Genomic DNA, 72,089 nt, shown 5'->3' on the forward strand with positions numbered 1-72,089 from the left:
ATAGCCGCTTGCTTATGTCTTCAAAGCCGATAACAGCAGGTTTCATTTTTTGGCTGACTAAGAAACCTACTCCGAGCACATGGTGTACTGGATGGCTACTATAATATATGGTATAGCGACTCTTCTCCAGGAAACCGGCCCCGTCCAACGCATCTCCTGCATCGCTATTATATCAGGCCTATATTGAGAGAGGGTATCAGCTAGCTGCTTGGCAGCTCCACCTCTGTACAGAGAGCGCACGTTCTATGAGAAAAAGCGCAAATCGTTATTCATTTGTCGTTGCCGGGTTCGTCATTGTGTTATCCGTCCAGTCCGAGGCTCCTGTTATGGCTTCGTAACTTCGGTTTTCCGTGTAGGGTGCTCAACCCCAACCTGGAGGACCAGCTGATACAATTTGTCCCGTTTTTAGGTGCGGGAGACTCGTCTTCATTCTTCTCCGTCTGCAGCTTTTCATTAAAAAAGAGCTCCCAACAGTCACCACGTGGAGGGGGAGATGGGGTTTGGTAGTAAAGTTGTTGGTGTTGGTTCAGCAGGTGTTTTCCAGGTTTTATGCTCCATCGTGGGTACCAATCCACGTTTCGCCCTGGGACCTATACTACCCTTTGATCACAACCGATGTCCTCAGGCAATACTAGTTTCAGCCGAGTGTGATGTTTAGGTATTTTTAAGATGCATATGCATGTTGAATTTGAGGTCACAGGACTCTACCGTTTTGAAGTTACATGTAAAAAACGCGATTTTCCCAAAATTTTGTGCATTTATTTCACCCCTTATAACCCCGGGTCGCCGTAAACCACATACATTTTTGCAATCAGCATGTTATACTTAACATTTGTGGACCTCTTCTATAAAGAAGGCTCACACCACCTAATTGGAAGAACACCCGAAAAATTATTTCATTGCCGTACTGTTCAAACGGATTTAGCAGTTTCATGTTTTGAGTATTCACGTACATTATATTCCAAGTCAACCAATTTTACCGTCCATTGTGATCTAAATTGCCATATATTTCTGGGATTCCCCATGCGGATCGTTCTATTGTGAACTTATTTAGACAGAAGGAGGTAAAAATGAAATGTCAAGATGACATCCAGTTGTTTATTTGATTTTTAGATGAGTGGTTCTGTTTTGAAGGAGGTCTGACACCCAATGCTTTCTGTTTTGTTTATTAATGACGTCGGCATCATCACTTGAAGCGCATTTCTCCACAAACAATGGCCCTTCACTGGTCAGATAACGTACACACCACAGCGTTCACGCCGCGCGACTATCAAGTGGAACTGCTTGCGGCCGCCGTCGAAAAGAACATAATTATATGCCTGGGACACAATTCCTCGAGGGAGTTCATAGCGCTCAAGCTAATCCAGGAACTCGCCTACCAGATCCGATCAACCGTTCCGCGGAAAGTCTCCCTGTACCTGACCAACGAAACGACCGGCGAATCGGCCTACAATCTGCTCTACCACTTGACAGATCTGAAAGTTTACAATGCCAACCTGGAGGACGAAGAGATCCGCTGGATGGATGTCTTCCACGGGTATCAAGTGATCATCGTAAGCCCGAAGAAATGCTTGGAAGCGTTGCAGGTTTTTCAGCTGGACAGCGTTAATGTGGTGGTTGTGGAGGATTGTCACAAGGAGGGTGAGCAAGGGATTGTGCGTTTTATTTTTGAGAACTTTTACCGAAAATGTAAGCAAAAGCCAAAAATCCTGGGCTTAGCTGGTCCGTTACATAGCGCTGGGTGCTTACCGGGGCAGCTGCGTCCAGAGTTGGAGGTGCTCGAAAATTGTTTGGATTGCAGAGCAGAGACGGCAAGTGATATTGTTACCGTTTTAAGGTGAGTCTTCAGTTTTGTTTTTTTTATGTATGGTCATTTTTGAGCAATGAAAATAAAAAAAGCCTTGAGCCGCGGCAGTTTCCATTTTAGTTGGTAAGGACTCCGCTAAGAAAATACCTGCTAGTCTGGTCTTCAGAATTTTTAATATGTGAATAAAACTGGGTTTCTGACGAACGATCCCTATGAAACAGGCACTATCACTGTCAGCGGCAGTGACCTGCTCAGAACTGAGCGATATATATATCTCGGGTCAATGCTACCAGCCAATGGAGAACTGCGTTATGAAATTGCTTCTCGCATTAGCCAAACCTGTGTGAAGTTGTGGAACGTCACCCACAACTGGTGTTCTTTGTGATCGACGTATCAACGAACGTCTCAAATTTAACATTTACCCCAATGTCGTCCGTCCTGTCGCTCTCTATGGTTCTGAGTGTTGGCCGACTATAAAAGACAATGAACGACGTCTTGCGGTAGTGGAGACGAAAATGTTGCGTTTCACTAGTGACGTAACACGTTTTGATCACATCAGAAATGAGGATATCCGCGATCGATATGGAGTTGCACTAATCGTGCAAAAACTGTGAGAAAGGCGTCTTCGTTGGTATAGTGACGCAATTTGCGCTAAGGAGAATTCACTTGCCAAGATTGGTCTGAACATCGAAGTCGATGGTAAACGACCAAAAGGCCGGCCAAAGCAACAGTGACTTGATACGTTGGATGGGGATTTAAAAGCCTCGAGATTGCAACCAGATCAGGCACTTGAAAGAGCCAAATAGCGAAACCGATCACGACGAGCCGATCGCGCTTGTGAACGGGACAAAGGCTGAAGAAAAAGAAGAAAAGAAGAAGATCAATTATGCCTCAACGTACTTTGCATAAGTGCGGGGCATTGTCCCGAAATATGTCTGAAGGTTTCGTCATTCTTCCCGTAGAATCTACATACATATCTCTAGCTTCCCTAAGTGGTAGTTTGGCCTGAAGTGTTTCCCTCAGTAATCCTACTATAAATTTAAGCATTTTCTTGGCGAGGTTTAAACAATCCTACGAGCGCTTGAATTCACATCCTACCATTAACACCTTGGACTGTTCTATCCCTGGTAAGTTCGTACAGTATAATTTCCCAATTATCCTAGTTTACGAACCGTAGAAATGTGTTCTGAATAAATCGTGAAAGTTTCAAAGAATTTCGCTGGATACACGGGATGACCTCCACCTCATTCTAGTGTAATTAATTTAAATGATTTATTTTATTTTTATTTATTTAACTTAAACACTTTTCTTCTGTAATTTAAATTGATTATTTTATTAATTGAAATTATTTTAATTGTATGGAGAGAAGTGACCTCTCTCCTCCTGCTTCCTTTACATTCGAACTCCGACTGACATCGAAAAACAATTTTCGCCGTCAAAAATTATTTTTTGATGTCCGCGTCCGACACGTAACTTGTTCGCTACGCCACAACACGTCACCTCCAGGTGAGACCAAAGGGGGTTTCAACGAGGAACCAGACGCGCAGCTCCTTCAACTCGACTGCCGCAAGTCAATGCCGATGCGTCGGTCGTCTCTCACCCTGGTTGCGTTTTCTTGCTGGACGAAGAGCTTTAGTTGAGCCAATGAGACTCGTTTGGTCGTGCCCCCAACGTCGATGCTATAATAATGTGAGCCTCACTCGAGGACTTTGAAGGGGCTCTCATAAAATGGCTGCAGCGGTCTCCGAGGAGCGTCTGTCCTAATTTGCATGTGCGTACAGGATTCGAGATCCCTGGGCTCTTCAGTCACGGTTTTCACGTGTTGCCGGGTGATGGCGGCTTCAGTTTTGGCATTGAGTCTTGAGCAGACACAAGAGATCGGTTGCGTTGAGTCTCGACCTGATGTTGAGAACAGGGTCGCTGAGGAGTCTCAGATTCTTCCCGTATACCAATTCCGCGGGACTTGCAGCAGCAGAAAGAAGGGTTGTCTTGAGCCATTATAGCGGCCTTCAGCGTCTTGTGCCACCTTTCGAGCATTCCCATTTCCCATTGAACTGCGGGCGATAGACGGTTGTCCGGTAGCATTTAAAGCCGAGGAGTTTGCCCAACTCTGAGAAAAGAGAGGACCCAGACTGCATTCCCTGGACGGCGATTATAATTGCCGGCATACCAAAGCGAATCCATTCTCGACAGGCCACCGCGTGAACCTATCGAAGATTGTGAGGCAACACCTGAAACCGTGCGAGTTTCGCAAAGGGCAAATGATCATAAGGTGGATTATGCGGAAACTCTTGGTGGACTGAAGTAACACTCCTCCCTTTTTTCACACATGCTTTGTTGTTCTGCACTTCTGGCATGTGATTCACTGTCTGGCGCAAGAATGAATGTCCTTGTTCATGGACGGCCAGAAATATTTTGCGATGACTAACGGGTTTCTTGTCCGAATGCTTGGGTGCGTTTTCTTCTTAACGTCTGATATGCTGACCGAAAACGTACTTTCCATGATCTCTGTCTTCTAACCAAGGATTTTAGTCGGTTGCGGTCTGCCTAATTTGGACCAGTTTGTATGCCAAAGGGGCTCCCAAAAAGAAAGTAGGCGAACTGAGGCTCTCACGGCCATAGGGAATGCTTTCTCACTGCCGTGTCGCCTGATTCTTCCTCTTTAAAATCAGACCGATTTGAGTTGGTTGAAAACTTTTGACCTAGGATCATTTCTTGTGAAAAATGTCGATTCAATTTCCTGCTACTTGCAAAATCCGCTCTGTCTAGTTCGTTGTCAAGGAGAAAACTCCAGTTAAGATTTTCAATGAGGTTAAAACTCTTTATGTTGGTGGAGTCTGGTTATGCGCTACACGCCTGAAACCAAAGGAGAGTCTCAACAGTGGGGTCATCTTTTCGCCTTCCGGCAAAAACTTCAAAATCACCATTTCAGTCGAGAAAACCATTATATCAGTGTTTTGGACCAAAACGGGTTAATTTTGACTGAATATCTGGTTCAGGGGAGACCATAAACGCGACAAAATACTGTGAGACCCTAAAGTAGATCTAGATTTTCAGTCTGGCTGGTCATCATACTCTTTCTGTTTGCAATAATGGGGAGAACGTCGATGGCATCGAACAGTTTATATATCTTTCTTTGTGCCAAGCCACGATGTGGAATTTTCTAAACACATTAGCAGAAACCGCTGACGTACTTCACGGGGCCGGTTAGCAATTATGCTGTCATTCCTGTATCGCTGTTCCCTCCCCTTTTCTTTTCCGCTATACGGAGCTCTTTTTGCACATTAGTTACGAATGACACTAATTCCTACCATTTGTCTTCCGACTGAAGCATCCACTCCACCAGCAGATGTATGCTCGGAATGTTGGTCCTCCACGACTCATTATCATCAACGGCGCAACAACTAATAAGGAACTCTAGACATCCCGGTTTTGTGCCGAGGTCCACCAATTCGATATCCCTAAAAGCTGTCTGGCGTCCTGACCTATGCTATCGCTCAATCTCAGGATTAATTTCGCCATTTAACTCAAACGACAAGAGCGTTTTAGAGCGTTTTTTTGTGGCGCCTGTCACTGTAATGGATTCCAGTTAACCCGTTGGGGAGTGCCGTCCCCACGTACTCGAGGAGGGCGATCAGACCCGAGTCTGCAAGGGACTCATCTGAAGTGGCTCTTGCTATGAAGCCTCACCGGAGGTTATCTGGTACCATTGGAACCATGGGATGGCCCTCTGGGAGCATGTGCTCCAGGAGAATTCCTGGAGGATGTGTTCTTGGCCTGGTTATTTGCGGTTGGCTCTCTTGCGGGAGTTTCATGGTGGTTGTGGTTATGTCTACATCGCGGGCAGAACTCCTTGGAGCTCAAGCGTGGCGTTCTACAACTCGGGTACCGTACCTCTTAGTTGCGGCAGAGGTGTTAGCTAGGTCTTGCATCCACTGGTATGAATGCTGGTCCTGCACTCAGTATAAACCAGTACCGCTGTGCCAGTCATGGCGGGGCTCTGATTGTAGTTTCTAAATCAATCCGCGTCCGAAAAGTACCGTGGGATTATGCCTACACGTCAGGTACTCACGTTAAACCCCCAGGACTTTCATGTCATCGTAATGGGAATAATTTTCGGTATAATATTTTGTCTAATATATTTTATTCAATGTGATAACATTTCGTCTCCATTCCATCTATTCCATAAGCCTAAGGGCGAATGGCAACTTTCTGGAGATTACAAATGCCTGAATGCTCAGATGATATCGGATCGGTACCCTATCCTCTCATCCAAGACTGTTTGTGTTTTCTTGACCTTGGCTCTAGCTAAGGCATATCACCAAATTCCTGTAGTTCTCGAGGATACTCCAAAAATAGCGATTTGCATACCATTCGGTTTGTTCGAGGTTATATGGATGACTTTGGCTCGTGCAATGCAGTGCAAACCTTCCAGAAATTCATCCAATCTGCATTACGGAACTTAGACTTCTGTCTTGTCTACTTGTATGATGTTCTGGTCGCCTTCTCCACTGTGTTCGATCATTTGCACGTCTCAGTGAATTTTCCAACGTTTCTTTGACAATGGTCTAGTTCTCAACGTTGAGAAATTCAAATTCCTCCAACCTCAAGTGAAATTTCTAGGTTACTTCATCAGCCCTGACAGCATACAACTCAGTCCAGATAAGATACGAGCGATCGCGAGCCTTTCGTTGCCTGAGACGGTAAAAGACTTCAGAAGGTTCTTGGGCATGGTAAACTACTACCTCGTTTCCTGCCCAAAGCCGCACATCACGAGTTCTTCCTTAACGCCTTCCTGTTTGGGCTTAAAACAAAGGAGTCGCAGGAGGTAATGTGGTCTCTAGAAGCTGTCCAGGCGTTTGAGCACCAGACGCATTACTAGCCGTGTTCGTCGAAGCCTCTGTTCAACGGAACTACAGCACCTACGATTGTGAGCTATTAGCTGCGTATTTGATAATCAAATACTTCCATTATTCTTTTGAGGGCACTTTGTTCACGGGCTATAAGCGTCTCACATTTTCTTTACGGTAAAAGCCCGGCAAACCGATTTTTTGGCAATTGCTGCGGTCCAGAAGGATGACACAGCTCTTTAGCCAGCATTTCGCTCAGTGCACAATCTTACGCAACTCGACATTCGGATAGCGGACCAGCTATTTTTTTGACTGGCCATGAGCAAGGGCGTTCATTCTTGAGTCAGAGAGTGCATCACATGCTAGAAGTATAAGGTGATGTTAAGAATGAAGTAGGGGTATTGCCTAGATCAACCTTTCGCGATATTTGCACGACTGCAAGTATTGTCTTACGATCATTGATCGGTTTACCCGGTGGTTTGAGGCAATGCCTCTGAAGGACATTACCGTATAGCCATCTGCTGAGGCTCTCTGTCGAGAATGGAGTCCCGTTTTGCGTTGCGAGTTTTGCGCAGACTAGGAAATGCAGTTCGAATCGACTCTACGATTTCAAACGTTATCGGACAACTGCATACCATTCGCAATGGGATGCTGGAACGTTGGCATCGGACACTGGAGGTCGTTATTATGGTGCTCGACGGTCTTGCCTCCTGTATTGCTTGGCCCCCGTATAGCAGTCCGCGAAGAGTCTGCTGCCAGCTCTGTTGATCTCATGTACTAGGAGAACCTACAACTCCTCGGCGACCTCCTCCTCAACAAGAGCGATGGTCTTGGAGAGGTTGATATTGTTGCATCTGCCACGGGAAGCCATGGCCAAATTAAACCGCCTCCATGTCCACCCAGGGTTCAGTACCCGTAGGAAGTTGGATGTCTGTACCCACGTAATGGCGAGGATTGATGCCATTAGGAGGTACTCGATCGTGGTTAGCGTTCGCTCAAATATTGGGGGTAAGTCCAAGACGGTCTCCTCAGACTGATTGAAGTCTTTCTTCCAGAGGGCAGACGCAACTGGGAGCGGCAGGCAGCTTCTCCCGCTGAGTAAACCGTCTCGGGTTTTCTCGCTGAAACCACCTTGGTTCCAGCTGGGGCTTAGAGCTGTGGCGGAGCGATATTTCTTCCCAAGCAGTCATAGAAAGCGGAAGGTTTTTCCGTTGTTTAAAACGGAAAAATATCGTGACATCTAATTTGTCTAAATAGTAGAATTCAAGTATCTAAAAAGAATTTTTTTGTAGAAGGAAGACCATATTAGTCCAGAAGCTAGTGCCATTTAGATGAACACACCTTTCAAAACAATCATGGAGATTAGGAGCTCTAAGACCAAGAGACATTTTGAAAATATTTTTACGATATGCTTACTAATTTCCTGAATTTGATTGATTCATATGAAATTTGTATTTCTACACAGATATTGCACAAAACCATCTGAGTTCATCCTACAATGTTCTCCCCTAAAACGTGATGATTTCGTAGATGTCCTAGAAGAACTAGTCACAACACGAAAAGCATACTTAAACGATCATCGTTACGATCCTTCAGAAATCTACAGCGATGAATTTCTTGAAGAATTACAAGGTATCGTAAGTCTAACAAATGCTTTCAAAGTCATTCTAACAAAGTTTCACTGCAGCCATTCCGGATCCCAAGAAGGAACCCGTCGATTTCCTTGATAACTATCTAAAAGTCCTACATGAAATGGGTCCTTGGTGTGCAGATCGTGCAGCGCTACATTTACTTGCTCAAATCGAGAAACAGAAAGTGAAGACGCCATATGAGAGGCATTTCTTATTATTGTGCCTTGTATCAACGACTTTTGTGCAAATTCGAGCATTTTCGGATTTCATGTTTCAAAAAATTCCAAGTGAGAAGGAACGCATCGAGCGGTATTCAAGTCCAAAAGTGTTACGCTTGTTGCAAACTTTGAAATTGTTCAAACCAGAAGTGACGAAAAAGGATGACGGAGCGGATAACGAAGTTTTGAATAAACTTGCCGAAGACTTGGAGAACATGGACATTCCGAAATTGGCGACTTGTCTTGAAGCACAGATCAAAACTGTTTCCGAGCACAAGAATGGAGATGCCTCGCGTATAGTAGACGGCCTAGAGAGTATACTGAATATAGTTCATCCGGAAACTGTGGAGAAACGAATAACACAACATTCAGGAAAAGAGCTCGAATCAACCACCGCCAAATACGGCTCGAATATTAAACGACCAAAGCGAAAATATCAACCTGGGAGTCGATTCAAAGCGAACCAAAATGCTAATGACCCCGACGCTCTTTGTGGAATAATTTTCTGTAATGATAAGAATACGGCAAAAATCCTTTTTAATTTACTTTACGAAGTGTCACGACACGATCCTGATCTCGATTTTCTCAAAGTGCAATACACAGTTGATCGTGTGGCGGATCCACTGAAAGAAGCCAAAGAAGCTGAAATTGAACACCGGAAACAAGAGGAAGTCCTGAAAAGGTTCCGCATGCATGAATGCAATGTGTTAATTGGAACGTCTGTATTGGAAGAAGGAATTGATTTGCCAAAGTGTAATTTGGTTGTGCGATGGGATCCCCCTTCGACATATCGTAGCTATGTGCAATGTAAGGGTAGGGCTCGAGCATCGCAAGCCTTTCACATGATTCTCGTTGGAAGTGATATAGACTGCAAATCAGTTGATAACGAAACGTTGTGCGATGGAAGTCATTATTTCGTTTGCTCGAGGAAAACTCCTGAAAGTTTGGTTGCGAATGAGGAGCCAACGTCAAACGGAGACGACGAATCTGAGAAGCAAGAAATGCACCGTGTGCAATGCGTAGTAGAACCATCAACTGAAAAAGAAGATAATAACAGACGAATCTACGAACATGGTCTCGTTGAAATGAAAAACACTACTGAGAAAATGGTCGAATCCTTAGCTCAATATATTGAAATCGAGAAGGTAATGAAATTGATTTCCGTTTTGACTTTGTGTTTTACTGAGAGTATGTATTTTCAGATGCTGTTGAGGAAATGTGCCAACGTTGAACCAGCAGAAAATGAACACGAGGTGGCCGATAGATATAACGAAAGTATTGAACCGTACAAACCGCTTCCCGAACTTCTGACAGGTGCATCCGTTAATTTGGGTACTGCCATTTCGTTAATTAATCGTTATTGTGCCAAACTACCAAGTGATACTTTCACTAAACTTACCCCAATCTGGCGGTGTGCACAAACGATTCGAAATGGCGTTACTCTGTATCAGTATACGCTGCGATTACCAATCAATTCACGGCTTAAACGAGACATTCTGGTAAGTGCTTTCAGGACGATTATGTAGAAACTAGCCAATCACTAGAGAAATTGAACCTTTTTAAACATATTTTATTGAATATAAAAATGTGGCGGAGCGAGAAACTTGGGTATCGGACGCATGCAAGTACGAATCGTGGTGGCCATGACATCAAAAAAAATTTTCGTTGTCATAGATTGCACCGCGATTCGCACTTGCGTGCATCCGACACGCAAGCTGCTCGCTCCGCTACAACACTCTACCTCCAGCTGACACTAAAGCGAGAAATTAGACGCACGGCTCCCTCAACTCGGCTGCCGTAAGCCAAAACGGACGCGTCTCGCGCCTCTCGCCCTGTTTGCGTTTGCTTGCTGGACGAAGGGTTCTAGTCGAGCCAAGGAGACCCGTTTGATCATGCCCCCGACGTTGAAGCTATAATGAGGTCGACGTCGCTCGAGGACGTCGAAGGGGCCCTCAAAAGGTGGCTGTAGCGGTCTTTCAGGAAGCATCCACGCGAACCAAGACGCGTATGTAGACATCCAGGTTCTTGCGGTTGTTAGCCTTCGCCGAAGAATGACGGGATGGCGGGGGTTAGGTTTAATTTTGCCACGGTGTCCCGGAGCAAGCGCAAAAGCCCAGTGGTGGAAAGGACTGATCTGGTATCGGTCACAGGACCGCTGGGAAGTCTCAAATTCTATCCTTATACTAGCTTGTCGGAGCTGGCGGCAAACTCTTTACGATGGCCAGTACGTAGGCCAAGTAAAACGGAAGGTAGGACTTGCGACCACGAAGAGTCATTGTGTGCCATTATAGCGGCCTTCAGTGTCCTATGTCAGCGTTCCAGCATCCCATTGGATTGCGGGTGGTACGTAGTCGTCCGATGGCGTTTGAAGTCCAGGAGTTTACCTAACTCCGAGAACAGGATAGACTCCAATTGCATTCCCTGATCAGTAGTGATTTCGGCTGGAACTCCAAAGCGCGGGATCCATTCCCGACAAAAGGCCTGGGTGTGCAAGATTGTGAGCGGCGTGAAATATTTCCTTTCGGAATCGGCCGGAATATATGGCTTTGGTCCGTTGTCTGAGGTCTCGCACTATATACTGAATGTTGAGCCGACGATAGGAAACACCCTAAAAGTGAATTTGGAGTTGGTCCTCAAGCTCTGAAGAACTGCATCGTCCTTCTGTGCCTCGGCGATTGCTGGAAAACTGACGGTGGCGGGGATTTAATCTCTGCAACACGTGACAAAGCGCCAGCAACCACGTTATCTTTTCCAGACACGTGTTGAATGTCAAAAGTGAATTGGCTGATAAAGCTCAGTGCGGAAGTTGGCGAGGGTACGCTTTGTCTGGCTTTAGTTTTAAAGTAAAAATGGGCGGCTTATGGTCCGTGAACAATGTGAACGGGATGATCGGCCTGCCTTCAAGGGAATACTGGAAGTATTTAATTGCAAGGCACATGGCGAGTAACTCACGATGATAGGTACTGTAGTTCTATTGAGCGGGATTGAGCTGTTTGGAGAATGAGCTCAATGGCTACCAGCTATGATTCACTTTTTGGTGAAGAGCAGCACCTACGGCAATGTCTGAAGCATCGACGAATACGGCTAGGGGTGCATCTTGCTGAGGTGGTCTCAAACGCTCGGTCGGCCTTTGGGAACCTTACAATCAGACGGGAGTCTTTGGTTTTCGGCCCAGAAAAGAAGGCATTAAGGGTTGATTGATGGTGGGCGGCCTTGAGCAAGAAACGGCAATAGGAGTTCAACATGCCCGACAACCTTCTGAGATCATTAACAGTTCTTGGAAGCGGGAAGCTCTACGCAAGGGCAACGCGGGACATTAAAGAAATAATGGAGGAAAGAAACAAGCAGGAAACAACAGTTAGGACAAAAACTAGGTTCCACAAAAAACTGTCTGCAAAACAATAAGAGGAGCGGGATCTACAAAATCCTTCCTCCTCCTCAACCAACCACTTCGCAATGTTGTAAGTAGGGGAGTTAGAATCTGCAATAATCTCCCTCATTTCATTGCCTGATTTGTGTATTTTTGGTTGGCATCTAATTTTGGGTAAAGAGGGATTTGGCATCCGCAGCCGGGCTAGGTTATCAACCATTAGAGAGCATTCTTTTAGTGCCTTCTGTATTCGTTTTATGGATCCTGGTAGCGGGTCATTCTAACTCCACCCTACTGTCCTGTGCTGACGATATCGACATCATGGGAAGAACTACCCGAGACGTACAAACTGCCTTCATCCAGATCGAGCAGGCGTGAGATCTTGGGCTGCACATCAATGAAGGCAAGACAAAGTATATGGTGGTAACGTCAGCACCAAAAACCAACCAACCAACAACATCAAACCGCACTGGCCAAACGGGAAGAATAAAGATAGGAGACTACAACTTTGAGATCGTTGATAATTTCTCTTATCTAGGGTTGAAAATCACAACCGATAACAGTTACGAAGATGAAATCCGGGGCACGGTTGTGGGTAGCCAACAGAGCCTATTTCAGCTTACAAAAACTGTTCCGCTCGAAACGTCTCACCATAGAGTCAAAACTCTTACTGTGCAGGACAATGATCTTGTCAGTCTGCATGAGGCATGCGAATGCATACAAGATTACGGCTGTCTGCATGGGACACTGACCCACAGCGGGTCATGCCGCCAGACTCGGCATACTCTACAGTTCGTATTGCCAAAGCTGCGGAGAAGAGGGGGAAACCTTCGCGCTAGGAAGCAAAGGAAGCTTTGCGATTACCCATCTCTAGCTAGGGCTAGGCTACGGACACTAGGTAAATCATTCTTTGAGGATCTCAGAGAGATCTCTAGGTGTAGAATTGCTTTCCTTCGGGAGTGGTACGGGTTGGCTCTGGAGACCTGAGCTGGCTGGATTATGCCTCCTTGCTTTAATTACAGCAGACTTGGGAGTTTGTGGCATTAAAACGGCGCCCCGCAGCGCTAATTGATAAAATTGTGAGATAAGGGATAGTCACTATCTCGTCACTCATTGTCTAAGATGAGCCGTCGTCTTAGACGGCTCATCTTAGACAAGCGATTTTAAATACCTCGGGTCAACGCTGTCAGCCAATGGAGAACTGTATTATGAAGTTGCTTCACGCATTAACGCAATTTGGATGAAGTGGCGTTCCACAACTGGTGTTCTTTGTGATCGACGTCTCAACGAACGTTACAAATCCAAAATTTACCGCAATGTCGTCCGTCCTGTTGCCCTCTATGGTTCTGAGTGTTGGCCGACTATAAAAGACAATGAACGGCGTCTTGCGTCTTGTGGTGGCGTGAAACGTTTTGGTCACATCCGAAATGAGGATATTCGCGATATTTATGGGGTTGCACCGATCGTGAAAAAATTGCGAGAGAGGCGTCTTCGATGGTATGGTCACGCAATTCGTGCTAACGAAAATTCACTTGCTAAGATTGGTCTGAATTTCGAAGTCGATGGTAAACGACCAAAAGGCAGGCCGAAACAACGGTGGCTTGATACGCTGGATGGGGATTTAAAAGCCTCGAAATTACACCCAGATCAGGTATTCGATAGAGCCAAATGGCGAAGCCAATCACGACGAGTCGACCCCACTTGTGAACGGGACAAAGGCTGAAGAAAAAGACGAAGAAGTTATGCACCGAAGTGACATGCATTTTTCCGGCATGATCAATGAATGGATTCACTCAAAACTATAGAGATTTGGTGACTTATCTTCAAATTACATATAACACCGACACGAGATCTTTATACTTTATCTTATCTCTAGAATACAAATTTATTAAAAAGTAACGTTCGATAAAAATTTTGATTCAATGTTGAAATTTTTTAGAGGGACGTTGATGTGCCAGGTTGCAGTTTTGTGCTCAACCAGTGTGATAAGATATGAGTATTAACTCCTCCCTGCGAGCTAGGTCTATATTAGCACGATCATAACAAACGTTTGTCGCGCTCTCCGCGTTCCATCCAGTTCCTGGGATTTTTTTTTAGTATCGCGACTATTAAAGTGATCACTGCGATCCAGTTTGCCTCTGATCTCAATGAGATTGTGATTCTGATTTTACCCTTGAGGCAAGTTGAACAGCAACTTTCTTCTCTCTTCCACAAACTTTGGACAATTGAACATTATGTGCTTCGGATCATCGGACCTAGCGCCGCACTCTGCACTGGAGGGTCGTCCTATAAGTACCTTGGTTGGTAAGATGTAATTTTGATTCTTCGTGTATTTGATCGACCCGTTTATCAAAACACGGGGTCTGTGTATGAGTTCAAGAGCTCCTTTCAGAGTTATTGACCATTTCTGCTACTTCCGTACAATTCCTTCTTAGTGGCGTTTCTGAAGCCAGCAGTCACTTTGGAGGCATTGGTTTTCCTTCTCTCGTAGATATCATGCACCATATTCTCTAATAGATCTACAGGGATCATTCTTGCGACAGGCGATGCTACTCTAACCGAGCTTTACACTTTGATAGTATGAATGGTTGCAATTTCATACATTTCCATGTCTTCAAAATGCCCAGCAACCACTGCTAGCGCCAGATCATCATGGAAAATCGATCAAAATTGTTTTTTGTTGATGCGCAAAGGTGAAGCACTCCGATAATAATAATCGTTGGTGCAATCATCCATATTGGATCAGGGCCTTGAAGTGTTTTAGAGCATTTCATTCGAAACCGTAACGGTGCACTCTAATACATAGTAGGAGGCAATGTGGTCAGCATTGCGCTCGCTTCAGATTATTACCCTGATTTGGCCCAGGTACTCATTCGCAGTTGAGTCGACTCAGTTCAACTAAAAGTGCTCCTAATTTAATTAAAAGCATTTGTGACATCTCGCGTAGTCATCATCTGTTGTACGCCATCCCCTCTAATATTTTCTTCATAGTACTTAAAGTCCTTTGGGGTTTAACGTGAGTACTGGCCGTGAAGGGATAATCCCACGGTCCTCTTCGGACACGGATTGAATTTGGGACCACAATCAGGGCCCCGCCATGCAAGCACAGCGGTCCTGGTTTATACTGAGTGCAGGCTTAGCATTCATACCAGTGGATGCGAGGCCTATCTAAAACCTCTGCTGCAACTAAGGAATACGGCACCCAAGTTGTACAGCGCAACTTCACGCTCGAGCTCCGAGGAGCTCTGCCCGCGATGTAGGCATAACCACAACCACCATGAAACTCCAACTAGGGGGCCAACCACAAATAATCGGGCCGAGAACACATCCTCCAAGAATTATCCTGGAACATATGTTCTCAGAGGACCATCCCGGTTCCCATGGTACCAGATAACCTCCGGTGAGGCTTCGTGGCAGAGCCACTTCAGACGAGTCCCTTGCAGCCTCGGGTCTGATCACCCTCCTCGAGTACGTGGGGACGGAACTCCCCAACGGGTTCATAGTACTTAAAAGAGGACGCCAAACACCTTCAATTTTGTGGGCTTCGGTAACAAGATCAACTTCAGTCTTTTCTACTTGCGTGTTTTTCTCGTCTTGCCGGTGCCTCGGATTTTTTTAACCCAAAAGTGAAGAAGGTGGCTATTCGCTTGTCTGGTACTTTGTTTGGAATTACCCATCGACGTAGCCACACGGGTGGGCATGAAACTTACTTTGAAAAAATTAAATATTTAAAAATATATTCAAACACGTTTAATTTATTTGCAGGGGATACCGATGCCTACAAAAATCTTAGCAAGACGTGTCGCAGCTTTGATAGCTTGCCGAGAGCTGCATAGGTACAATGAGCTCGATGATACTTTGCAACCAATTGGTAAGGAGGCCTTCAAAGCAACTGAACCAGATTGGGAAAATTTCGAATTAGAAAAACTGGATGAACAAATAGTCAATGAAAATTTAGAACCGAGACCAGGAACTACAAAACGGAGACAATACTATTATAAACGGGTATGTTACAATCTTAAATCAAAGATGAATATGCTTTCTTAGTTATTCTTTTCAGATCGCTTCGGCCTTTTCCTTCTGCCGGCCAGTTGTTGGTGCAAGTACGTTCCTCTATAACATAAAAATGACACTCGAATGCCCGATACCTGAAGAGCAAAATACTCGTGGTCGGAAGATCTATCCTCCCGAAGATGCTGTTCAAGGTTTTGGAATTTTGACGCTTAAGAAAATCCCAAAAGTCAGCGCGTTTCCCATATTCACAAGATCCGGTGAAGTGAAGGTGTCTTTAGAACTCTCTGATGATAGTATTATCCTGAACGAGGAACAAATTCAGCGGATTAATCATTTTCTGAATTTCACATTTACTAACGTTCTAAGATTGCAAAAATATCTGATGCTTTTCGATCCCGAAGCAAATGAAAATTGCTTCTTCATTGTGCCAACAGTGAAGAGTGATCAGGGAATTCTCGTTGACTGGGATTTTCTCAATGTGATTTATAATAACACCGAGAAGCTTCCCAAACCAGTTTCCGATGATGAAAGAAAGTCAGAGACCTTCGATCCAAACAAATTTAAAGATGCAGTAGTCATGCCTTGGTATCGAAATCAGGATCAGCCACAATATTTCTATGTGGCAGAAATATGTTATCATTTGTCACCTGAGAGTTCATTTCCTGGCGAAAATTACAGCACTTTTAAGGAGTACTATTTTCGGAAGTACGGGATTACCATACAAAATTCTAAACAACCCTTGCTCGACGTCGATCATACAAGCGCTCGCTTGAATTTCCTGACACCTCGCTATGTCAACCGAAAAGGAGTAGCTTTGCCAACTAGCTCGGAGGAAACTAAAAGAGCAAAGCGAGAGAATCTTGAACAGAAACAAATTCTTGTTCCAGAACTCTGCACCATACATCCGTTCCCAGCATCATTGTGGAGAGCTGCAGTCTGCTTGCCGTGTATTATTTATCGTATCAATGCACTCTTATTGGCGGATGAAATACGAAAACAAGTCTCATATGATATCGGGCTGGGAAAAATGGAAATCGATGATGAGAATTTCGAATGGCCTATTCTTGATTTCGGGTGGAGTTTATCAGAAGTGCTGAAGAAATCACGCGAAGCAAAATTAATGGATGTTTCGGAGAATAATGCGGAACAGGAGACGGAGAAATCGGCAGAGGATAAAAGTAATACGGAAGGTGAGGAGGAGAAGAAGGATAGTGGAAATGATGGAGAAGAAGGCAAACCTAGTGAATCAGATGAGAAAGATGAGAAAACGGCCAATGACTTATTAGAAGAGGCTGATGAGAAATTGAAGGTAATAAATGCTTTGTTTGTGTCGTTAGGATGATGATTTGACTTATTTTTGTTTCAGAATGAAAGCTTCATTGAGATTGGAACGTGGTCGAATGATATGGCGGATCAGTATATGGGTGATAGCAACGAAAACAGCGACGAGGAATGGGGACTTTTGCCACCAAATGTGAACTTGTGTTCGCGTAATAACAGTAAGTCGCTTGAGATTTTTTTAAATATATGTTAAAAATAAGTGCTGTATGCAGAAGATTATGGGTTCTATTCTAAGTAAATATCCTACAGAAGCTAGCTGAGGTATTCTCCACTCCTTTGTTTTTATAATGGTGACTGAACATTGTTATGGGGTCAGAGCTACATTTACAAAGAATTTCCAATCGACCTTGAGAAAATCAAAGTCAACCGGAGTCTTCCCTGCTTATTGTAAAAGTTGACTAATAGGGGTAGAAATTGACGGGCTAGTAACTTGCAAATTTTGAAACTTTACTGCTACCGAAAGGTCAAAAACGCTTCAGATAGGGATCGCCCTCACCGCTACGACCTTTCATCATCAACGGCGCAACAACTCGTATTCGGTCTAGGCCTGCCTTAATAAAGAACTCCAGACATCCCGGTTTTGTACCGAGGTCAGGTCCTTATATACTTTCCGAGCTGGATCATCCTCACCCATACGGATTAAGTAACCCGCCAACTGCAACCTATTGAGCCACAGTTTATCCACAACTAGGCGGTCGTCGTAGAACGTATGAGGAAACACCTTTCGCTCTGGATACTTCTGCATTGACCAAAAGGCAACACTCTACGGATCATTTTGAAACAGTCTAGGGAGCTTAGATCTTCGCTTCACCTACGCTGTTCGAGAAGAATTTCGATAGCGTGAACAGGGGCAGTTCGAACATCTGGAGTACTCTACGCAGGAGGGACATTCCGGAAAACCGATGTTTTCAATCTCTCATCGCACCCTTTTGCATTAATGGCCAAAGCAGCAACAGCGTTTATCAACTAGTATATCTAGATAGTGTCGTTTCTGCCGACGATGGCACCGAACTTGTATCCATTGTCCTAAGATTGCTGACGAGTGGGTCTCCCCAGGAGCATATGGCAAAGAACAAAACACAGCCTCACCTGATAATATTTTATATGAGCTGCACACCCTCAGCTCAATTGGCCGATATGCCGAACCCACCCTTCTATGGTTCACCGTTTTTTCTTGTGTTCCCGCTTAGACAGGATTTTGACAGTATTGTTTTTCTTGCGGTTGGTAATAAGGACCGCCTCTTCGTTTTTGCCCGTCAGGTCCAGTTTAACCATTCGTAACCATACTTTGATGGCATGAATAGTTTCACCTCCATAAAGCTCCACGTCTTCAGGGTACTTCGCCACTACCGCCGCCGCCAAGTCATTTGCAAAATCAATTAACGTTGCCTCCTTTAGCACACCAAGGTTAAACACTCCGTTTGGCTCTAATAGGGTACCTTGTGGAACGCCTGCTGTCACAACATTCTTTCGATCCTTCATCGTATCAAAGAAGTCTCTCCAAGAGGTAACTCTCTATTATCCGAGCTAAGTAACCAGCGACATCCAGTTTAGCCAGGGTGACTTTAATCTAACCTCAGTTGGCCGAGTTAAAGGTATTCTTTACATCCAACGTGATCACTGCGCAGTACTTACCAACAGCCGACGGCCGCTCTCCCACAATGGAACTGCACGCGGAGGTTAGTGCATACAGTGGCGGATCCCCTGTATGGGGGTTCGCACTGGTGAAGGGACTACAGAGTGAATCCTACCTGCTAGTAAGTTCTCCTGCACCTTTTACGGAACAGGTGGAAGAAAGGGAAGCCAGAGACGTGAACGGAACTGACTTGATGCCAGTTTGAGTGATCAAATCTATGCAAACCGGACACCGCAAACCAGTGATGGTATTTGAAATAATAAAAACTTGCTTTTCCTATTCGCTAGTGTTGATTTATATTTTGCTAATGCTGATATTTCGGGAACCACTTGTTCTCTTCATCAGTGCTAACAAGGGCTTGTTATTTGCAAAATATAAATCAACACTAGCGAATAGGAAAAACAAGCTTTTATATTTCAAATAATTTAATCGCTAGAAATACCGCGTAATTACACTCAGACCAGTGAAGGTGTTTAATTGAAAACAGACGAATATTCTGCGGGATGGTAACTGCTATACCTCCAAGTGTGGCTTTCCTCAGAGAAATCAAACAGGACTCTGAGGGCACAGTGTGGGGGAAACCTCGTTACCCGCGGACCACGGCATACGCTTCTAACAGTTTTCCATTACATATTAGACTAAGTTTATGTTGAAAAACATAAAAATTGCCCAAATTAACCGCTCTACTTCCTCTACTCTACTCATCCCTGTCTCTCTTGCCTCGTGCTTACAAATATTGATCCCCTTCCTGACAAGAAGAAGAAAGAATGTTATAGTTTCAAGTAACTAAAAAAGGATGAAATTTCCATTCATCATAAAGGCAAAGAAAAAGACTTTCGACAAGTACGGGAGCGCATAATCGCAAAGGTAATCTCACTTGTGAGAATTAAGTCCCAAAATGAACAAACGATTTTGAGATTAAAAGTCTAATGCAATTTGTAATGGACCATGTAATTGGGGATTTTCAAATTAGACATTCGCGTTGATCTAACAACCTAGAACAGTCCGAACCGGTTGCCCTTCCGGTGCAAGTTAAGATGACGTAAGATGGCAGGAAGAAAAGTACTAGGGAGGCCGGTCCATTTCAAACTGGCTGGCACAGAGACATGTGAGCGCATTTCGACAACTACCTCACTGAAGCTGCACTCACGCTTGCGGACCTGAAAAGTTAGTTTCATGGCGTTTCCATAGCGAGTTATGTATAAGTTCTTATGGGCTATTTTGAATCTGCGTCGCACTCATTTTCTTTTGCGGTCTATGCTGGCGATATCTGTTTTCAGTAGCTATACAGGAATTCCTAATTCGGATTACGATTTTATTTTGATGGAGTGCTGAAACACTTTCCGTTTAAATAACTAAAAATTCACCTGAGAGCCATAAGATTACATGACGTGGAGGTGAAACTAGAAACTGAGGTCAAATATTTGGGAATTACGTTAGACCAAAAATTACTCTGGAAGAAACATGTTGGAAACACTTGTCGGAAAGTCACGAGGGCTCTGATGACTTGTTGATCCATAGCAGGAAAAAAATGGGGTTGCAGTCCGAAGATACTACTTTAGATATATACTGCAATAGTAAGGCCAATGATTACCTATGGAGTGGTAATCTGGGCAGAAAGAACCGAACTCAGCAAACAAGCCAAGGAATTACATAAGTTCCAAAGGCTGGCTTGCTTGTGCATCAGTGGGGCAATGAGGACTTGCCCAACGGCATTCCTGGAGGTCTTTCTGGGATTAACCCCTCTCCATCTGCACATACAGATGCAGGCAAGGAGGACAATATTCAGGATGGCGGGGAGTATCAGTGAGGCGGGGAGCTGCCTAAATCGAAGGAAGATTGATATTCTTTCTAGCTGGTATCCCGAATTACTGATACCAAGGGATAACATGACAACGAGGTTTCACTTCGATAAGAAGTTTGAAATACGTTGGAGTAACAAGGCAAACTGGGAGAGCGTGGCTGCGACATACGGCTTAAACCAGCAACTGATTACTTGGTACACTGACGGATCCCTCACAGCAGAGGGAGTGGGTGCGGGTGTCATTGGTCTAAGGAAAATGTACTTTCAGCCAATAGGTAGGTATACTAGGATATTCTAGGCGGAAATATACGCTATAGACAAATGTGCCTCCTTTAATCTGCAAAGGAACTACAGGGGGCAAACATAGCTATTCTTACCGATAGCCAAGCAGCGATCAAGGCACTTAGGTCCAACCAGGTGAACTCTAAACTAGTGTGGGAATGCCTTGGCAGACTGAATACAATCGGCTCGTCCAACAAGGTCTGGATACTTTTGGTTCCAGACCATGCTGGGTCGGAAGGCAACGAGGCAGCGGACGAACTAGCCAAGAAGGAAGCAGGGACGCCTTTACAAGGGCCAGAACCCTTCTGTGGAATCGGAAGCGGTTTCATGGCTATGACTCTGAGAAATGAAGAGGAACGATTGAAGGAAGTATAGTGGACGGGCCTACCAGGGATGGAGCAGTCCAGGGTGCTTATTGGGGGATACAAACCCATGCGCACAAAGGATTGCTTAAACCTCACCAAAAACAACCTCCGAATCATAGTGGGAATTCTCATTAGTCACTGTCGGCTAAACTATCACTTAGGGATATCTACGGACACTGCCTGGAGGTTTTGTGCGGAGTGTGGTGAAACCTCTATACACGTCCTGGGACAGTGTCCGGCAATTGTGCAAAGTAGGTCGAGGCATCTGGGAGAACACTTAATACCAGATGAAAAGTTGAAAGATCTGGAAGTAGGGAACATACTAAAGTTCCTGACGGTTATTGGCTTGCTTGAGATACTATGATTAATAGGTACACTATAACCAGTAAGAGGGGCACAATAGTTCTTTAAGGACGCGGTGCAACTTTCCCTTAACAGAATAATAATAAAATAACTAAATTATATTAAATTTTCAGCCAAAATTCGTTATGGCTCACCGACTTCATGGGACGTAGGAACGCCAAATCACACCCACCCAATGAACAACTACTACAGCGATTCAGATGCATCATTCCAATCGGAAGACGATTATGATATCGCTTCAATCGATAGCAACGATGATCACGCCGGGCCAATCAGAATTGAGTTTAAAGCCAATAATGTTGCCGAAGCAATTGAAACTGAGGAGGAAATTCTCAAACGTGAAAAACAGTTAGCAATAATTCAAGACAGCAACGCCAACGAAAAATATTATCAAATAATGAAAAACATCGAAACGGGTTTCGATTGCTTTCTTCGAAACGAACAAGACACCAATGCATTGCAAGACTATGAACGTTTCGAAAAAGAATTTTTGGAATCAATTGAAATTTTAAGAAAAGAAATTCTTGCCTCGGGCATGCTTATAACCCATGAAGCCAATTTAACTCTTCCAAAACTAGAGGCGAAAAAAGTGGAGTCTTACAAGAGCGATTTCAAAACACTATGTCAGTTAGTACCTTATGTGGATCCAGATGAATTGCGTTCTTTTTATGAAGTTAAGGGCATTAACGTAGACGATGGTGCCAGTTTTAAAATAAGACTGGACGATCTTATAGAAATAAACCGTAGAAACTTAAGCAGTAAACCTGAGGGTTATATAATCGACGGAACTGGTGATATTTTCGATAACTTTAGTGATAGCTGGACACTTGTCCGGAAAAATGATCAAAAATTAATACAAATCGATTACAACGAAAAACCTATATCCCTGAATGGCTTTGCAACCGAAAATGGATTTCACACAAACACAGAAACAAGAAAAGATGCAGAAATTAAGTTTAGTTTCGACTATCAGCCAGATTTAGTCGGTCATCCGGGGCCAAGCCCTAGTATAATACTACAAGCGTTAACTATGTCGAATGCCAATGATGGAATCAATTTAGAACGACTCGAAACTATTGGCGATTCCTTCCTGAAATATGCAATAACTACATATTTGTATTGTACTTATGAGGATGTGCATGAGGGCAAATTGAGTCATCTCAGATCGAAACAGGTTTCAAATTTGAATCTGTATCGATTGGGCCGACGAAAGGTCTTAGGAGAATGTATGATTGCTACAAAGTTTGAACCGCACGATAACTGGCTTCCACCTTGTTATTATGTGCCAAAGGAGCTCGAGAAGGCGTTAATTGATGCAAAGGTACTGAATTCAGTCTAATTCAGCTACATTCGATCTAAAATCATTTTTAATTTCAGATTCCAGCATGCCATTGGAATCTCGCTGATTTACCAAACGTTAAAGAACTGAGTAGTGAAGAAATTTGTGAGTTAGTGAAAAGGAAAGCCCAATCGCTTGGATTAGGAGAAGATATGGATATCGAAATTACTACGGAGGCCGCTAAACGAGATGGAGTTGAAGGAGCTGATGACTTTCCATGCTTTATCCCTTACAATTTGGTTACACAACATAGTATTCCAGGTACTTTACTCAATCCCAAGTATGTTCGAAATGTTAATTTCTGCTGTTATTGCCAGATAAATCCGTTGCCGATTGCGTTGAGGCTTTAATTGGAGCCTATTTAATCGAATGTGGACCGCGTGGAGCTCTCTTATTCATGGCTTGGTTAGGTATTCGAGTTCTGCCAATAAAGAAAGTCAAACATGACCCGTGCTCACCGGTGATTCCTGGGAGTACACGAGCGGATGATGACAATCAAGTAGTGATTTATGGTGAATGGACTCCACCGAAAAGTCCTTTATTGATATTCAGTCCAAATGCTCATGAGTCTTTGGAACTTTTGCTCGATGGTTACTCGGAATTCGAAACCGCAATTGGATATCATTTCAAGGATCGATCATATCTACTCCAAGCCATGACTCACGCAAGCTACTCACCAAATCGATTATCGGATTGCTATCAGCGATTGGAATTTTTAGGAGATGCTGTTCTAGATTACTTGATAACTCGACATTTATATGAAGATCCGAGGCAGCATTCACCTGGAGCTCTGACGGATTTACGATCAGCGTTAGTGAATAATACAATTTTTGCATCTTTAGCAGTGAGGCATGGCTTCCACAAGTACTTTCGCCATTTATCGCCTGGATTGAATGAGGTGATTGATAGATTTGTGCGCATTCAACACGAAAACGGGCATAGTATAAGCGAGGAGGTGAGTTAGGTCTGTTTTCTTTACAAGAATCATCTTCTAATTTGGTGCTACCTTGGATTTAGTACTACCTTCTCTCTGAGGAAGAATGTGATGATGCTGAAGATGTGGAAGTGCCAAAAGCATTAGGAGATGTTTTCGAATCAGTTGCTGGTGCGATCTTTTTGGACTCGAATATGTCATTGGATACAGTGTGGAAAGTGTACAGCAATATGATGAGACCGGAAATAGAACAGTTCAGTAATTCAGTGCCAAAATCACCGATTCGTGAATTACTTGAACTGGAGCCTGAAACAGCTAAATTTGGGTGAGTGAATTGTCTTTATGCGTTTTACCTATTGATTTGAGCAGAGTTATCTCAAGATTGGAAAAATGGTTTGTTTTTGTTTTTTTTTGAAAATATTCGGGAAATATTCAAACTATCTCCACCTCGACATTCCTTCTTGCCAGGGAACAGATGTGGAGAGTTTGGAAATTGCTTCTTAAGACGGCTAGCTACGAACTGTTAGGCCTTTCAGTTACGCTTGAACAGTCCATGTTCCATCCCACCGCCTGTTAAGTTGAAAACATCATACACGTACTGGCAAGCAGGATGGCGCCATCAGTTTATTCTGGCCATGAACGGCGTTGAGATGTAAAGTTTAGATATTTGTGTTTGTGAGCATCTAAATCAGAACACTCGCTGCTTAAATGGCCTGTCCGGCGACCGTCGGCCGGGCGCCTCAACGCACACACTTACCGATTTGCCTAATATTCTTTCCGGCCAGCCGGATGACGAATTCTTTTCAATCGATTACTGGCCGCCTGAGCAGTCCAAATTAACAATTATTTTACTTGCTTGCTTGTTTCCAGGTGTCTACGCTACCTAGGTTTGGAAATATGGTTCGCAGTTTTTGAAAAATTCAGCCCTCCTCATGTCTTTAAAAAAAACGTGTGTCTAACATCTCAGTGGAATTGAATCTTGCACTGGAATAGAACTAGAGTCCCTAGCTGCCTGTGTTATCGGGCTGGCGTGGCCTTCATGTAATCCTTTCTTATTTCGGAATCTCACGTCAACGATTTAAGGAGATGTCACTTTATGACAAATTTGTTTTAGTTTTTAAAATATTGTGGAGGAGCTGGAGGAAAGGAGGGTTGTCAAATTAGATGTTCTTTCACAGCTTTTGCGTCTATCATTGTCATCAACGGCGCAACAACCGGTATCCCGTCTAGGTCTGCTTTAGTAAGGAACTCCAAACATCCCGGTTTTACGCCGAAATCCACCAATTTTAATCTATATTCCTAAAAGCTGTATAGTGTCCTGTCCTAAGCCATGGCTCCATCTGAGACAGGGTCTGCCACGTCTCCCTTTTCTATCATAGATATTGCTCTTATAGACTTTTAGAAATGAATCATCGTCAACCATATGGATTAGGCGACTTGCCCACCGCAACTTATTGACCCGCATTTTATCCACAACCAGGCGGTTCGTCGTCCGTTCATAACCTTTTTAGGCATACGATCGTCACTCATTCGATGGACATGCCCTACTCACTGAAGGTTGTAGTTTAACGAATTTCGAGACTTTTAGGTCATCGTACAGTTCATAGAACTTATGGTTGTACCGGATGCGCCATCCACCACGGTTGAGAACTGCTCCAAAAATTCGCCAAAGTATTTTCCTTTCGAATGTGTTTAGCAAATTTTCGGAGGATTGGGTTAGGGTCCAGATTTCGTACCCATTGCGTAGTACTGGTCGTACGATGGTTTTGTATAGGTGAAGTTCCGTGTTTTTGTGCACATGTTTTGATTTCTTTATGGGAAGGGTCGAGAAGAAAGTCTTATTCACTAGCTGCATCCGGCTTCGTCAATCCCATTGGCGTCCTTTGACAGGCTGCTATGCAGATATATAAAGCTGTCTGCGAATTTGATGTTGAGGTCCCCTACGTTAATGTTCGAATGAACTGGCATCCTACTTCTTTATTACATAATTACTTTCGTTTTGCCGGCATTGATGCGTAGTTCAAATTCTTTCGCAGCAGTATCAAGAGTATGCAGAGGTTCCTTTGCGTCGGTCAGTTTTCGGGGCATGATGTTGATGTCATCTGCGTACACTAACAATTGTATCGACTTAATGATAATTCGAGTGCTAGGTTGAAGAGCGTCGGTGCCAGTCCGTGAGCCTGCTTCCAACCAGTACGTGTTTCAACAGGATCAGCCAACCTGTGCTGGATCCTTACCTGTCAGATGGAGTAAGTCAGTTAAAATAGCGTTTGCTGCCGTCGCCATTGTTGATGATAGTTATCGTTTCGATGCTTGTAGTCCTTTTAAATAAAATAAACCTATGTAGCTTATCCTACTACAATATATTTTTATAATTTGTAGATACGTATTTCGAAAGCTATTTACGCTCTCCCTTAGTACTTAAGCTACTGCTAGCTTATGTACTAAGGAAATTATAAAAATATATAGTAGTGGATGAAGCTACATAGGTTTATTTTATCGTTGATGATGTTTCCATTTTTGTCCTTGCAGAGGCTAGTCCTAGGCTGATAACGGTTCTTAATTGTATTAACTAGTCTATATGCTTGTCTGGTGTTTTTATTAGCTAGATTTTCATTAATGTTCAGCAACTGCTCGTCAAAATATTTCCGTTTTTTCGCTGTATATGCCTGTGCCGTAGCATCGTTCAGGAGTTTATCAGCTGCGACGATTTTGGTAGGGTTGATTTCCGCCCATCTTTTACCAATGAGGACGTGGTCAATTTGGTTGACGGTATATGCGTCTGGTGATTTCCAGGCCGGTTTACGACAAGGCTTCTACTGCTGTCGAAGTCAATAAACCGTTGATCATTGTGATTGCATTTCTCATGGAGGCTGTGTCCTCCAGTGGTTCTCCGATGCCAGGTTTCATTCCGATTTTCGCATTAAAGTCCCCCATCGGTATTTTAACATCGTTTGTTGGGAGTGCATCAAACAGTGTCCAGGGGTGCATAAAACTCGTCTTTCACTGCATCTTCCTTGACTTCAGTCGGCGCGTGCCCATTGCTTTATAGTTAATAAAAAAAGAATCCAATTGAAGGCTACATCTGTATCTAAGGCATCTTCCATGTTTAGAAATCTATATTTATGATGCAAAAATAATAGTTTATGTGGAAGAAAAGTATAGAACCATAATTGCCTGCCATTCTTTAATTCCATGCCAGAACTATAAATTATTTTACTTAGTTCGTTTCAAAAAGGCTCGAATCTGGGCCGAAACGTCACAGTTGTAAGTTTTATAAAAATAGTTCCTTTGTTTACTATAGTTCTTTTGGAGTAAAACTATTAAAAGGAAAAGTTTCCAGTTTAACTACAGATTTTATTTTTGAGGATAGTAGACACGTGTTTCGGACACAACATGTGTCCTTCGGTACTGGTTTTGTAAGATTATAAAACTGGAAACTTTTCGTTTTAATAGTCACAGTTGTACAGGGTGCGGCAGCATAACTTTTTCCAAAACTCAATAAAAACTATTGTATGCATCGGAAAATATTTATTTATTTTTTATAATGTAGGTACATGTCTAAAGTTTTTATTTACATTGTTTTGAAGATCAAATCTGTTAGGTGACGTCCCCCATTCTCCATACATTGCGTAAACCGATTTCTGGCGTTTGTCATGACTGTTGTTAGCATAGCAGGTGTGATGTTGGCAATTTCTTCTTGGATGTTGGTCTTCAAATCTTGTAGGGTTCTTGGACGGTTCACATAAACACGGGATTTCAAAAAACGCCATAGAAAAAAATCACAAGGGGACAGATCGGGAGAGCGTGCCGCCCATTCCAAATCGCCTCTAATTGAGATAAGGCGCCCTGGAAAGTGTTCCCTCAAAACAGCCATCGATGCTCTTGCAGTGTGTGCTGTTGCACCGTCTTGTTGGAACCAAGTGTCCCCCAAATCCAAATTTTCTAGCCGTGGGAAAAAAAAAATCTGTAGCATGTTTACATCATCATCATCATCAACGGCGCAACAACCGGTATCCGATCTAGGCCTGCCTTAATAAGGAACTCCAGACATCCCGGTTTTGCGCCGAGGTCCACCAATTCGATATCCCTAAAAGCTGTCTGGCGTCCTGGCCCACGCCATCGCTCCATCTTAGGCAGGGTCTGCCTCGTCTTCTTTTTCTACCATAGATATTGCCCTTATAGACTTTCCGGGTGGGATCATCTTCATCCATACGGATTAAGTGACCCGCCCACCGTAACCTATTGAGCCGGATTTTATCCACAACCGGACGGTCATGGTATCGCTCATAGATTTCGTCATTGTGTAGGCTACGGAATCGTCCATCCTCATGTAGGGGGCCAAAAATTCTTCGGAGGATTCTTTTCTCGAACGCGGCCAAGAGTTCGCAATTTTTCTTGCTAAGAACCCAAGTTTCCGAGGAATACATGAGGACTGGCAAGATCATAGTCTTGTACAGTAAGAGCTTTGACCCTATGGTGAGACGTTTCGAGCGGAACAGTCTTTGTAAGCTGAAGTAGGCTCTGTTGGCTGACAACAACCGTGCGCGGATTTCATCATCGTAGTTGTTATCGGTTGTGATTTTCGACCCTAGATAGGAGAAACTGTCAACGGTCTCAAAGTTGTATTCCCCTATCCTTATTCTTGTTCGTGCTTGTGTTTGACCAGTGCGGTTTGATGTTGTTGGTTGATTCGTCTTCGGTGCTGACGTTGCCACCATGTATTTTGTCTTGCCTTCATTGATGTGCAGCCCCAGATCTCGCGCCGCCTGCTCGATCTGGATGAAGGCAGTTTGAACGTCTCGGGTGGTTCTTCCCATGATGTCGATATCGTCAGCATAGGCCAGTAGTTGGGTGGACTTGAAGAGGATCGTACCTCTTGCATTCACCTCAGCATCACGGATCACCTTCTCGAGGGCCAGGTTAAAGAGGACGCATGATAGCGCATCCCCTTGTCGTAGACCGTTGTTGATGTCGAATGGTCTTGAGAGTGATCCTGCTGCTTTTATCTGGCCTCGCACATTGGTCAGGGTCAGCCTAGTCAGTCTTATTAATTTCGTCGGGATACCGAATTCTCTCATGCCCGTGTACAGTTTTACCCTGGCTATGCTATCATAGGCGGCTTTAAAGTCGATGAACAGATGGTGCAACTGTTGTCCATATTCCAACAGTTTTTCCATCGCCTGCCGCAGAGAGAAAATCTGATCTGTTGCTGATTTGCCTGGAGTGAAGCCTCTTTGGTATGGGCCAATGATGTTCTGGGCGTATGGGGCTATCCGGCCTAGCAAGATAGTGGAGAATATCTTACAGATGGTACTCAGCAACGTGATACCTCTATAATTGCTGCACTGTGTGATATCTCCCTTTTTATGTATGAGACAGATTATGCCTCGCTGCCAATCGTCAGGCATTGATTCGCTGTCCCATACCTTGAGCACAAGTTGGTGAACCACTTGGTGTAACTGGTCGCCTCCATATTTAACCAATTCGGCTGTAATTCCATCGGCTCCTGGCGACTTATGATTTTTTAGCCGATGAATTGCACGGACTGTTTCTCCTAAACTTGGTGGTGGCAGTATTTGTCCGTCGTCTTCAGTTGGCGGGACCTCCAACTCGCCGATGTTCTGGTTGTTCAGTAGCTCATCAAAGTACTCAACCCATCGCTCTAATATGCCCATTCTGTCGGAAATCAGATTTCCCTCTTTGTCTCGGCAGGATGAGCATCGAGGTGTATAAGGCTTCATCCTGCTGACTTGTTGGTAAAACTTGCGCGCCTGGTGCGGTTGCTCCCTGTACTTTTCTAGTTCACAGACTTGTTGGTTCTCCCAGGCTTCCTTTTTCCGTCTGTGAAGTCGCTTCTCCGCTCGACGGAGTTCGTGATAAGTCTCTGCGCGTGCCCGCGCTCTTTGAGAATGCAACATTACTCGGTATGTGGCATTCTTCCGTTCCGTTGCTAGCTTACATTCATCGTCAAACCAGCCGTTCCGACTCCTTTTGCGGCTGGGGCCAAGTATATTTGTGGCCGTATCCATGATAACGTTCGTCAGGTGGTTGTGAAGATCATTGGTTGATGCTTCATCTCCAGGTCCTCTATTGACTGCGGTTATTGCGGCATCCATTTCCCTCTTATAGGTGTCGCGGAGGGTTGTGTTGTGGATGGCTTCAGTGTTCACTCTCACCTGATTGTCAGAGGGGATTCTAGGTGGTATTGTTATTCGAGCTCGGAGCACCATGCCAACGAGATAGTGATCCGAGTCTATATTGGCCCCCCTATATGTTCTGACATTCATCAAGGCTGAGAGGTGGCGGCGTTCGATCAACACGTGGTCAATTTGGTTGAAAGTGGTCCCGTCTGGAGAGGCCCACGTATGTTTGTGGACCGCTTTCCGCGCAAACCAGGTACTTCCAACAACCATTTCGTGTGACCCTGCTAATTGAATAGTCCGCAGTCCGTTATCATTTGTTTTTTCGTGTAAGCTATGGGAGCCAACGTATCGCCTGAAGACGGGCTCCTTCCCTACTTGGCTGTTAAAATCCCCAAGTATGATTTTGATATCATATCTGGGACAGGCTTCGAGGGCTCTTTCTACTGCCTCGTAGAAGGTATCCTTCTCCGACTCTGCAGTCTCCTCTGTAGGGGCGTGAACGTTTATGAGGCTTATATTTCTAAACTTGCCTCGCAAGCGCGGAGTGCATAGCCGTTCGCTTATACTTTCAAAGCCGATAACAGCAGGTTTCATTTTTTGGCTGACTAAGAAACCTACTCCGAGCACATGGTTTACTGGATGGCCGCCATAATATATGGTGTAGTGGCTCTTCTCCAGGAAACCGGTCCCTGTCCATCGCATCTCTTGCAACGCTGTTACATCGGGCCTATATTGGGACAGGGTATCGGCTAGCTGCTTATCAGCTTCATCTCTGTACAGGGAGCGCACGTTCCATGAGAAAATGCGCAAATCGTTGTTCCTTTGTCGTTGCCGGGTCCGTCGTTTTAAAATCCGTCCTATCCGAGGCTCCTGTTGTGGCTTCGTAACAGGTTGTTTTCCGTGTAGGGTTGTCAGCCCTACCCAACCCCCAACCTGGAGGACCAGTTGGTACAATTTGTCCCGTTTTTAGGCGCGGGAGACTCGCCTTCATCCTTCTCCGTCTGCAGCTTTTCGTCAAGAAAGAGCTCCCAGCGGTCACCACGTGGAGGTGGAGATAGGGTTTGGTAGTAGAGCTGTTGGTGTTGGTTCAGCAGGCATTTCCCAGGTTTTATGCTCCATCGTGGGTACCAATCCACGTTTCGCCCCGGGACCTATACTACCCTTTGACCACCCATGTTTACATAGCGGTCCGAATTCACTGTCACTGTAACCTCATTTTCCTCAAAAGACCAGGGACCAATAATTTCAGCTGAGGAAATTGCACACCACACTGTGACTTTGGGTGAATGCAAAGGCTTTTGATGCAATTCTCGAGGGTTGGTGTCAGCCCAGTAGCGCATGTTTTGTTTGTTAACCGACCCACACAAATGAAAATGGGCTTCATCGCTAAAAAAAACAATAGCACCCTCGGGAACGACATCAAGAAGAAGCTCACACGCGTCCATCCGAGAATTGAAGTCACGTTCTGAAAGTTCCTGCACTATCGCCATCTTATAGGGATGAAAATGAAGATCATCACGAAGAATTCTTCTCACAGAACGATCGGATAGTCCAAGGGCAGATGCGTGTTTGCGCGCAGAACGCCGTGGCGATCGCAACATTGACGCTCTCACTGCTTCAATGTTCTCAGGTGATCTAACGGGTGGGATGGCGACTGAACCGTGTCGGGACGAAACTTTACAGTATCCCCTCTTGAACGAGACCACTAGCACTCCGCAATGACATCAACTAACTGAGTGGCGCGCATTTTAAAAAAGGAAGTTATGCTGCCGCACCCTGTATTTAACTGTAAATAGAATAAGGAGTACGGGAGTTTCAATTAAACGCCAAGAAAGTATTGTGAAACATCTGGCTCCAGTTATTGGAATTAATTTGAAAGCAGTTTGGAATTTACTTCATAAACTTCTTTAGCCTTTATCAGGTTCAATCAGGTAAAATTCACTATTTTTCTCAGACGTGAGTTTGCTTTATTTACTTAATAAATTTCACAGTGTTTGGCTAGTGACATGTAACTGTAACTGAGAAAGTGAAAGTCATGTGGTTCCATAGTGTAGCGGTTATCACGTCTGCTTTACACGCAGAAGGTCTCCAGTTCGATCCTGGATGGAACCATGGGTTGATTTTTTTTTATGGTTTCTGGTATTTTCTGTATTATCACTAATGGTAATATTAAATGTAAATATACAATTGTAGGCACAAGACTACCATGATTTTAGCGATCCCGCGTTTTATTATAATTTTTCAGTAGAACGGTCCGATGCCTACACATATTCATCATGAATGGAAAGCTAACCTTTATCAAAAAACTTGACTGATGGTTTCATCTCTCTTGAAGTACGATAATATTGAACTAGTCTCACATTGTATAGATTTCATTTTCATTTTCAAAATCATTTTTATTTAAAACAAATGTTGAACAGTAAAAATATAGATCGAGAAAAACGAATGAAAAATCAAGAGAAAATGGAATAACATTATGGCCACTGTGGGCACTCAAAGTTTTTTACTAATAAATAACAAACCATATTTAATATAACAAAATGCATTACATTGAAAAATAATATGTAAGTTATCGGGAAATAGTCAAAACCCCGACAAACATTGTATAGATAAGTTAGAACATTTGGATACCTTCTTGCTGTCTTCTGCTGTCAGATGGTGTTACCAGAACTACGGATGAATAAATCAAGATGCAGTACTAGAAGTCAGCTTGAAATTTAGCGAATGTATAGATGCTATTGCGCTGAGAACACATTAATTACGAGTCAAGTTTCTGTCCATCCTGTTCATGGGGCAGGATGCATAAATAAAACCATCCTAGATTTTTTCCTTATTCGAATTTTAACACTGAAAATGAACAAGTAGACTGGACGTCCAAATATGCAGTATTTGCCAAAAAATAAATTTCCGTAAATTTAAAGGGAAAAATTAAGATTTAAATGTAATTAAGGTATTCCCTCTATTGGTGTGTTATCATAAATTCTAGATACAGTTTTGTATTTGATATAGTTCAAGGAACTCTTTAACCAAGAAAGAAAGTATTCAATTTATTTGTCTTCTTGCTGTTCTGGCCTTTTGAAATTGTTGGTATTATGGTAGGAAAAGACCAGGCTCCTCAGGATCTTGTTTTCAAAAATTAAAAAAAAAAAAAAACACCACATGGTTCCATCCAGGATCGAACTGGAGACCTTCTGCGTGTAAAGCAGACGTGATAACCGCTACACTATGGAACCATATGACTGTCTGAATGAATGGAAATCTATTGTTAAAGGGACCCATATACGTAAACTATTAACTTATTGTTTTACGATATCGAGATGTATTTCAATTCTGCTCTGAAAATATGTAAATTTACCTTAGTTATAAATTGACTACGCTAATATAATGAATAACCTTCACATATAGTTGAAGTTTAGGTACGGTTACGTTATGGAAACATTTTACATCAATCTAAAAATTAATTTGATTCACACCATAGACAGAAGTACTTATAATAGTCATCCAGTGCTATTTTTTCGCGAATTACTCAAGATTTCTGTCATATATGGCAAAGGTGACTTTCCTTTTCCTGGACAATAATAATCGTTCGTTGGCGCAACAATGTGTTAGAGCACTTCATTTAAGACCGTATTTCCTGGACAATAGTCAACAAAAAGCAATTTTCATCGTCTTAATATTAGTTTGGAATAGAAATTAATTTAGGCTATACCTTAGGTTGTAATAAGTTGCTTATCACTAACTACCAGGGACATCCAGAAAGTAGGTTTACATAATTTGTGCAGGCTTAAACAAATATTTAGATGAAAAATACGTGGTTACATTTGTATATTTTTGTGTAATCTTCTGCCAGCTCCTTTGCCTAATTCTCGTCGTACTATGAAAACTTATTTTCACTCATGTGTATCTACAGGAAAGTGAACAGATGGTGATGTGTGAATGAGTCGCACGGACTGTTTCTTCTGTACTTGGTGGTGGCAGTATTTGTCCGTTGTCTTCAGTTGGCGGGACCTCCAACTCGCCGATGTTCTGGTTATTCAGTAATTCATCAAAGTACTCAACCTTTCGCTTCAATATGCCCATTCTATCGGAAATCAGATTTCCCTCTTTGTCTCGGCAGGATGAGCGTCGAGGTGTATAAGGCTTCATCCTGTTGAGTTGTTGGTAAAATTTGCGCGCCTGGGGCGGTTGCTTCTTGTACTTTTCGAGTTCACAGACCTGTTGGTGAGTGGTTTAACAATAACTAGATATCTTAAGGCGGGGGTTGACCTAGTTAATAGTAGGTGATACTATAGACAGGCACAAGCGATCCTGTTGAATATTAAAAGTGTATCCGGCCATTAATACAGCGACGGAGGCGAATTCATAATAGTGCCCCAACTTCCCAGCGAAGCAAGCCGTCCGCATAATCCTCACAATGGGAAGCGGTCGCCGGTCCGACGAAAGTCTTCAGCTTCGACAGGGAGGCCTACTTGGGCCCGCCTCGAACGTCGAGCTTGAATAATTGTTCGCTTCGATCAAGCAATCTAAAGGGGCTCTCGTATGGTGGTTGCAGTGGTTTCCGAGGGGCGTCCGCTCTGATGAGGACCTGGTCGTACGTCTCGAGATCCCTGGAGGTGTTGATCTCCGATGTCACGTGTCGAGACGGTGGAGTCGGCCGCATCCTTAAGCAGGCGCAGCATTCCGGAGTTGTTTAATCCTGCTTTGATGTCTAGAACAGGGTCGGCGTGAAGGCATAGACTTTCCCCGTAAACCATTTCCGCCGGGCTGGCCGCAAACTCCTCTCGCTAGGCTGTACGGAGGCCGAGGAGGAGAAATGGCAAGGACCGTAACCACGACGGATCGTTGCGAGCCATTATAGCGGCCTTCAGGGTCCAGTGCCAATGTTCCAGCATACCATTGGACTGTGGATGATATGCAATAGTCCCATGCCGTTTAAAGCCAAGGAGCTTTCTGAACTCCGTGAAAAGAGCAGCTCCAAATTGCATTTCCTGGTCCGTGATGATGACGGCTGGAATATCAAAGCGCGGAATCCACTCTCGACGGAGGGCCTCGGCACATGATTCTGCTGTAATGCCAGATCGCCGCGTAAACCTGTCGATGATTTTTAGGCAATACTTGAATTGGAGAGATGGAGATGGATGGTGTGAAAGCCCTTGGTTGACCGAGGGAATACACCTACCTCTTTTCGAACGTACTTGTTGATTTCGCATGTTTGGCATGCGATACAATGTCTGGCCCAAGAGTTTACGCCCTTGTTCATGCACGTCCAGAAATATTTTTCGGTGACTAACCGGTTCGTCATCCTGTTGCCTAGATGCGCAAGATCGTGAATCGCGTGGAATACTTCCCTGCGAAAATGCGCTGGAATGAATGGCCTGGGTTCCTTATTTGATTTTGAGCCGAAAATAGGAAACTTCTTCTTGAATTTAAGTTTGGAATTTCCCTTCAAGCTCTAAAGCTCCGCGTCGTCTTTTTGTGCCTCGGCGATTGCGTATAATCGATCTCCGAAATTCGAGACAAAGCGTCTGCAACAACATTGTTTTTACTCCCTCAAGGGAGAAACGGAAGTATTTTATAGCGAGGTACACGGCGAGTGGTTCACTATCGTAGGTACTGTAGTTGCGTTGAGCCGGGTTGAACTGTTTTGAAAAGAAGCTCAACGGTTGCCAGATTTGATTCAGCTGTTGGTGAAGACCGGCGTCTACCGCAGTATCTGAGGCATCGACGAACATAGCTAGGCGTGCATCTGGCTGAGGAAACGTCAGCAATGTTGCATCAACACGCTGTTGTTTGACCGATTCAAACGCATGGACGGCCTCAGCACACCACGGGACCTCGCGGGAGTTTTTAGCTTTGGACCCAAACAAGTAGGCGTTCAGGATCGCTTGATAATGTCCGGCCCTGGCACAGGTCCTTCACCGTGATTGGCAGGGGAAAGCTCTTAATTGCCTCAGTCTTGTCTGGGTCAGGTAGGATACCGTCAGCGGTAACTAAGTGGCCGAGAAATTTCACCTGCTTCTATGGGAATCTGGATTTTCCAACGTTTAAGTTAAGTCCAGCCTCAAGGAGAAGATGAAAGATGCATTCGAGATGCTCTAAGGGCTCAGATGCGGAAGTGAAAGCGACCAAAACAAACGAAAAAAAAAGTCGGGAACGTCTGTGCAGCGTTGTATAAGCCGAAAGTCATCCTAGTGAACTCGAAAAGTGCGAAAGGTCTGCAAATAGCCGTTTTCGGAATGTCTTCTGGAGCTACAGGGATTTGATGATATGCCTTAGTAGATTCAAGGTCGTACAAACACGGCAGTTCGTTAGTGAGTGCGCGAAATCATAGATGAGTGGTATGGGATATTGGCCTGGAACTGTCTGAGTCCTAAGATACCTATAATCTCCCTATTCGCCATTTGGCTTAGGGACCAAATGAAGCGGAGTGGACCATCTGTTTCATCAAATTTTCAAACTCCCTCTTCGCAACAGTAAGCTTCTGCGATGAGAGAGGATGCACCTTTGAGAAAATTGGAGTGCCGGTGGTAGTGATATGGTGGCGCACATCGTGCTTCACCGACTTAGAGAAACTACTTTCCGTAGTGATGTTGTGAAACTTTCAGAGGAGTGCACGAATGCGATGGTCGCCAACGTCCTCGAAAATTATTGAGAGTGTCATCTCGGCAGGTAGAAATCTTCTCTGACGTTTGCAACGTGGTTGCGGGGTTTATCAAGGTCCTATTCTGCATGTCAACGAGCAGCTCATAGTGGCACAGGCTTTGGCGTTGTCGTGTAGATTCCCTTTGTCAGCATTACCCTATTTTTATTCTGAATTTTTGTTTTTGTTTGTATAATAATAATAATAATCGTTGGCGCAACAATCCATGTTGGATCAGGGCCTTGAAGTGTGTTAGAGCACTTCATTCAAGACCGTAACGGTACACTAGGAGGCAATGTGGTCAGCATTGCGCTCGCCCGAGATTATTACCCTGATTTGACTCAGGTACTCATTCACAGCTGAGTCGCTGGTATCCGACGTCAAATCACGATACAAATTCCACTGCGACCAGTGAGATTTGAACCGCGACCTTCCGTACGACAGCCTTGCGCTCTAACCACTCAGCTATCCGGACATTGTATATGTTTGTATATGTTTCCCAAAAAATAGTTTTTTTTCCGGTGAGCATATTTTTAATCAATTTCTCCTATCTAGGGTCGAATATCACAACCGATAGCAGCTACGATGATGAAATCCGCGCGCGGTTGTTTTCAGCCAGCAGAGTCTATTTCAGCTTACAAAAACTGTTCCGCTCGAAACGTCTCACCATAGGGTCAAAGCTCTTACTGTACAAGACAATGATCTTGCTAGTCCTCATGTATTCCTCCTTCCTCCTTCCTGGGTTCTTAGCAAGAAAAATTGCGAACTCTTGGCCGCGTTCGAGAGAAGAATCCTCCGAAGAATTTTTGGCCCCCTACATAAGGATGGACGGTTCCGTAGTCTACATAACGACGAAATCTATGAGCGATACCAGTCCGTCCGGTTGTGAATAAAATCCGGCTCAATATGTAGGTTACGGTGGGCGGGTCACTTAATCCGTATGGATGAGGATGATCCGGTCCAGAAAGTCTATAAGGGCAATATCTATGGTAGAAAAAGAAGACGAGGCAGACCCTGCCTAAGATGGAACGAAGTCGAAGGCCAGGACGCCAGACAGCTTTTAGGGATATCAAATTGGTGGACCTTGGCGCAAAATCGGAATGTCTGGAGTTCCTTATTAAGGCAGGCCTAGACCGGATACTGGTTGTTGCCCCGTTGATGATGATGATGAAAGATGTGATTTCCTAAACTGGTATTAAGCCATTTCTCCCATTCACGGAACTAGCTTTTTGTTCTTCCACTTGTTACATTGAAGGTGTAAGGAGAGATCTAATCTCTTCACCAGTAAAATTTTAGATCATTAATAAATATCCCTTCACTTGCAACTTAATTCTGCTCCATTTACTTAAATTACACATCAGCAAACAAATCATATAATCTTTCATACAAAAAGTATTGATTCATATCTAACTAAGAAATCTCACACTATTTTCCTAATCTTATTTACCTTTGATATTTATCTTTTATTTTACAGAAAACCGGAAAAATTAGCAGACGGTAGACGGGTACGTGTTACCGTGGAAGTTTTCGGTAAGGGCACATATCGGGGAATTGGTCGAAATTATCGAATAGCGAAATGTACGGCAGCCAAATGTGCATTAAGACAATTAAAGAAACAAGGATTGATATCAAAAAAACATTAGATGTAAGTTTTCTATGAATTTTCTTTGCTTTCCCTTTCGTCCTCGAATCGAATATGTTGTGGAAGATGAAGCAATATGAATAATTTTTAAAAATTTAGCCAATGAATGTAAATGAAATGTTTTATGGTGACCATTTTTGTATTACGATTATGCTTCCAAAGTTACGACAATTTTTTTTCTCTTTTATTCTACGTTTTGTTGACACGAGTACATATTTTGCATGATATTTTGGAAAATTATTTTCTCCTGTAAAATAACGTTTAATCTAGGCTATAAGTGTAGAAAAGAATTGAATAAACCGTTTTGAATAATGAATTTATTTCGAGAGTTTCTAATAAATTTTTAGCATTCTTGTCTTGATTATAGTACACATACAGTGCTAGGCAAAAAAACGGTAAGAAAATCTGATTTTTGGGTAAAAATATCAAGCTGATCAAAAAAGTGAATATAAGGGTTAAAAAAGTTTTGTGTGAACACAAAACAAAATTCGTGTTTCTCTCGTGTTCATTCTTTCGGATGACTTCTTCCTGCCTAAGCTTCTTTCCGATGGCTGCAATCACTCTTTCAACTTCGGTTCATATCCCCTTTGCTTTCACCATAAGTTACATTATATTTTCGGGTGCAAAGTACTCCCCGGTTGTAGCTCCTAATGTAGTCTTTTGGGCTTCGAATCTGGGGCAATGAAAAAGGACGTGTTCTGCGTCCTCTGCAATATTTGGGCACTTTGGGCAATATGGCGAATCATCATCAACCCAAATCGATACAGATATGCTCGATAGCCTCCGTGTCCGCTCAAGAATTGAGTTAGGTCGAAACGTACTTCGTCGTGGGATATATCCCATATGATTTTGAGTCCAGCGGCCTTTTTCTGACTCGTCCCACTTCTCTTGCCATTCCGCGACAGTTTCAGTTCGTGCGAACTGTCGCCGACAGGCAGGAGATTCTCCAGTGAGATACGTTCGATCGTAAAGTCGTTGTATTTCTTCGCCAGAATCTCAATCGGGACCATTCCTGCTAACACGCAAGCTGCTTCATTGGATATTGTTCTGTAAGCGCAACATGTTCGGAGTACACTTATACGATACGCAACTCCAATCTTCCTCTTGTTTGCTATATTTTTTAGTGCACCTGTCCATACTGGAGCTGCATACAGTAGGATCGAACTGACCACCTTCGAGGTAAGGCCTTGAGCCACCTATATTTGGTAGCATTCTCGCAACCAGCGCTCCGATGTTATATGCCTTGGTTGCTGCACCCTCCACATGCAATCTGAAATTTAACTTCTGGTCAATCATTACACCTAAATACTTAACTGCCGGCTTGGAATGATGTGTGTCTGTCCTTCACACGCATTTTTCTCGGAGACGGTTATAGCAATAGACACCAAATTTGATGCAAAGGTGGGAACTGTGAACGCTCATACATATAGTGAGTAACATCCTTTTACGTTGAATTTAAGGGAGGGCCCCCATACATGCAAAAGGGGGTTGTAAATTTCATCAAATCTAGTCATCAAATATAGTCATGTAAGGTATCAAATTAAAGGTCTCGGTTAGTACTTAGTAGTTTTGACATTTGTTGGAAAGGTGGGGAGTGCGGGGGGTTGAAAGTGATCATTTATTTAAGGGGGCCATTCTCAGAAACTACCAAACCGAAAAATCTGAAAAAAATCAGGAGGCTGCCACTATTTGGTGCCTGGGCTCCAAAGCACCTTCCATACCGATATCTGTTCAAGTAAAGTTAATAATAGTATATTTGTATCCGGATAGCTGAGTGGTTAGAGCGCAAGGCTGTCGTACGGAAGGTCGCGGTTCAAATCTCACTGGTGGCAGTGGAATTTGCATCGTGATTTGACGTCGGACACCAGTCGACTCAGCTCTGAATGAGTACCTGAGTCAAATCAGGGTAATAATCTCGGGCGAGCGCAATGCTGACCACATTGCCTCCTAGTGTACCGTTACGGTCTTGAATGAAGTGCTCTAACACACTTCAAGGCCCTGGATCCAACATGGATTGTTGCGCCAACGATTATTATTATTTCCGAGTTATCACAATCTCGGCAGATGCCGGATTTCACTTAATACTAGCACTAAGTGCCAAGCATATGGCTCGGACGATCCTATCTACTTAAAAACTAAAGGAGCACTGGTGGCGGTGGCCGGTGGTAGGTCAGTGGGAGAATCCGTCGAGTACTCCCCGCAACATCGAGCACGTATGCAGAATGATGTACTTCTGAACCAGACTGTGCGAAAGTCCCAGGACATCAAGGGAAGCCGTCAGGGATTTAGGTACAATACCTGTAGCTGACAATATTATGGGAACTACAACCACCCGCTCGAGACGCCAAATTTCTTTGATTTCCCGAGCCAATGGCTCATAGTTCACCTTATTCTCCACGTATTTCCGTTCAATGTTGCTATTATGGGGGATAGCAACATCAATAATATACGCGGAGCGACCCGTCTTGTCAACTAACAGTACGTCAGGCTTGTTGTGTAGAGTGTGGCGATCAGTCAGAACTTGCCGGTCCCAATACATGCTGTAAGCAGAACTATCAAGTACTGCTTGCGGCTCATATCGGTATACCGGACATGTCCCCGTGATCAGCCCATGCTTGTATGCAAGGTTTTGATGGATAACCTTACATACAGCATTATGCCTGGTGATGTATTGCACCGGTGCCATAACAGTACAACCAGAGATGAGATGGTCCAACGTCTCTAACGCCGAACCACACATTCTGCACTGGCCGTTCTCCACCCGTTCTTTCATGATGAGCTTTTTATAAGCTCGGGTGGCGACCACGCCGTCCTGAATGGCACACATGAACTCCTCCGTCTCAGCAAAGAGCTCCCCAGCACACAGCCATCTGTTCGACAGATGCAAATCGACAAATGGCTGCCAAAGACAATTCACGTGTTTACCGTGCATTGCCTTCGACTTCCATTCATCGATCCGCTCTTGGTCCGACTTCACCCCACTCAGAGGATTGAAAGATCGATCCTTCAAGTTAAGTGGAGTCAGCCCACAGTCTGCCTTATAGACAGCCGCATGCAAGGGACTCGCCTGCTCTTTGCTGTAAAAATAAGCGCGCAGCAAGTCGACTTGGCGATGATGTTGTGCCGCCACGTCAACCACGCCCCTACTTCCGATGTCACGAGGCAGGTTTATCCGCTCCACGGCAGACTTTGGGTGATGCATTCGGAATTTGGACATAGTTGTCCGTGTCCGCCGCTGGACGTTTTCCAAATCGGTCTTCGTCCACGGCAATATTCCGAATGCATAAGCCAGTGAAGGGATAGCGAAAACATTCAACGCGCTTATTTTATTCTTCCCCGAGAGATGCGATTTCAGCACCAGCTTTACACGTCGCAGGAATTCGGACAGCAGAGCATCCCTCAGATCACCAACTCGAGCATGGGTTCCTTGCAGAATTCCTAGGTACTTGTAGAAGTCTGTCTCGGTCATAGCTTCGATGTGGAGGTCACCAATGCTATGTCCGGCATGCGGCTCGTGATGACCTTTGCGGATGGCTTGGATTCGACACTTGTCTAATCCAAACTCCATCCGAATATCACGGCTAAACATGTCTATTATTCGCAACAGACTTCTCAGATGGTTGTCAGTACCAGCATACAGCTTCATGTCATCTAGGTGCATTAAGTGTGTCAGTTCGCACTTAGCACGTAGGCCATACTTTATTGCAAAACCATGCCCTCTAGCATCATTCAGTAGCCATGAAAGGGGGTTCAGTGCCATACAAAAACAAAGCGGACTCAACGAATCCCTCTGGAAGATGCCCCTCCGTATACGGATGGGCTCTGAGGTATTAGTACCCTCAGATGTATGGACTGATAAGGTGGTATGCCACCCTTCCATGACTGTCGCCAAGAACTTTATTAGTTTCGGATCAATGCGATACAGATGTAGGATATCGATTAGCCAGGTATGCGGAACGCTGTCGAAAGCCTTGGCATAATCGATATAGCAACTGAAGAGGTTTCTTTGGCCTCTAGTTGCTTGTCCTACAACTACCGAGTCGATAATGAGTTGCTCTTTGCAACTCCTTGACCCAACTCGGTAGCCCTTCTGCTCCTCGGACAAAATGTTATTGGTCTCGATGTGCGCATTGATCCTTCCACTAATAATGGACGTGATGAATTTGTAGAGGGTTGGTAAGCAAGTGATCGGTCTTGTGTCTGCGGGGTCCTGCACCGTGTCCTTCTTAGGGATAAGGTAGGTAATCCCCGCAGTGAGGAAAGGTGGAAATTCCTCCGCCCGACTCATGACCTCATTTATACTGCGTGCCAACCGACTGTGTACGCTGGTAAATTTCTTATACCAGAAATTCTGCACTCGATCCAGACCTGGGCCCCTCCAGTTCTTCGAGCTGTTTATGGCTCGTCGAACTTCCTCTTCGGTAACATCCGCAAAATTCATGCCAGGTGTATTGGCATGGCGGGTGCCTTCGGCGGTGATCCACTCAGCATGCTCAGCATGTTGGACAGGTAACCCCCAAAGTCCACGCCAATACTCTTTCGCTTCCGTCACCGAGAACTGTATTGTCTGGGCTCTCTGTTGGGATTCGTTGAGAGATCTGAAAAAGCTCCGCTGGTTCCTCGCGTATGTTGCATTCTGGACACGTCTGGAATAGCTTTCGCCATACCGTCGTAACCGACTGCATATGACAGAAAGTTTCTGTTTTAGTGTGTCCAGAATTTCAACAACGAGTGTCTCACAGGGGATGGCCTAGTTCCGGTAAACACTCTGCACTTTATTTCTCACCCGCCGGCTGGCATTGCCAGTGGTGATCTGAATCAGTCTAGCAATGTCCTGCCTTAGTGAGTCCCGCCGACGTTCCAGACGAATCTTCCATGGTGGATCTCTTTTGTCACTCAAACCAATAACACGAAAGCGAATCTTCTGACCGTGCAATCTATAGCTGCAACTGCACCACAATACACAAGTGATTGTAGTTGCAGCAGCGACATATCAGCACACAGTCGAGATGCAATCTCATCATTGATTTGAGATAGAATTCCCAGAGTTGCTGGAGATGCATAGAGCCTGGGAATACCTGGTCTATGCAAAGGATCCTTATCCGAGAATTCTATACACGCTCTTTGGAATTCGTCCCGAACCTCAGCGGAAACCTCAGCTGGACGGTGGAGAAGAGTGCTTCGGCGAGTACTGAAACTGTTACCTGCAGTGCGGCATGGTGTTGTTGATGACGTCGCCTCTGCCCCCATCGACTCTCGATCACCAGTTTCCCCGATGACTTCAAGTCGAACACGCTCCCTGATGGTGGCCGGGATTGTGTCGCTGCTAGTAATAAAGCGGTACTGGTCTGCGGCTCGCTGCACAGTCACGTGCGCGAATTGCGCAACAAGGGGCGGTAAGATGTTGTACCCGCCCCCGCCGTTATTTCGTAGTAGGAGCGGATGATGAAGAGGTTCATTTCTTCGGTCCATTTCATCCGCTTCCTACGCGAACCTGCTGAAGTGATCGCCACAGATTGTGGCAAAACAGTTGCAGCAGGCGGAGCTGTGCTCGTGGTCGTCGCCTAGACGTCGAACCGCCCCACGACTAGCGGTTTCGACGCCGTGTTTTCCATTACAAGCGCCCGATCCAGTCACCAAGTTAGACGACTCCCGCCGGTTATCCGTACCGGACCTTAAATTTCTCCTTCTTCTCATTTTTGGTGGTGCATTTTATCCCTAGCTGCCAGGTGTTGAGATAGCTTCCTTAGTGAGTAATCTGCAAGACTGCAAAGTTCCTGCACTTTCCTCACCTACCCCCTGAGACGCTGCGGTGGCGAACAGCCATTCAGACTGAAGCTATCCATCCCTCCTCCTTTCACAACCGGGCTTGGGACCGGCTTCGGCGGAGTTATTATTATTAATAGTATATTCCTTTAATTTTTTGTAATTGGCTGGATACCCCGCTTAAGTTCATCCTAGCACCACGAAATTTTGCATTGATGTAGGCTATAATGTAGAGGTAAGATCATCTTACCAAGTTTCGTGGAAATTGCACTATTACTAACAAAGTTATAATACGTCAAAGTTGTTGCTTCTTTGAAAATTGAAGACTATGAATGTCAATATCACCCGAAAGTGGATACTCTCACATAATATATGGACATATTACGTGCTACGTACTAAGAAATACACAAAACCTTCCGTACCTGAAGCGTCCAGCTTCCGGTTTCCCGACTTATTGTATTGATAATTTGCATATTTTGCACTAAAAATAGTTTTTGGAAAAAAAACCTATGTAAAATTTTTCAGGAGGGTCTTTTATTCAAAATAAGTCTACGAAAAAAAGGTAAATTTGGTTTATGTTTCATATCAATCACAAAACTCGTCGTATCATAATAATTTTTTTTCCTTGTTTACTTAATAACTAAACAATAAATTCATGAATGTTTAATTAGAATTTCGTTGCACCTCCTTTTGTCTTAATTACGGCTCTAATACTGGCTGGCGTTGATGAAATGAGATTCTGCAGAATCTGCAGGTCGATTTCGTCATTTCACGTCCTTAAGAGAATTAAATCCAGCTCATATTAGCTTTTCGGCTTCTGTTCTGCTACCTTCTTCTTCATTAGTGCCCACAAGTTTTCTATTGGGTTTAAATTCGGGCTCTCCTCGGACCAAGTCAGCTGCTTTACTGAGTTTTCGGCCAAAAAGTTGCGCACTTCCAAAGCAAAAAAGGTCAAATAATTGGAAAACCTTCAATATTTCTTCTAAAACAGCTGGAAAAAGGAAAAAAATATTAGTTACAATGTGGGACTCGTGACAGGGCGCAGAATCGTCCTGAAAGATGACCTCAGTCGAATACTGATATTGCTCTTAAATGCAAGGTATCGTTTATACTGGCTGGACCATTGACCCTTCCATCAATTAATAAAAGTCCTTTCACACCATAAAACGAAAAGCAGCCCGAGATCATCCTGTTCACCGGCTGATGTTCTGGGGTCTTGATACACTCCCCACTGAATCGCTAACTTGACTTTCTCCATACGTGGTGGATCCCACCTGACCCAAAAATATTAAGTTGTCCCTCTATCTCTTAAGCTGCTCGTTATCGTCAATATGGAATTGACCGTTAACGACTGTGGACCATCGAAAAAATTTGCGACCACCTACAAGTTCTTTCATGATGCAGTATCCTGTAGGGAAATCATTATGATTTACAGTAGCTTCTCCCTGCCTCGCCAGAGCGATAATAATAAACTCCCTTTTGGCATGTCACAAGTTAAGCCGTACTTCCCAAGATTTGCCGCATTATCGGAGTTTAAGTGTATCATGTTCGTCCCCACTCGCAGTGGCAATAGGACTCCTTATTTTCCAACTCTTGTTTCTAAGTTTTAGTAGTCAGCTAGATCGTATGCCGCCTCTTTGGGATGTGGCTAACAGCTCGACTTGCACCAGAGAAAAGAACACTTTTGACAGTTGCCAAATATCTTATAGTACTGAAATTTTCGCTGAACTTCGAGGAAGGGAGTACTTTGGACTTAGTTGCCTTGGGCACGAGGTCAGCAATTGCTAAGCTTAGACTTTTTCTTCATGTTTTGCACCATGTGTTTCTGGGGCTACTCACTCATCGGCCCTCCTGGGATAGTGGATTCTATTGCATGACATAGCCAGTTGTTGTCCTTCCTCAAGGCGAGCCAAGCATACACAGCGTTCGGTATGCAGACGGCAGCTCCACGCCTCATTTTCCCTTACTGATCAGCGCGAGTCTCGCTACCTTCCAGCGACGAGGAAAGATGCCCTCCTCTAAGCAAGCGTTGAACGCCCGCAGCAGTAAGTCTGGCCGTTAGCGAAACACTAGTTTATAAACTTCCGCCGGGATACCATCAGCACCTGGCGCCTTCTTGTTTTTCATGGTGAGAACCGCATCTTCGAACTCTCTTATTGTGAAAAGGTGGCAATCCTTGACGCTTACCGTGCTATTGACATCAACCCGTACAGGATGTCTGGGGAATAATGCCTGTACAATGCGGTCCATCTGATCGGTACTTATTATGTAGGGCTTACGCAGAGCCCCGATTTTCCGGGTGATAAGTTTATAGTCAAGTTCTCACGGATTCTCATTCACCTCGTTGGCCACGTTCTGCTAGCCGCGAGCTTTGCTTTTATTTATCGCACTGCGGAGTCTCCTTTTTTCTGATCTATACTCTACCTTTATGGCACATGCCTCTTCGCTGACATGTAAACGTTGTGCCAAACGGTGGAGCTTATGGATGGCACTCCCTTCGTACTACTTGTCCATAAAAGGCTTGTTACGACTGGGGCCATCCAGAGCACGGAAACCTCAGACGCTGTCGTTGTCAGGTTCATCACTGAGTTTACGACTGTGTCAGCTGCATCGTTACCACGCGCTGAGGCGCCCTTCAGCGTGACTCTGCTTGTTTTAGGAGCTTCGGCGAACTCCCCGATGCTCACCCTCACCGCATTTCACACACAAGTGGAGCGCTAGATTGGTGCACGCCTGCAAGTAGCGTCAACTACTTCGAACGCGAAGTACTAGTGGTCACTTGCCGAGGACTCGCCACCCGTCCACCGATGGTGCCAGAGATTCCGACGCAGTCTGCGTGTGGATCCGGTGTTTAAAACTATAAGTCCCGTTTTCGCCGCATTTCCAGAATCCGCTTCCCTCTGCAGTCTGGCTGAGTTATGCCCCATTTATTGACGCTAGCATTAAAATCACCGCCTGCCAGGATTTGCCCCGCCGTGACCGATACGGCGTCCTCCAGTGCGTCAAGCTGGTACCGAAAGTCCGGTATCGTCTCATTCGACGTCAGGTAATCGCTAAAAAACGTTATCCCTAAACACCGAATCCAGACGAAGCCACTTTCGCGGCCTTGGGAAAGAACGCGAAGTCGAACGTCGTCCCAAACCCAGATGGGAGCGGTACCCGAAAACTCGAGATGCTAAAAAACGTTATCCCTAAACACCGAATTCAGACGAACCCATTCCCTCGGCCTTGGGCAAGAACACGAATTGCATTAGCAACTGGTGAGCGGTTGAACTGCGGTGCATGTTAATTTGCAGAAAGCGAATCATGTAATTCGCGCCCTAACCCTTTTTAGTTCCACCCTAACGATTGGACACCGTCCCGAACCCACAGTGTGTGCGACGATCTCATCAGATGCGCCACGATCCCTGCAGAGAACACAACTTTCGCTTTCATTGCAGATCTTTGCTTAGTGACTTACCTGGCTGCATCTGTGGCATGTTGTCCTACTGTCGGGTCCTTTGCAAGTTGCTGACGTGTGTCCATAGTCCAAACACCTGTAGCACTTGATGGGAATTATTGGCATTCGTACCCTGCATACTACCCATCAAATTTTGATTTTTCCGCTGCTAAGGAGGTTTCTCGCATATTGTTCGGGGATTTCCACCACAGCGAGGTTTTGGCTTCGAGCTTTTACAGAGGTGATATCTATTCGGGCATTGGTTAGCTCTGGACATTCACGCTTTATGGCCTCCTCCACTTCGACCTTTTCTGTGAGGTAGTAAAGACCTCGGATTTCTAGAGAGCACATAGGCTTTAGACTAGAAACAAAGGCCTTCTCCTCCAGTAATCCTTGACCGCTTCGCAGAATGTTCTTTTGCTAGTCGTCTTTGGGCCTAGTTCGACGAGGACTCCGCAATCTTCGTTTTCCGTATGAAAGACACTTCTGGTCCGTTGTCTTCAGGTTTCATCCTGTAACGGATTTAACTATGTCTATGTCGGCTTAATAAGCAGAGCCGATGGTCTAGTCCTTCTTCGTTTCCTCATCTCTTTCTGTTACTGGCTTTTAGTTTGTAGCTTCCTTGTCTTTAGACAGACGGATCTCTGGCGGCGTAGCCAGTTGTTTCCGTTTATCCTTCTTCACCTAATTTTCCTCGCCTTAAAAACTACTTCTGCTCCGTTGCTTCAGGTTTCACCCTGTAGCGGATTTAACTATGTCTTGTCTTCCGTCGGCTTAATAAGCAGAGCCGCCGGCCTAGTCCTTCTTCGTTTCCTCATCTCTTTCTGTTACTGGCTTTTGGTGTATAGCCTCCTTGTCTTTAGACAGACGGATCTCTGACGTAGCCAGTTGTTTCCTTTTATCTTTCTACGCCTCCTTTTTTGGTCTTGGAAGTTACTTGGATAAAGTCTCCTTCAGGCACGTCTTCCTCTTTTCACTTTTCCCCAGTTCACTTTGCAGTGGGATATCTGCGGCCGGTATAGCGCTAGCAGTGTTCTCAGCGGGAAATGCTATCGCCACAGTGGAGTAGAGTTTGGTAACATCAAAACGAATGACGTTCGCTTGGATCACATCGGTGTGGACTTTGTCAAGCTTCATCTTTGTGAATACTACGGGAGTTGTTTCATCCTTATTGATCGTTACCACGCACCTCACCATGGCATGAGTCATATTCGATTACTGGATCTCCATTTTTGGTACGTATCTGCACATCACCGTTGATCATGGTTCTCAATTTGAGAGTGACCTCTTCGTCCAGCTCAATCGCCTCGTGGGGGAATGGGCACGTCCAGACGGCACCTTACCGTCCTCAGGCCAACGGCACGGTGGAGTGGATGCACTACATTCTCGAGGCCGCCTCAAAGCGCATGCCCGAGATACCATGGCTTCGAGCGCGTCCAACATTTCTCCTGGCCATCTCTCTGGCTGAAATGGCTTTCGGTTCGTTGTTCCACATTCCGGACGATTTCACCGCTCCCCAGGGTAAACCAGTCATCAGGCTCAAGGATTTCGTCGCCGATCTGCGCAGCCTCTTTAGACCTATTCGCCCGGTACCAGCGTCTAAGTATCAAGACAAACATCTTTTCGCCTTCGAGGATTTGGCCACCTGCTAATATGGTTTCTGTCGAATCGATGCCATCAAGAAAGAGTAGCCATATGCCGACATTCGCAAGCCATAGACGTTAACAAGGTCGTATGAACCCTCCCTTTTTGAGATCTGCTTATCGAGAGTGGGCAGGCGCAGCATTCTCCCATGTTCTCCTTCTCAGTCGCCGTAGACCCAGCCTCCTCAGCTGCCGGGAGCCTTCGGATCTACAGCTGACTCAGTTTGCTCTTCACAACATCGCGACCCCCAAGAAGAGAGTTACGCTTTTACTCACTTCGACGCGAAGGTCATTAGGAAGGGAATATCTGTGGCGTCACTAGTGATTCCGCCGGCAGCTGTACATGTAGACAATCGAAGAAAAACTTGTTGGAAAAGTATAGACAAATTTACAGACTGCCCACCGTTTTCTTAAGTGTTAAAGTAAAGGTTTAATGTCAATGTTAAAAATAACTTCCTACATTTCCAGCTATTCACGGTCAATAGAAAATAACTGGCAACGAAGAAAGTTTATAACGTATTACCTTCAGATATCAATAGATACAAATACCCGAAAATCAAGACAGTCCGTAAAATTAATTTGGAAATTGTAGATATACCAGATTTCCTTGATGGACCCCGTCTTGTAACATTTCTGTACCCAGTCCGTAAACTTGAACTGAAAATCTGTCCTTGATATTTTCATCAGTACCAGAACGTTCAAAAAACTTGTTAACTTTATGGCCTCCTGGCATATTCCACTTTGCTTTCTTTAACAATAAAGTTATCGGTCGAGCAATATCAATCATATTTTGCTAGTAAAATTGGTATACATACTTCCCCGTTCATATTAGATACAATCTTTTTTTCCAAGAAGTTTATCAGTATCTCATCATTAAGATAATTAACTGTGAAATAAGTGAGAGTCGAGCACGCCATTTAATTAGTCATTTATCATTTGTGGTGATATTTGCTCGTGGCGGTGTTGTTATGAGTTGCTCTTGCACTCGAACAACACTTGTCGGAAAGAAATTATCTTATTGTTTCCAACGACATCTTTTCTGTTTCTTACGATCGGTTACTTTCCTTCCTCCTTGGCTCTCTCGGTTGAAGCGTTCAATAGAGTAGGAGGGCGCCGATTTTTTATAGCAAACTAGCTTCGTGGGTGCGGATGCCGAGGGGAAATTTATTTATTATATGCATGGAAATTTGATTAGGCGCTTAAGTGATAAATATAGTATCTAACCTTGGCATAGTTCGCCTATAAGTTCAAGACATGATATACAGTTTCCAGACCATTAATAATGGAAAAATTCAAGTTTCGGTAGTTTCTAGTTTTTATGAACCTTGTGTACCTTGACTACTTGTTGCATTTGCTTATAACAGTGACTACTAATCTCCGATCTTTCTTTTCATTGTGTATCTTTTGTCATAGATATCAAAGCTATGTTTGTAGAGAAGAAATTGAGGAATGACGACACTGGTTTCGAGACTTCCATAAATATTGTCTCATCCTATAGGTCACAAGTCATGTAATCCGGCATAGTCAAGTTTAAGTCGAGTCACATTAAATTCGTGCGGATATATTGGGTAGGTACAAAAGTTCTACCATATTTATAATGATTTTGATTTGTTCTTCGTTCCGAACACTGAATCGGAAGAATACAGATGCAAGTATTGTGACGTAGTCATTCCAAATTGAATATGACGTCAGTTGGAATCCTGAATCATCATCATCATCAACGGCCCAACAACCGGTATCCGGTCTAGGCCTGCCTTAATAAGGAACTCCAGACATCCCGGTTTTGCGCCGAGGTCCACCAACTCGATATCCTTAAAGGCTGTCTGGCGTCCTGGCCTACGCCATCGCTTCATCTCAGGCAGGGTCTGCCTCGTCTTCTTTTTCTACCATAGATATTGCCCTTATAGACTTTCCGAGTCGGATCATCCTCCTCCATACGGATTAAGTGACCCGCCCACCGTAACCTATTGAGCCGGATTTTATCCACAACTGGACGATTATGGTATCGCTCATAGATTTCGTCGTTATGTAGGCTACGGAATCGTCCATCCTCATGTAGGGGGCCAAAAATTCTTCGGAGTATTCTTCTCTCGAACGCGGCCAAGAGTTCCCAGGAAGGAGGAAGGAGGAATACATGAGGACTGGCAAGATCATAGTCTTGTACAGTAAGAGCTTTGACGTTTCGAGCGGAACAGTTTTTGTAAGCTGAAATAGGCTCTGTTGGCTGACAACAACCGTGCGCGGGATTTCATCATCGTAGCTATTATCGGTTGTGATTTTCGACCCTGTTTGACCAGTGCGGTTTGATGTTGTTGGTTGATTCGTCTTCGGTGCTGACGTTGCCACCATATATTTTGTCTTGGGTTCATTGATGTGCAGCCCAAGATCTCGCGCCAATCACCGCCTGCTCGATCTGGATGAAGGCAATTTGTACGTCTCGGGTGGTTCTTCCCATGATGTCGATATCGTCAGCGTAGGCCAGTAGTTGGGTGGACTTGAAGAGGATCGTACCTCTTGCATTTACCTCAGCGTCACTGATTACTTTCTCGAGGGCGAGGTTAAAGAGGACGCATGATAGGGCATCCCCTTGTCGTAGACCGTTGTTAATGTCGAATGGTCTTGAGAGTGATCCTGCTGCTTTTATCTGGCCTCGCACATTGGTCAGGGTCAGCTTAGTCAGTCTTATTAATTTCGTCGGGATACCGAATTCTCTCAGGGCCGTGTACAGTTTTACCCTGGCTATGCTATCATAAGCGGCTTTAAAGTCAAGGAAGAGATGATGTAACTAATGTTCATATTCCAACAGTTTTTCCATCGCTTGCCACAGAGACAAAATTGATCTGTTGCCGATTTGCCTGGAGTGAAGTCTCTTTGGTATGGGCCACTGATGTTCTGGGCGTATGGGGCGTATTCAGCAACGTGATACCTGTATAATTGCTACACTGTGTGATATCTCCCTTTTTATGTATGAGACAGATAATGCCTCGTTGCCAATCGTCAGGCATTGATTCGCTGTCCCATACCTTGAACACAAGTTGATGAACCACTTGGTGTAACTGGTCGCCTCCATATTTAACCAATTTGGATGTAATTCCATCGGTCCCTGGCGACTTATGATTTTTAAGCCGATGAATTGCACGGACTGTTTCTTTTAAACTTGGTGGTGGCAATATTTGTCCGTCGTCTTTAGTTGGCGGGACCTCCAACTCGCCGATGTTCTGGTTGTTCAGTAGTTCATCAAAATACTCACCCAATCGTTCCAATATGCCCATTCTGTCGGAAATCAGTTTCCCTCTTTGTCTCGACAGGATGAACATCGAGGTGTGAAAGGCTTCATCCTGTTGACTTGTTGGTAAAACTTGAGCGCCTGATGCGATTGCTCCCTGTATTTTTCGAGTTCACATACCTGTTGGTCCTCCCAGGCTTCCTTTTTCCGTCTCTGAAGTCACTTCTCCGCTCGCTGGAGTTCGTGATAAGTCCCTGTGCGTGCCCGCATCCTTTGGGAATGCAACATTGCTCGGTATGCGACATTCTTCCGTTCCGTTGCTAGCTTACATCCATCGTGAAACCAGCCGTTCCGACTCTTTTTGCGGCTGGAGTCAAGTATGTTTGTGGCCGTACTTATAATAACGTTCTTCAGGTGGTTGTGAAGATCATTTGTTGATGCTTCATCTCCAGGTCCTCTGTTGACTGCGGTTATTGCGGCATCCATTTCCCTCTTATAGATGTCGCGGAGGGTTGTGTTGTGGATGGCTTCAGTGTTCACTCTCACCTGATTGTCAGAGGGGACTCTGGGTGGTGTTGTTATTCGAGCTCGGAGCACCATGCCAACGAGATAGTGATCCGAGTCTATATTGCCCCCCCCCTATATGTTCGATCAACACGTGGCCAATTTGGTTGAAAGTGGTCCCGTCTGGAGAGGCCCATGTATGTTTGTGGACCGCTTTCCGCGCAAACCAGGTACTTCCAACAACCATTTCGTGTGACACTGCTAATTGAATAATCCGCAGTCCGTTATCATTTGTTTTTTCGTGTAAGCTATGGAAGCCAAAGTATCGCCTGAATACGGACTCCTTCCCTACTTGGCTCTTAAAATCCCCAAGTATGATTTTAATATCATATCTGGGACAGGCTTCGAGGGTTCGTTCTACTGCCTCGTAGAAGGTATCCTTCTCCGACTCTGCAGTCTCCTCTGTAGGGGCGTGAACGTTAATGAGGCTTATATTTCTAAACTTGCCTCGCTTATGTTTTCAAAGCCGATAACAGCAGGTTTCATTTTTTGGCTGACTAAGAAACCTACTCGGAGCGCATGGTTTACTGGATGATCGCTATAATATATGGTGTAGTGGCTCTTCTCCAGGAAACCGGTCCATGTCCATCGCATCTCTTTCAACGCTGTTATATCAGCCCTATATTGGGCCAGGGTATCGGCTAGCTGCTCATCAGCTTTATCTCTATACAGGGAGCGCACGTTCCATGAGAAAATGCCCAAATCGTTAATCCGTTTTCGTTGCCGGCTTCGTCGTTGCAAAGTCCATCCTGTCCGAGGCTCCTTTCGTGGCTCCGTAACATCGGTTTTCCGTGTAGGGTTGTCAGCCCTACAAAACCCCCAACCTGGAGGACCAGTTGGTATAGTTTGTCCCGTTTTTAGGCACGGGAGACTCGTCTTCATCCTTCTCCGTCTGCAGCTTTTCGTTACGAAAGAGCTCCCAGCGGTCACCACGTGGAAGTGGAGATAGGGTTTGGTAGTAGAACTGTTGGTGTTGGTTCAGCAGGAATTTCCCAGATCTTATGCTCCATCGTGGGTACCAATCCAGGTTTCGCTCTGGGACCTATACTACCCTTTGACCACTGAATACAGGAAATAAATAAGCCGCTTCGAGTGTGAAGTTAACGAAGAATGTCAACCTCAGCAGTGGAATAGCTTCCTTCAAGGCGATATATTGCTATGAGTTGGATGCAGTTGCTAAACCTTCCGTTTAACCGCAGAGATTTTGATTAAACTTTACCAAAGGATCAAATTTTCGGACCATCCAATATGGAGGGTGGTCAAAATTACATACGACATCGAGATAGCTGTAGATGAGCTAAACAGAGCAATCGGCAATTCACATGGGAATAGTTGTAGGCTGACAAAAACCCCGCCAGGGAATAAATAATAACTGGTGGAATCAAAATCTAGCAGAAGACACGCCGATTATTTAACAGGACAAAAAGGATGGAGTGGTTACAAGGATATGAACGAATACTTACCCAGTAAGAAGGAGATTCTGTGAGGGAATGGAACCATTCCTAGAAGGAATGCGGAATGAGGTCCGACCCGAGAATTCAACTTCAACTTGATAAAATAATCATCGAGTCTAATAGAAGAGAGGTGTGAACGCGTGAATCTCATGGTAAATCCCAACAAGACATGTCTTCTGGGGTTGAGTTTCAAGGGGTTCTAGTCAATTAACAGAAAATAAAGTAATATACCATAATCAGGCCTGATGAGGAGAGGTGTGAGGCTCGAAGTTTTTCCGGGGGACCCCGTCCCCCATACAATTTTCACTCCGGGCCCCGGTTTTCCGCAAGATTTTCACGTCGGGCCCGGATTTTCTCTATATGACCCTAACCATTATTAACATTATTTGAGTAAACATCAGCTAACAGGACATTTTGGAGCCTAGAGATAAAATTATTACTATTTTTTAGGTTAGTGAGTAGATTCTGAGAATGAATCTTTGATTCATAATATTTATAATAGTATTTGTGCATCATCATCATCAACAGCGTAACAACCGGTATCCGGTCTAGGCCTGCCTTTTTCGTCTTGAGTTTTTTGAGACGATAGAGCTCCTCTTTAATTTGTTGAGCTCGTATAGGATGTACTGTTGATGCTATTCACTATTCGATTGGTAATTTTAATGACTTCAAATGTTCTAGTTGTACATGACTTTTTATTAATTTATACGTTCCTAATATCACAATAAAATGTGCATAGAATATCAAACTCAAATAATCTTATTGATATAAATGTTATTTTCTTAATTTACTGCCTTCCACCCGCACCTTTTTCTTAAATAAAAAACAAAACGTCAATAATCATTTCCTAACTTCTATTATTTTTCATTTGGAAAATCAACACCTACTTCGCCACGGAGAACACCGGTGGTGGCATCCGTCAGTCGAATTAACAACATTCGAAATAAATTTCGAATGCTATTAACCCCGCTGCGCCACACCTTAATAAGGAACTCCACACATCCCGGTTTTGCACCGATATCCCGGTTTTACACCGATATCCCGGTTTTGTGCATATTACAATTAATTCGCGATTCAGAGTTATAAATCTTAACATGAACAGACCAAAAATATGTTGGTCGAAATCGTTTGATGAGACTAGAAGATGAAGTCAACATCGAAGAAAAAATGATTATTATCGTGAAACGTAAAAAGGATTGCTTCAAGCAACTTTGTGAGGAAGCAGGTTTCCACCAAGTCGGCAATGTTGACGATAAAATAACCTTCCCAATGATAATAATAGGTACCTAAGATTTCCTTCCTGTAACCGAAGAGAAAGTTCTGGGTGTAGAGAAAAGAGTCCGAGATAATGTAGCTCCCTGTTAGGAGGGGATTAGTACCTGAAGGAAGGGATTCTGAAATTGATGACATTAATGTTTTTACAGTGTGCCTGGGTGGCAGAGCGGAAATGGCGAAAACTTGCGCTGGTTCTAAACCAGGTAAGTCAATAGATGAGTTAACAACCTATAGACCTATCTGCCTTCTGAATGCAATAGGCAAGGTTCTCTAGAGTTGTCATCGGATTTGCAGATGACGTCGGAGTGGTCGTAATATCCTGTCACCTTGACGAAGTTGAAATTTGTTCGAGCGAAACTATAGGCACCTTTTCCTGTCCACCCCATGTAAATTAATTCTGTTAGTGAGATGAAGAGAATTGAGGAATTCCTTCTCTTCTCTGGAAAGGAGTTGAAAGAGGCAGTCTTGCTCATGGGGGCAAAAAGGAATGGGGATCGGATGGTATTCTCCCGAAGCGCTGACATCTGTATTCAAGTATAAGTCGGGCTTACTACTCAGCGCGTTCAATGCATATTTGACAATAGGTCTTCTTCCTTCCACTGGAAGATTACGAGGCTATTGCTGATAAGCGTGAGCAATCATATTCGCTCCTACCGACGATTCGGAATCCTTGTCATGGCAGATGTAAGAAACGCCCTCGATTCTGCGAGATGGTATAATATCCTCCAGACGATACAATATCTTACATTTTCGTGGTCATCTTTTGCGAATATTTAGGGTCTATTTAAAGGACTCTACTCTGCAAAACCCAAGAAAAAGAGCACATCGAATACGGCTTGAAGATCTATTCTTGACCCGAGACTCAGAATATCACATGAATCTCATCTCGTTGTATTCGTTGATGATGTTGGGGCAGTGGCCGTCGGACGCATGGCCGAATACACTCATCAATTCCCCCTAGCTCTGGAGAAAACCGAAGTAATCGTCCTGACGAAGAAAAGGGGTCCCATAGTCCTCGCTATTCAGGTTGCTGAAACCATGCTCTTGCCGACGGCGGCGAGGAAGTATTTCGATATTACATCAAACACGAAAATAAACTTCCTCGAACAGATTTATAACACCGCAGATAACGTTGCAACTAGATTTTTTTTTCGGCTGATGGCTAAAGGGGAGAGATCCCTTGTCGCGAATTTTCTTAACGATTCCGAAGCAAACCCTTAGAGCAAGTATAACGGCTTTGCTTATTAAGCACACTTAACATACCGCCTCAGAGCCAACAATAAGGGTGCTAAGAGAAGTTATTCCGATCGATAATTGAAATAAGAAAGTCGCCGCTTGTGAAGACAGGGCCCGCGGTTTCGACACATGCCAGCGATTCTGGGAAAAGGAAGCGAAAACTAGATAGGCCGCGTGTCCCATCAAAGACGTGTGGCCATGGTTCAATCAAAAACACAGTGAGTTCGGCTTTTACCGGAGCAAACCGCTCAACGGATATGAAACCATTAGTCTTACCGGCACACAATCGGAAAATCGCGACTACAGACTACATTTGCTGCAAAGATGAGGTTGATAATGCCTGCGAAACCTATATTCTTTTGCAATTACTATCGTCTGTCAGCGGAAAGCTGCCAAGGGTCACCGGATACCGTAATTGAGGTTACACTCAAGGCTTTATTAAGGCGCAAAAGGGGGAGATAGATAGGAGAGGTCACGGAACACGGGGTGGCTACACTAAATAAGCCTGACCTGAGGTAATATATTAAACGGCTTAACGTTAGTATCCTCGACCCAAAAGAGGGAGTTTTTTAGTCGGTAGTCTGTCTTACACAGGAGTCCGTACTTTGTGCCTAAATGCATTTCACTTCCGTATGCAAAAATAATTATACACAATGCTAGGTACCCCAGATTTAAACGCTACAGCTTTCTCATTACGAAAAAGATAAAGATTTGGAAAGACAGGTGCACTGGGTTACATTCACTTCGAGAATTTAAACCAATAAAATCTTCCGGGCCTTGACAACCATGTGCACCTTGAATCGATACTAATGTTATCTTCATGATGGCCGGGAGGATGTAACACGGGTAGGTAGTATGTATCGGTGGCTGCTCTTAGGAGCCCAATTAGCACTGTGATGCCACAAGCTCCTAAGACCGGGACTGCTGCAGACTGCTGCGGAAGCAGAGTCCAGCCGGCTCAGATCTTCAGAGCCAATCTGTAGCATTCACGAAATAAAGTAGTTCTTTCACCGTACCGCTAAAAATCTCTCAGAGGTCCCCAAAGAATGGTTTACCCAGTGCCCGTAGCCCAACTCTAGGTAGAGCTGGGCAACCGCAGAGGAAGTGCCGAATTGTAAGGTATGTCGAACCAGGCGGCATGGCCGTCTATGGGCCAGTGCTTCGTTCTGACTGCCATGATCGCGCTATGTTATAAGCGGGACTTGGCACAGGTGATAATCCTTCGCCATATAAGGCCGCGGCCGCTAAGTAGTGCGAGTAGATTCCGCCCTTGACAGTTACCAGCGAGACTCCGACTGTACCCACCGAAAGACTATCAAGAGCAGAGCCCCGCCTGGCCTACCCATCAGTCCACTCATTCGTCTCTATGTTCCTTCGCCCGGGATCCGCTCAGAGTGTTCAGCCCGTTTCTGCACTGTCCCACCAGCCTGGAGGATGTTGTTGGTGAGTACAAAGCCTTAATAGTTAATAGTTAATAGTTTTCTGAGTGGAACCTGACGAACATAAAACGAAGATGGTACTTGTAACAAAGCCATCACTTAAATAGCTATGAATAACTTCCGACCAGAAGATTAACTTTAAACCGCTTTTAAAGGTTATTGGGGATAAGATAACTACCATCAGCTACCAAATATAGGCGGCCGAACCGCAGCTGATGATAACTTCTATTGAGAGTCGTCAGCTCAGTTCTTCGATTATAGTTGCACAACCAAAATAGTCCCCAGTAGTGTTTTATATAAAACTTTAAAAGGGGATTAGGGGGTCCTAGTGAAAGGATCCAACTTCATTGTCTGAAAAACCAGAGAGACGGAGAAGCTGAACCGTTTATCAAGGTCATCTATACTCATATAGAAATATTAGTCCACTCCTGAAACGTTCTTTTCGGTATGACATTTAGCTCTTCCCACCATTCGGGCTTTACCTTCTTAACTGTGGCAAATCGCCATCGTTTGATCGGAATTGGGAAAAATCGCGGAGCCAAGTCTAGTGAGTAATTTCGGAACAAATCTTCTGTCACAAGTTTCATGTCCACGCCATGTTATTTACATAGCATGCTGGTCCCAAGCCCAGGTAAAGGAGGACGGTTTGAGGCAACGTATTTTGTACTATCCTCAGCAAAATAAAAATATAATGCTGAGATCAAGGAAAGAGATAAATAAACTATAGTTGGAGTTATTCCGCTACACTAAATCCTAATTGATCTCTTTTGGTGACAATTCCCGCGATAAGCAGACCAAGAAAATGCATCCAATGTTGCAAAAAAAAAAACAAAATGATCGGATTAAGCCGTAATTCTCGGAGAAATTTTAGGGCAGCCACCTCAGTCAACGCGGCAGGACGGGCCCCGGTTCTGTCGAGAAATGCGTAAGGGTTTTTGACGTATGGGCGGCATCAAGACGTAAGTAAGTTAGTCCGAGCAAAACGAATACGTCTCCCCACGGTAAATATTGACACTGTCACTGGAAAGACCGAAGAACTCGCAAGAACCCTTCGGAAAGGCACATTGATATCTGCGCTTTTCAAGAAACACGAAGGTGTGGTGCGACATAGAACGCGAATGCGGTAAAAATAGATATAGATTGGTCTGAACATAGAAGTCGATGGTAAGCGATCAAAAGGCCGGCCGAAACAACGGTGGCTTGATACACTAGATGGGGATTTGGAAGCCTTACGAATGCATCCAGATCAAGCTTTTGATGAAACAAAATAACGAAACCAATCGCGACCAGCTGACCCCTCTTGTGAATGTGACAAAGGCTGAAGGAAAGGAAGAAGGTCAACCTATGGAGTTTAAATTAAAAGTTCACCTTACTTTTTGAGTACAGTAGTATATGATAATATTGTCCCCCGCTTTTCTGATAGTCGTTCAGCGATTTTCCAAAACAATATTCTCCATTCCTTCGCGCGTTTTTTTCAGTTGTTGATGTGCTAGGGCGCCCAGAGCAGGTATTATCATTAACGTTCTCTAGCTATACTTTAAAGAGTTGATATCACTAAAAATTAGTGTTAAATTAAACTTACTTAGTTAAATTTTAGGGAGTAACATAGTTTATGCAATTAGAACATGTGTACTCGGTTCTATTTTCGAAGCTAAGTCGAATATCGTTTTATCTCATTTTTAAGGTTGTGTGAAATAAAACCTCATTAGAATCGATTCAATTGTTGTCTGTCGTTTTGTCCGTCACACTGGATTTATCCATAAATGGCTGAGGCTCAGACGTGTGGTCTGCGAACTTCTTTACATATATCATAGTATAGTCATACATGCAAAAGGGAGGTGTGCATTTTTTTTTTTGTTGAGCATCAAATGAAAGTCTCGATTAGTACTTTCTGATGTTGGTCTTAGTTTTGACATTTGTTGGCGAGGGGGGAGGGGGAAGGTCGAAAGTGATGATTTCTTCAACGGGTCCATTCTGTAAAACTACCCAACTGAAAAATTTGAAAAAAATCACGAAGCTGTCACTATATTGTGTCCAAGGCTGAAAATACTCTCCATATCGATATCTGTTGGAAATTGAGTAAAAACCACCCTTAAGTATATCCTAGATGTATTTGTAGTAATAAAGATTATAGTAAAAGCATGTTTGATCAAAATCGTACTATTACTAACAAAGTTACAGTAGGTTGACTTTATCGTGTAAATTTGCTGCAACCCAAAGTATAAAATATCAATATCACACTAAAGTGAGTAATTTGACAAGCCAAATGCATACACGTAACGGGCTACTTATAAATGGGATAGTTCTGCACTAAAATATTCTCACAGGCGATACAAACAAAACCTTTCATACTTGCGACGTCGAGTTTCGGTTTCTCGACTTGTTCTGATAATGGGAAAAGATAGGGGAGTGAAGGCTCAAAATGTATGCCCTGGAAAGTGTAACATGTCTCGTTCTCAGAACCCATCCAAACGAAAATTCTGAAAAAATTCACAATGGTGCACCTATATAAAATCTAGGCCTCGTTATACATCCCATTCAGATACCTGCGCAAATAAAGTTAATAATAGCATGATACCATATTTCAGAAATGTTCTTGAAAACCCCCTTAAAGTGGCTATAAGTAATACTATAGTACACCATTTTGGAAAGTTTGGAGGAAATCCAACTATTGTTAACAAAGTTACAGAAGCTCAAAATTTTGTATTTTCGGTAAATTTGTTGCAATTCGAAACGTTGCTATATAAAGTGAACTCATATGGACGGTGGACTTGAATATATCAAAGAATATTTTGAATTTTTAGCTTTTGCAGTAGGCAAATGGGAGAACGTGTATAGGCAATTTCTCACACAAAATGAACACAGAACCTTAACACCCGAAGCGTCCAGCTTTTGGTATTTCGACTTGTTCTTTGGATGAAGAATGTTTTGCAAAGCGTTTTATTGCTTTTCTCTCGGTTCTGCGGCTTAATACGGGCCTATTTGTAATTCAATAAATTATACAGCATACTAAGTGTCCACTTAACCGTTATATGAAAAGCTTGTTTCAGGTCACTAATAATATAGTATTGATAAATATATTTATTACAAAATTTGAATATTTTTAACATTAACATTTAAGGAAATTTCAAAAAGTTTATTGGAAATATTAAAGTAACAGTGTCTGAGCAAGTTCTATGCAAATAGACTCCACTGTCTAACGAACAGCCTGAATGATGCAATATTTAAATTTTATCCAAACCAGTTCAACCCCAATCAAAAGCTACCACACATGAATATAAATCAAATGCCGAACGGGCCACTTGTGTATCTCCCAAAGAATAAATATCTTTGCTAAAATTATAAAACAAGTTCTTCATGATAAAAGTTACAAGACCCGGTTACATTGCTACAGACACAGCCACATAAAAGTCAACAATTTTATGCAATAATGTAGGTGAACAGAGCGTTATCTGTATGTCCATATCCACTTGCATATCCAACCTTTAGCGCTTTTGATGTAATATCGAGCGTAGTGGTATGTCTTGCAAGAATATTTATCCATCGTGCCTACATTTTACCTAAAGTTAATGGTCCCGCACGAAGATTTTGTAATACCGATTCGGTTGCTGCTGTCTTCTTCGCCGATAGTCGTTCACCTTTTATAATACTTTCACCTTTTCTCGGCTATTAGACATGAATATTGGCCGATTTGTGTTAGATTTACGTACAATGAGTGAAGCTTGGATTGCGCATGATTAGAGTTTCTGTTTAACACTTTGCGGAGATACTCCATGCTTACTTGGTTCACAGGCAATGCTGGACTTTTACGCAGAGGGGTCTTGAAATCTGAATCAAATCACGAGAAAAGATAGTAGATACTAATATGTATCTACATGTATCGTCATTTCTAAGAACCTTCAAAGAGAAGAACCTTAAGTGTCATTGGGGAATGCGAAGGCAGAAAGGGCTCTTATTTTCCAGTTCCAATTGAGATTGGTTTGAAGCCTTAGCTATGGCCAAGCTCTGGCCCAACGTATGGGCGGATTTATGTTCAATACAATTCGCAATCCCCTCGTATCGTGTTAAATTATATAAAGAAGCATTTAATATCCGCGAACCACTTCGGCGACTAACGAGTTGCATCTGCCCGTAAAACCGTTTTAGTATTTAATGAGTTATATACTGTTAAACTTAATTTTATTTAAAAAAACAAAATTAATTTCATAAACTAACACAATTCATAAAAACTTTTTATATCTCAAAATGTAAGCGGAATGCAGATGTCGATTCCTTTTTTTTTCTCCAGGTCGTTGTCAGTCGAAGTTGAAGTCCAGCAATTATTTTTTTTTAAATTGACATTCTGCCTCCCCTTCATGGCACTCTGCTCTCCATTCCTGTGGCGAGGTCTTAACTGAGTGGAGAGCGCCACTGGCGTCATCTGTCCGTTGGTATTCGCAACATTCGAAATAAATTTCGAATGCCGCGAATCCTGCCGCGCCACATCACTCCGCCCACAAATGAAACCGAGGGGTTTCAGCAACCGAATCCGGAACTGTGTTCTCCATCAGTCCTTGAAGCGAACACGCCGTTGTTTAGGGGTGCACACGGGCTTCAGCCTGGACAGGGAGACCGCCTTTTTGTGTCCACCGATCTCGAGCTGGAGGAAATGCTCTCCCCGCTCGAGAACGCGGTACGGGCCATCATAAGGAGGCTGCAGCGGCTTCCGGACGGCATCCGTCCTGACCAGGATGTGCGTACACGTGTCCAGTTCCCTGGGCGCACAAACAGGTGCGGACGAGTGTTGGGTTGGAGAAATGGCCTTGATGCGTCGGAGATTGTCTCTCAGCAGACGCACCAACCCCGACTCTGTGAGACCCGATCTCTTGTCGAAGACCGGATCATTTGGGAGTCTCGGGTTCTCCCCGTATACCAGCTCTGCGGGGCTGGTAGCAAATTCCTCTCGGCGGGTTGTACGTAGGCCGAGTAGGACGAGAGGTAAGACTTGGGTCCAGGACGGATCGTCGCGTGCCATAATGGCGGCTTTCAGCGTCTGGCGCCAACATTCTAGCATCTCATTGGATTGCGGGTGGTATACAGTAGTCCGCTAAAACTCAGGAGTTTGCCTAACTCCGAGAAAAGGATGGACTCAAATTGCATTCCCTGGCCAGTGATGAACACTGCAGGCACGCCAAAGCAAGGTATCCACTCTCGACAGAGGGCTTCGGCACCAGATTGTGCCGTAATGTCTTTCAGAGGTGCTGCCTCAGGCCACCGCGTGAACCTGTCGATGATTGTGAGGCAATACTTGTAACCGTGCGAGTCTCGCAAAGGCCCTACTACATATGTTGAGGTGTATTGTGTGGAACCGCTTGGTGGTGCGGGGGAATGAGCCCACTTCTTTCCTTACATGCCTGGAGATTTTACACTTTTGGCATGCGATGCACTCTCTGGCTCAGGAATTGACATCCTTGTTCATGGAGGGCCAGAAGTATTTATCGGTGACTAACCGATTTGTTGACCTGATGCCTGGATGCGCTAAGTCGTGAACCGCGTGGAACACTTCCTTGCAAAAGGTGGCCGGAGCGGAAGAGCGGCACCTACTGCGGTGTCAGAGGCATCAACAAAAATGGCGAGAGGTGCATCTTGCAGAAGAAATGCCAAGAGTGTAGCTTCAGCCAGTTGCTATCGGGATTTATTGAACGCGCGGACAGCCTCTTCAGACCACACGATCTCTCGTGTGTTCTTAGTTTTGGGGCCAGACAAGTACGCATTCGAAACGGACTGGTGTTGGGTGGCCTTGGGCAGTAAACGAAGATAGAAGTTTAGCATGCCCAAGAACCTCCGCAAATCCTTTACAGTTTTCGGACGCGGGAAGCTTGTAATCGCCTGCACCCTATCTGAGTCGAGCTGTATTCCTTCAGGGAAAATGGAGTGGCCGAGGAATCTCACCTGTGTTTAGGATTAACCCTCAAGGAGACGTTGAAACATGCACTCGAGATGGGCTAAGTGCTCAGACTCTGAGGAAGAAGCGACCAAAACATCATCCAAATATACGAAAGAGAAGTCGGGGTTTCACTAGATCGAGTGGATGAACCTTTGAAAGGTTTGCGCCGCATTGCACAAACCGAAAGTCATCCGAGTGAACTCGAAGAGTCCAAAGAGTGTGCATATTGCCGTCTTTGGAATGTCTTCTGGAGCTACAGGAATTTGATGATAAGCCTTGGTTAAGTCCAAGGTCGAAAAGATGCGGCAATTCGCGAGGTGATGCGCAAAGTTGTGGATGAGTGGAATTTATATATCGGTAGGAACAGTCTGTGCATTTAGCCTTCTGTAATCCTCCAAGGTATTAGAGGATTTTTTCCCAAAATTACAGTCCATTCTCTTCGTACTTCCTATAATGCTTTCAAAATTGGTCCATGCTGCTGTGTTATATATCAAATGTAAATCTCTAATTGAACAACCCGGCTATGACTTGAAAGTCTTGTGAAATCTGTTGAAATGCAGTTATCTCATCTTTGATGGCCACTTCAATTCAAGGCACACCACTGACAGTTAATCAAAATACGAAAACCCTGCTTAAATGCCTCCAAGATCGTTTCCCGCTAACATACCTTGAGATGGCCTTGCCGGGTTCACCAAAAGGACCCTATTTTCTGCTGTCTGATCAAAGTAGACTAAAGTTTCAGGTGAAACCATACAAGATTCTACCAGTTATCCCCTACTATATCGCAGTTAAACTTAAATTACTTTCATCCTACCAGTTGCAAAAGGTCTTTCAACCCACACTAACTTAGACAAATAAAATCAAAAATATTACTATATTACCCAAGTCTCCCCCTCGGAAACCACCTTGTCGTGGTGGGGGAGCCTGTAGTAGTTTAATACTACACTAAGGGTGTACAAAACATGAACATGGAAACGAAGGATTTAAACTCTCCAAGTGGTAAAAAGTCACAGACTTCGAATCCACTCGAGACCATGAGCATCATGTCGCGGCCGAGGCGCGGATTTTGGAGGCCTCACCACATTCATACCCCCCTATAAATAAATCTGTAGAAGGCATGCTTTCCGACTCAGTGGAAAGCTTGCACTTATTGCCTACAGCGAAGATAGCCAGAAGTACGGGAACTCTCAACTTGGGAGAAACTGAAAATCCGGAAGAGGAAGGCTCGGCAGAAGAGAACTTCGGCCTCTAAGGACTGGAGGACTACAGGCTGAATCGTACCTGTCAGAACCTTCTCCTTTACCCTTACCGGGAGGAGCAGAAGAAAGAGAAGCTGTCGACGTGGACGCTACTGGTTTAATGCCGGCATATGGAAATGGATCCAAGCGGCCCGAGCAACGTGAATCTGAAAAAGCCCCAAACCGGCGGCAGAAGAAGGCACTGCGAAGGGAGATAAAATACCTTGGGAATGATGACATGCACATGGCTGTACGTGTACGGTAATGTCCAGAGAAATCGGACGCAAGGAAGCGGAATCTTCGGCAGAAGGTGGGGATAAACTGGTAACCCCTGTGAAATCCTAGGTAATGCGCGCAAAAAGCGTAAGACCAACACATCTGTGGTGGCCATCGCTTTATTATGCTCCGCACCAGGGCTTACATCCGCGGTGATTAGGACCGGTGTGCCGGGAGGTGATCGAATCAGCAAGAGAGATCTCAATGAAGCTGGTCCCTCCCGTAGGAATATGGACACGAAGGCAGGAAGGGAGAGGACGTATGCGCAAGCTGCAGCCTCTCTTCTGATTGTTGCCCTGGGAGTTTCCTTCAAAGATGGCAAAATGCCGGAGGGACAATTTACCATCCTCCGGGAATGCCTGTGGAAAAAATGCTGGAGCCTGAAACGAAGCCACGATTTAACAATCAAGGTTTCCGCGATGGGCTTCTTAATTTGGAATGCACTGGCAAGGCTGCCTTAAAGTGGCTCCAGCAGGCAATCCCGGCTTTGATTTCCGGCGGTCGGCCCAAGTTCACTGTTGTGAACACTGAGCTACGCAGGACAGAACATGTCGGATGTTGGTTGCCAGGCCCTCGAAGGAAGGCAGAGGATATCATCCGCATGCTGGGTGAACAGAAACCGGGCATGGACTTTGGACACTGGAGGGTAAACTTCATGAATGCCAGGAAGGACAAATCTACAAACCCAGAGGGTTGGTATTCCAACTGGACCAAAAGAGTCTGAATGTACTCAGGGAAAGTCATCGTATGGTACTCCACTTTTCCCTAAATATACTGAAATTCAATCATATCAAGAAACTGTAGAGCATGATCTCCATTTATAGAGCGAAAAACTATGATGGTCTTCGACTCGCACAATATAGGGCAAATTGCAGCATCTTCGGTACGTTCTCCCACCAGGGAGTTGCGCGCGGAGGATAGTGCATACAGGGGCGGAAACCCCGTATGGGGGTTCGCAGTGGTGAAAGGACTACAGAGTGAATCCTACCTGCTAGCAACTTCTCCTACACCTTCCAAGGAACGGGCGGAAGAAAGGGAAGACAGAGACGTGAACGGAACTGACTTGATGCCAGTTCGAGTGATCGAATCTATGCAAACCGGACACCGCAAACCAGTCAAGGTGCTAAGTGGAAAACAGACGAATGCTCTGCGTGATGAGATGAGATTTTTCATGGATGAGGACATGAGAACTGCGGTACCTCCAAGTGCAGCTTTTCTCAGAGAAATCAAACAGGAGGAGATCGAGTCTCAGGCGGTACGGTGTGGGGGAATCCCTGTCACACGCGGACTGCAGCACACGCTTCTTGTGTTTTCCATAGCACATTAGACTAAGTTTATGTCGAAAAACATAAAGATTGGTCAAATCAACCTGCAGCATGCCAAATCCTTCTCCTATCTGTTGCCAGCGAGGCTGACAAAGCTGCAGGACATTTTTTCTGGTGCAAGTCAAGATTTAACAGAATCTGTGGCATTGGATCAGCAAAGGGGGCTAGGATCTTCTACGATGAAAGATTCATAAAACCGAGAGCTTGTGTCCTGACGTTAAGACGGTTGCTGAGACAATTCTGTTCCCGGGACCCCAACGTACAATATCAGATAAATGGCGAGAGGAAAAAAATCATAGTTGCCCCCCCCCTTATTTACCCTATGATTCTTTGTATACTCCACCGATGCAAGAGCTTAGCGATCTGGTTGGGTATGCAGAATCAAATGGTCTCGAACTCTTAATAGGTTGCGATGTGAATGTTCAACATATTTGTTGGGGCAGTAGCAAATGCAATCCAAGAGGAGAGAAGCTATTTAATTTTATCAGTTCAGCTGGTTTTATGACTGCAGACGTAGGGTGCGCCTCTACATTCGTGGAACCGAGAGGAAGCGAAGTAATTGACCTTACAATCTGTACCTCAAAAGTGTTAGAGTTGATTGCACACTAGCGAGTGCTAGGCGAGGTCTCACTGCCAGATCACCGATACCTAGAATTCAATCTGACTATTGCGGGCGAAAAGCCTGCAGTACAAAGAGGGAACCCTAGGAAAACGGATTGGGCAAAGTTCAATGAACTTCTTGACAATAAAGTACAGTTCCCTAGGCGACTAAGGACTCCTTTGGCGCTGGAAGATGAATTGAAAACTCTGAACTGCACGCTTTTAGAGTGCACCTTCCAGTTCCTCACAGTATGCTCTCAATGAGTCTCGTTGCGAACGTTTTACGAGCCTCTTATATTCACGCTGTGAGTTCCGGAAGTTTAGCCAGTGTTGATCTTTATTGTTTTGCAATCACGATTTAGAAGTCGTCTGGTTGATTTCCTGAGTCTCTGCAATTCTCGGTTCCACCAAGGGACCGTTTTACCACGTTGACCTCGGAAAATAGGATAAGCCTCTTCAAAGCACTCTAAAAGTGTGCGATTCAGAGTTTGCAATTGATCTCCAAAAGAGTCGCCAAGAAGTTCACTGAACTTCATCCATTCGGTTTTCGTAGGATTCCGTCTTTGTACATATTACAGGTTGTTTGCCTGCAATCATCATCATCAACGACGTAATAACCGGTATCCGGTCTAGGCCTGCCTTAATAAGGAACTCCAGACATCCCGGTTTTGCGCCGAGCTCCACCAATTCGATATCCCTAAAAGCTGTCTGGCGTCCTGCCCTACGCCGTCGCTCCATTTCAGGCAGGGTCTGTCCCGTCTTCTTTTTGTTTTTCTACCATAGATATTGTCTTTGTAGACTTTCCGGGCTGGATCATTCTCATCTATACGGATTAAGTGACCCGCTCACCATAACCCATTGAGCCGGATTTTATCCACAACCAGACGGTCGTGGTATCGCTCATAGATTTCGTCGTTATGTAGGCTACGCAATCGTCCATCCTCATGTGGGAGGCCAAAGATTCTTAGGAGGATTCTTCTTTCGAACGCGGCCAAGGTTTCGCAATTTTTTTTTGCTAAGAACCCAAGTTTCAGAAGAATACATGAGGACTGGCAAGATCATTGTCTTGTACAATACGAGCTTTGACCCTATGGTGAGATGTTTGAAGCGGAACAGTTTTTGTAAGCTGAAATAGACTCTGTTGGCTGCGCGTGCGCGGATTTCATCATCGTAGCTGTTATCGGTTGTGATTTTCGACCCTAGATAGGAGAAATTATCAACGGTCTCAAAGTTGTATTCTCCTATCTTTATTCTTCCCATTTGACCAGTGCGGTTCGATGTTGTTGGTTGGTTGGTTTTCGGTGCTGACGTTGCCACCATATATTTTGTTTTGCCAAGTCCAAGATCTCGTGCCGCCTGCTCGGTCTGGATGAAGGCAGTTTGTACGTCTCGGGTTGTTCTTCCCATGATGTCGATATCGTCAGCATAGGCCAGTAGTTGGGTGGATTTAAAGAGGATCGTACCTCTTTCATTTACCTCGGCATCACGGATCATTTTCTCGAGGGCCAGGTAAAGGAGGACGCATCATTGAGCGCCCCCTTGTCGTAGACCGTTGTTGATGTCGAATGGTCTTAAGAGTGATCCTGCTACTTTTATCTAGCCTGGCACATTGGTCAGGGTCAGCCTAGTCAGTCTTATTAATTTCGTCGGGATACCGAATTCTCTCATGGCCGTGTACAGTTTTACCCTGGCTATGCTATCATAGGCGGCTTTAAAGTCGATGAACAGATGGTGCAACTGTTGTCCATATTCCAACAGTTTTTCCATCGCTTGCCGCAGAAAGAAAATCTGATCTGTCGCTGATTTGCCTGGAGTGAAGCCTCTTTGGTATGGGCCAATGATGTTCTGGACGTATGGGGCTCCATCGGCTCCTGATGACTTATGATTTTTAAGTTGATGAATTGCACGGACTGTTTCCCCTATACTTGGTGGTGGCAGTATTTGTCCGTCGTGTTCAGTTGGCGGGACCTCCAACTCGTCGATATTATGGTTGTTGAGCAATTCATCAAAGTACTCAACCCATCGCTCCAATATGCCCATTCTGTCGGAAATCAGATTTCCCTCTTTATCTCGGCAGGATGAGCATCGAGGTGTGTAAGGCTTCATCCTGCTGACTTGTTGGTAAAACTTGCGCGCCTGATGCGGTTGCTCCCTGTACTTTTCGAGTTCACAGACTTCTTGTTTCTCCCGGGCTTCCTTTTTCCGTCTGTGAAGTCGCTTCTCCGCTCGATGGAGTTCGTGATAAGTCTCCGCGTGTGCCCGCGTCTTTTGAGAATGCAACATTACTCGGTATGCATGGAGATTTGATAGGGAACGAATCTTCCTTGGTCACAAAATTTACAACAAAACTTCTCTGAGGCGAATATCGCCTTCGGGATCAGTTTTCCTACACAGGCCGTGGATAATTATGGGCTGAGTCCTAAGGGGCGGAAGGGTCCTTGAAGTAGTATTAAGCGGTTACTTTTTGATGAGTGGACAAATATTGGTGTGGTTTCTTGTGGACCCCGAGGGTTCTATAACTCCTCATGTATTTTGAGGTTGCCTTCAATCTAATCGGAGAATTTTTTTGGAACTTTGAGGCAGTAGAAGCAGGGCAGGTAGTGAGACTTGGCACTTGGGGAGCACCTACTCGAATTGATATCATTATTAGCTTCATCGTCGGATGGTGTGGATAACTACGACCTAAACTATCCTAGGGAAGGTAAATCGTAATTGCTGGCGGCTCTTCTATAAACACAAGGTGAATGGGAATTATATTCAGGTTGAAAACCGCCTAAATCGGACCTAAGATTGGAGATATGGCCTAGCCCCAAATGAGGTGTTCGTGAACTATAAAAAGTTAACCGCTTCAATCTTTTGGAAAAGACACTTTATCTAGAATTCTCATCCGATTCCAACAAGGGAAAGTATACTGAATAATGACCCATTGCCATACAAAATCCCCAACCAAAGCCCCATTTTCCAGCTTGAGTTCACTTTTCTTATAATTACCTCGATTGGCTCGATTGTGTTGGACGATATTGGTTTGATCCATCTTGCACCTCAGCTGCTGCTAGACCAACGCAATATCGCCCAAGAAAAACGCTAATATTACGGTAGATTGTATTTATCCAAATGTTAAGGTCGGAGACCGCAAAGTGGGACTTGACGCCACCTCGCTTTTAAAAAGTGAATTCGAATTTTTTTGCAATGAGACAGAGGCAAAAAATATATACACAATAAAATGAAGCAAAAAATAGTTTAAGGTCATTTCTTCTGGTTTTCGATATGATGTGAGCGGGCAAAAGTTGTTGGCGACAACTTTAATCCGGCGATGGATGGATTAAATTATTCAACTTTGATATCTGGTAAGTGGCGGCGTGAACAGTGCGAAGGCGGTACGGGGATACCGGACTGGTTTCTTTTTAGAATCTCAGCTAATATGTCCCCATTTTTAGTCAAGGCGGGGTAAGATCATGTTTTACTCTTGTACGAGTGGATACGTGAATAAAACAGATCCCGGGACCTTTTGTGGAGATTGTGATTGCCAAAGTCCAATCTTTAAGCAGGCACTTGGTACATTACAGTTGCTTCAAGTATCTTTAAGTGCAAAAATGAGATGTTTCTATGCAGATATATTGGAGCTCTTAAACAACTCCTTTTGCTTCTACGTGCTCGAAGATATATAGATACATATCCGCTTCAGTTGGGCACCCATAATTACTAACAATTTTAGCCACGGACTTTCAGAAGAGAGCAATTTTACAGTCTGAATCATGATTGATTACTTTCATTGAATTTTTTTGATTGCATTGAGTTCTTTTTGGTTTCATTTGAACCGCTTAGGAAGATTGGGGTCTGTGAGCGGCGATTGAAGCAATCAAAAAAAGAATTGATACGATACTTGCGCAGATAGCTTACTTCCATTATAAAGACTGAGTGCGCATAATTTCAATTCAACTTCATATTACTAACGATAAACTATTGCGACTACACAGTGAATCATTTTGCATTATTAGCCTCCGTGGTTGTGTGTTTAACACCCTTTTTAAGGTTTTGTGTCAAACAAAACCTTATTAGAATCAAGACGGTGTCTGTCTGTCTGCCTTTTTTTTTCTCCAATGGAAGGTGGAAAGCTTCAAAAACTACCGCAGGCTCCTGCCACACGGTTATGTGGGACTCTTACCCACTAAAACCACCTCCTTCTCCTTCCACTCTCTCCGCGGGACTCCCATTTGGTATTACGTCGCGGGGCTGGATCAGAATTTATTCTGCGCTGAAGTCAACATTCGTGTTCCTCTCGCGTTCATTCTTTCGGATG

General features: G+C 44.3%; 1 protein-coding gene and 2 non-coding genes across 3 annotated transcripts; 2 read left to right on the forward strand and 1 right to left on the reverse strand.

Annotated features, from left to right (window-relative positions):
- The first annotated feature begins 1,089 nt into the window (after positions 1-1,089).
- Positions 1,090-38,702, forward strand: LOC119651541 (endoribonuclease Dcr-1). Its single transcript, XM_038055172.1, has 12 exons — positions 1,090-1,837; positions 8,123-8,289; positions 8,345-9,651; positions 9,709-10,005; positions 15,642-15,881; positions 15,937-17,199; positions 17,257-17,389; positions 21,795-23,002; positions 23,059-23,281; positions 23,338-23,975; positions 24,038-24,279; positions 38,215-38,702. Exons 1-12 carry the CDS (start codon positions 1,215-1,217, stop codon positions 38,381-38,383), a joined length of 6,510 nt encoding a protein of 2,169 aa, XP_037911100.1. The 5' UTR covers positions 1,090-1,214; the 3' UTR covers positions 38,384-38,702.
- Trnav-uac lies at positions 32,140-32,212 on the forward strand. The gene has a single exon. It is a non-coding gene; the product is annotated as a tRNA-Val (tRNA).
- Positions 33,261-33,333, reverse strand: Trnav-uac. Its single transcript has one exon. It is a non-coding gene; the product is annotated as a tRNA-Val (tRNA).
- Positions 38,703-72,089: the final 33,387 nt, after the last annotated feature.

The sequence above is a fragment of the Hermetia illucens genome, chromosome 3 (assembly GCF_905115235.1).
Source record: "Hermetia illucens chromosome 3, iHerIll2.2.curated.20191125, whole genome shotgun sequence".
Classification (NCBI taxonomy): domain Eukaryota; kingdom Metazoa; phylum Arthropoda; class Insecta; order Diptera; family Stratiomyidae; genus Hermetia; species Hermetia illucens.

Bases quoted from the DNA above. Each gene is read 5' to 3' on its own strand.
- LOC119651541 (XM_038055172.1), top strand. From the start codon at position 1,215: ATGGCCCTTCACTGGTCAGATAACGTACACACCACAGCGTTCACGCCG. The intron at 9,652-9,708 runs GTAATGAAATTG...ATGTATTTTCAG, and splicing joins AATATATTGAAATCGAGAAG to ATGCTGTTGAGGAAATGTGC. The intron at 24,280-38,214 runs GTGAGTGAATTG...TTTATTTTACAG, and splicing joins CCTGAAACAGCTAAATTTGG to AAAACCGGAAAAATTAGCAG.